The following is a 72,089-nucleotide window of genomic DNA, read 5'->3' on the forward strand; positions in this document are numbered from 1 at the left end:
AGAAATCCTCACCATTCATTGTAAGGCAAGTGAGAATTAACAGTTGTTTGAATAAAAATAGGACAAGCAGTTAATGTAAATCAACTGAAATCTATTACAGTACCAAAAGAAGAAATATTAATAACAGACATATTTTACTTTACTTTTATAAGATATGCCAAAAATCTTATCATACTTGTATGTGGAAATTTTCTGGGGAAAAAGCAAACAGTGTCTACTAAAGTGGTGATTGTGATTTTCATTCTGTAATGGCATGAACAGGGATTCTTTCCTATGCTGAATTTCCAAACAGTACAGGAACAGAAGTATAAAGAAATACAGTATATGAAATAATCACACAACAGAAAGAAAGTATTCAATTGTAGGGGTGAATTAGGAGAAGTGGAGGGATCTGGGAGGAGTTTTTTTTCTACAAATAAAGAAAAACACAAAGAATTGCATTGCATTTTCTTACATGTTAAATGAAAACAAAGAAAATTAACTTTCAAAATATCTCTTTTTATTTACTTGTGCAACTTGTTCAGTATTCACAGGTAAATTAAAATGCTTTCATATTGACTTGATGCTTCATAGAACCAGACTTCCCATGGATTTACTTGATGAAATGAGAGCCAGTAACACAGCATATAGGAGAGAGGGAAGAAGCAACAGGAGGGAGGGATGATGATAGGAACGGAGGGAGGGAGGGAGAGACTTATGGTTTCCATCAAAACTAGAATACCTTGTGTTTCTTCCACTTATAGTCTACAATTTTCCAGTTCTTTGAAGTCCCTAGCACAGATGATCATCTCTACATAAAATCACAGACAGCATAGTTTCAGACCCTCGAACTTGAAAGAGCAAACAATGTCTGTTGAACATGACTGGGCCTCACACTTCTCCAATGGAATTTAAAAGAAATTCAGGTATCTTGTATGCCTACATGCCCATCCATGTAGGCATGTCAGCTGGGCTTGTCATTGTGCAGGTCTTGCTTAAGCAACCATAGTGTTGAGATTTTATTTGTGAAGTTTCCCTGTCCTATCTAGCAGGTACTATCTCATGGAAGACATCCGAGTCTTCGGGCTCTCATTAATCTTTTTGTCCACGATGTTCCTGAGCCTTAGGTGTAGAAGTTGCATTGTAAATGTGTCAGCTGGGTGGGGCCCTCCACAATCACTTATTCTTGATGTTGATCAATCTTGAAACTTCTAATGAACTACAATTATCAGCAGAAGAAGCTTCTTTGATAATGGGTGACAGATAAATTTATCTCTGGGCACAAATATACATGTTCACAAAAGTTATAAATCACATCGGTTTAGGAAAATGGCAGTCCTAAATACATGTTCATGTGGACAACACTAAATGGACTCCATAGATCTTAACCCACACACATTAAGGAAGTCATAAATTTGAGAAGGATTGGAGGGCACAGGATGAGTCAGAGAGGTGAAATTGATATAAATCCAGGTGTGTGATCAAGATATGAGTCTTACTGACTCAGACTTTCTTTGAGTACATCTCTGAATTTACTTTTTAAACTTTATAGTAGATGCTGACAGATAGCTTAACCCTGGTTAAGCATCAATGCGCTAGACACAGAGTCTCACATTGTAAAAGAAATGAAACACAACAGAAGATATTAACATGGTCTTGCTATATTTCTAACTCAACTATATCTAAGCATTAATTCCTAGCAACTTTAATATGTGGGTAGAAGAACCATATTAATATGGTTCATAGTTTCTTTGCATCAGCAAAATGATGTCTTGGGAATTGACCTTTTCTCAAATCACATTTCTTCTTTGTTGTTGTTGTTGTTGTCTTTTAATTATATATCTCATTCATAGCTATTTGACTTTCAAATGTTGCATGGAAAACAAATTAAAAATAATTATAAATTTGCATATTCACATTAGGTTTTGATTTCTTTAATCAATATATTTCAAAATCTATTTCCAAAAGTGCCAATTATAAGATTTGCTGGCTAAGAAACAACGCTCTTTTTATTTACACATTCACCTGCAATGAGATCATCAAAGCATAATTGATATAAAATGAACTCTATAGTTTAGGCTAAAGTATTAGTTTATTAATTTTGATATTTTATACACTTAGAAAGCCATTTCTGCAATCAAGATGTCATCTTCACCACTTCACATATTTTTTCTTGTCCCTCTGCAATCCACTCACATCCATTTTTGCCCTTAGGTATCTAAGTTGCCTTTCAACATTAAATTATTTTGTCTGTGGAGATATAGTTTTATCTAATGTATTTATTGTTCTTAAATACCATATATAAGATAGTTTTTATAATGAAATTCTGCTAGCAAATCATTTTTTATATTGCTTTTCATCAAAAGTGGTTATTTCATTTATATTTACAAACATTATTATTTTTTGCTAAATACAAAACTTTGGTGAACACCTTTGATCCCAGCACTTGGGAAGCAGAGGAAGGCAGATCTCAGAGTTCCAGGCCAGACTGATCTACAGAGTGAGTTCTAGGATAGCCAGAGCTACACAGAAAAAAAAAAAAACTATCTACAAACAGAAACAAAAAAAAAATGGATTATGTATTTCTTACTTTCTGAGCATTAAAAATGTTGTCTTTTTCTTGAGACTTTTAATAGTAAGTTGTCTATACAACCTACTTTTGTTCCTATGTAAGGTATCTTCTTCATTTGTGACTTTGAAATGTTGAATATGAAGTATCTGATCTTGGATACGTTTTTGTATTTTATTTGCTTTTTAACCCTCTTTGTTGGTCCTTGAACTTTTCACATGTATATTTTTATAAAGTTTTTATTTAACTTTCAGAAGTTCTCAGCCATTATCTACCCTATTCCTTCTCCTTTCTTTTATGAATTAAGTAGATGCTAAACCATTAGATATTGTATGCCAACATAGTAGTTTCTACTTTAATGTTTGTTTTGCCATTCCCCACCCCCCACTTTTTTGTGCTTCAGCTAGGTAAATCATTCTGTTCACAACTCTATAGATTCCAGATTCTTCCCAGCATTTTTGTAAGTCTGTAACACATCTGTCAGAATGACCTTCATCACCATTTTGATAGTCTTTATTTCTTGGATATTTTTTGTATATTCTTATTGTTTTGGTTCCATAATTTAATTTAATTTAATTTAATTCTTCATTCATTGTTGTACTTTATGAGTTTCTTCTGCTTGACAATTGAACACAACAATAACGGCTCTTTTTAAATGCTTATCTGGAATTTCACTATCATCGTCAACTTGGTTCTGTTGACTACTTTGTCTCTTGACCATGTACTATTTTCTGTTTGAATTTTTAGAAGTCCTTACATTTTAGCAAATTACTTGGCACAGTTTGTAAGGCATTAGAACTGAAATAATTGTATTTATGCCTGCTATACACATGCTTCTTTTGTTAGACTTTCAGAGTGGAGAGCTGAGTTAATTTGGGAAAATGTCAGGCTATTTTAAAAATTTATTGTCATTCCTTTGATGTTATCATGTCATTAATGTGAGGATTAATGTGTATGGGAGTATTACTTTAGATGCATTCAACATAGCTTTGTTATCTTTTTTCATTCATCATAATATTTTTAATTTAGCATCAGGTTTTATGTGTTACCTATAATTAATATAAACTAACTTTTCTACTTTCTAGATAATTGGAAAATTACAGATAACATCCTGTAGTTAATTTATAATCTAATACTTTCATTGTTGGACAATGTGCTTTGCATGATTTCCAGCATTTGAAATTTATGAAGACTTACTTTATGGCCAAGATTCTATCATATATTTAATTGATAATGTATTACCTTCTCATTGTCTTTGTTTCTGTCTTATATCAGCTATTAAAATAAATAATTACCCTAAGTATAATTAGTTATATGCTCAGATCTATATATACTAGATATAGTTGAAGGTTTTTTATTAGTGTATACACATTTGATTTGATATATCTTTCTAGTGAATTGATTAGCATAGAACATATTTTCATAATCTTGATCTTTATGAAATATCACATTTATGTGATGAGAGATGTCATTCTGTAAATATGTTTCTCATATTGGTTAATGAATAAAGCACTGTTGGTCATAGGAAAGCAAGATAGGCAGGATGAGGAGAGGAGGGGTTTCAGGAAAAGGTAGGGTGGAGATCGAGATGTAGACCAAGAGAGTAGAACTTTGGACCCTCCCTCTGGTAAGATGAGACCACGTGAAAATACTTAGATTGATAGAAATGGGTTAATATTTAAGGACAGAGCAAGCCAATAAGAAACACTAGTAAGGGCCAACAGCTTTATATCTAATATAGCATCTCTATGTGTTATTTGGGGCTGGCTCAGCCGTGGGACCAAGCTGGCAGGAAAACATGCTCGTAACGTTTATACACACATATAACTATAAAAACTAAGGAATATTGAAGGATGCTAGGATAGCTGATGATTAAAGCAAAACACCTAAATCTGATCTTGCTGCAGACAATAAACTATGGGGGAAGATAGATGAAACCCAAGCAATTTCTCCAGTGTAGTTAGTCACATTGTACCAACATTCATTTCTTACTCTTTTTAAAGACATCATGGTGGATGTAGTTTGCAACATTAGGGAGTCTTAGTGAATGAAACACAGGAACTCTGTATTATTTTTTATAACCTTTACAAAGGCCTAAATTAATTTTAGATTTTATGAATAATTATCAAAACAAAACTGTGTAACACCTACACAGCAAACTGCACAGCCTCCTCCTTCAGTTTTTCCTTCTTGCTGCAGATGGCATGGCGTTTCTTCTTCACCTACAGAGACTGGGTTGCTCCCTCATTTAGAGGGTTATCTGCACATAACCTGTTCCTGCAGCTTCAGTGAAATCGGTTACCACCTCTTATCACCTCAGCTCTGAGCAAGAGCATGCAGACACCCCTAAACAGAACAAATTCCTGATGCAGAGACTCTCACACACCATGTTCTAAAGCTTCACTGTCCCAGTTTTAAGTGCAGCTATGAAGTACTCTCTGTGGTGATTTATTAGTATTATCTACACTTTTATATCTAAAGTGCTTACCACTATGTTCTCTGGCATGGCATAGGTCCTTAAGACATAGGTGTTTAGTAGGCGATACCATTTCTTATGTACTGAGACTGAGTCTGGATTGGTGAATCAGGGGGCTTATATGGTGGTTTGGGTGATACAAAAAATGCTGTTTGGATCTCAAATTTTTCTCCTCTCCTAGCAGAAGAATGTACTTCTGTTTGTAACAATTGTGTTGGCAGACAAACCCACTCTAGGTGCAAACACTGGGTGGGGAAATGCAATTCCGGAGGCTGTTCCTCTGGGTCCCTTGCTATTCAGCCCAGGAAAATTTCAGGTCACTCAGTCACACAACGTGAAGTGACCTTCAGCAGTACCCTTCCCTGGATTGGCAGGGTTGAGAAAATGCAGAGATTTCTGAAATATTCCCCCCTTTTTTTTTATTTCTTTCTTATACCTGCCTCCCATTGTAATTGAGAGGAGTGAACACTCATTTTGTGACTTGCTGTTTACCAGGCAAATGATTTTTTTTAAGGCAATTCCCTATGGGACTTGCTTTACATTTTGGGTACATTCCAGTTCAGTGATAGCAGATGGCACATCATAGTTAAAATTTTTAAAAGAAAGACAATGAAAGGAGTTCTGGAGAGATAACGAGGCTGCAGTTACATAGATGAGAAAGCGTTTAAAAATTACTATTTGCATCTAAAACACATACTCAGAGAATTGAGAGATGAGGGAATGCAAAGAGAAGGGATGTTAACTCTGTTGGTTTAGTTATGATGTTTTCCTTGCTATGAGATGCAATAACGGAGAATGGGTTCCCTCTGTTTTCTGTATTTCTTGCAACCTGTAATATTCCCTTTCCTTTATTGAGGTATGTGGAGCAGGAGGTTACATTTATTAAATGTAACCCTATTCCTCTTGTAGTCAGTACAGGTGTACAGGATGGATCTGATGCTCATTAGTTATCTCATTTAATATTCAATACTAAATATTATTTGCCCTAGACAAAAAGCAAAAGTAACTCCTCTATTTTAAAAGTAGGATTTACTCTTAAATTTCATGTGACAAGTGTTCTTCTGATTTCATTGATGACACATCACTTAAATGACAACCTAAGCTTGTTTCTTGTATGTGTCATATGGATCCACTCATAATAAGACTTGATCATTGATTGCATCATAAAGAGTAGATAGTCAGAAATTTTCTTCAAACATTTCCTTTTACAACAAAAAACAAAGCATACATACAGCATTCTATGATATGATTACGGAAAGTGTTGAGAATTGAAAAGCATTTACTGTCATGAAGCTACTTCTGAAAAGAAATACTTCTGCCTAGAAGGTACTTAATACTCATGAGGTAAAGGAAAGTTACTAACCTCAAGAAGCACACAGAACATCTGAGGCACAGAAGCTCTTGAAAGTCCTATGATTGAAAGATCCCTAACCAATCTTTTCTAAGTGGTAAGAATTGTTGGGAGCATCTGGCCAACTGAGCTCCCTTCAAGTCATGCAAAAACCTCAGAGATTCAACTTTGGTGAATTGTAACATAAGCTGGGGGTGATCTTTTTAGGAGTATGACTGTCATTGAGCTTTTCATGCTCCTATAAGTATCACTCCCTAATACTCCTGGAAATAGACCTTATAAACACCTTGGTTTACCAAGCTAAACTTGAGTGGAATTATTTCTTTGCTCTGTGTTTGATGTCATATCTGGGGTGCATATATATGTGTTCATACCTCCCTAGAAAAAGTGACACAACATCTTGTGGCCAAAGAGAAGAGAGCTGTTTTTAATGGTTGTGAGATATATATATATATATATATGTGTGTGTGTGTGTGTGTGTGTGTGTGTGTGTGTGACAAAAACCAAACCAAACAAAAATCCAATTATGAACATTGTTTTGTTTTGTTTTTTTCATTCATTTGTCATATTGCAAAATTTTAACATATCTTTAATGATATTTCCTAAATGAAATGGCTTGGATGTATACTATTCTGTATCTGGGTGTCCTATAACAATAGGACTTGCTCTGAGAATTAAAATAAGTGTGATGCTTGGATGGGATTACCTAACAAATCCCCACACTTCCTCTTTCCTTTCCTTTCACACAGCAGGCTCAAGAGCTGAGTATACAGAAAACGCATAGTTTAGACCTCCTGTTAAGGATACTAATTGGGAAGAGTTATGGCTACCAGCAACCTATCATCCCTTCATGTACTTACTGTGGATCTCCTTCTGAGTGGGAGGAAAGGCCTTCCCCACTTTGGGTGAAATTTTATAGGTGCTGATAAATGTCCATTTCCCTCCAAATGCTCCAGCACTTACTACATGATTTTTCTTGAAGTTCTAAGTCTCTACCTGGATCCATTTTGGTTGCTCACTGGCGGTTCCAAGTGACCACTCTCTTTCAAATGTAAATAGCAGAAGGGCTTCTCAGTTGTTGGTTGGTGGCTGTGTCACCATAGAAACCTTCGAAGAGGTGATTGATCACAGGGATGGTACAGTTTAGTAGAGTCTGTAGGCTTACATAAAGGATATGGAGGTATAGAATAGAATGGAGTTCTGAGCTGTGGAATACTAGTGAGGAAGAGTGGCCTAGCAAAGTGGAAGCCACTGAGAATTTCTACAAAAACTGAAACATGGAATCTGTGGAGATGGAGGGAGCAGGCATGCCATTGCAAGGAGAATGTGAAGCAGGAAAGATGTAGGCATAGTAGGTCCTACCAGCTGCTTATGTTAAAGATCATAGGAGTCGTAAATACACCATTTAATAAAGTCAATGTCAAGATAATTTGTAAATAGATACTTATTGGAAATGTAGAACATTGATCATTGTTGACACATTAAATAGCTGGCACTACCTAGTTCTTTCGTTTTACTCAATGTTCGTTCTATAGAGGCTAAATTGATACTTTTAATTTGTTTGATTAAAGGGAAACATGTATGAAAATGGTCAATAAACAATCTGCCATATGAGGACATTTTCATCACAGACCTCTCGATGGCACCTTCTGTTTGTGTCCATCAGCGTGGTCTCACAAGATGTTATAATTCTGCATAATAGTATCTCCTCTTAAAATGCATCCTTATTCTACATAGAAGAAGACACGCACTTCTCCAGAACTCATTGGAACAATTTTTGAAGTGACTCAGACGTATCACCACATCAACAGGAAAATAAATAAACATGGCATTTAGGAAAACAAAAACACTGCTTGGCTCATACCTAAATTGGGAAAGCATAGACGATGGATATTAATCAGTAAAGCATAATTATTTCAAGTATATCAATTAAGGCTAATAAGTCGAGAAACACTATGGTATATTTATAGCTTCATTATGATCAAAATACTTCAGTAGTTCAGACTTGAAAGTGCATAGTATATAAAAATGAGTGTGTTTATTCTCTCATTTTTCAGTTCTATAAAAATATTAAAAGGATAGAAAGTTCTTTTAATATTTGTGGAAGTAACATTCAGTTGAAAATTTTAAAACTACAGATAATTTAAGAATTATATAATTATATCTAATGGTTGCTGGAAACATGTTCCAGAGTTTACACTTTGGGAGGACAGAGGATCTCTGACTCTCAGGATCTACTAATTCCTATTTGTAAATACCCTCATCATGGTAAAGTTCAAGTTACAATATCATGACAGCTGGCTCCCCCAATCCTGAAAAACCCAGAAGTTGTCTCTAATGATTGTGGTAAGATGGCTTCAGCATCAACATGCTACAAAGGGTCATATGCGAAAGGAAGTCATATGTTATTGAAGAAATTTTGTGAAAATAAACACAGCTTAATCCCTTTTCTGCTTACTCACAACTTAGCAAGCATTCTCTAGATGAAAAGACGAGACTTGGGGCCAGGTGCCATGGCCCCTTACTCTTGTTCAACCTGTGTTTTCTATGTTTTTAAACCTAAGCCCATCTGTGTTGAAGAGGATTAGAAAGAACCAGAAAAGCTGTAGAAAGTTGTGGTTTGTCCTTTCTAACATGTAAATATTAAATCACTAAGCATAGATTAGTTATAATTTGCCTTTAAGTTTTGAAAGGTAGAAACATATGAAACACACACACACACACACACACACACACACACACACACACACACACACACACACCTACCTCTGAGCTATAGGAGAGAAGTTAGGCTTGTTTGAGATGATTTTCTGAGGATCAAATTATAACATGGTTAATTAAGTCTTTCCTTATCTCCCTGCATTATTTCAAATGAGAAGGCCTTGAAGAGGGAGCCTCATAGAAACCGAGGCCCATTCTTACAGTCTGAGATAACACAGGCACAGATGATTGTTCTATGTGTTTGAAGTCTGCAGGCAGAATTTAAGGCTGCAGCTGTTGCTCAATAGGAGTGGCAAAGAGAATTTGGCTTTGGAGTGAGCTGAACAAATATCAGTCATAAGAAAAACAGCCATATTTTAGTTTGGCTGAGAGCTGTACTGAGGAAGCCAGTTTGTGAGTCATTTACAAAGATGGCTCATCTGAGAGAGCGTTCTTCTAAAGGGCAACCATCTCAATCCTAAGGGTGCGCTTGGACAGATAATCAGAAAGATCTCTTGCCTATACTGAGAAGTATTTCAGAAATCTCTGAGGCTCCCACAAAGAACTATACAGGAAGTCAGCTTTAACTACCTGCTAAAGCCAGAGAATAGCAACACCAGACTATAGTATGTTAACTAAAGTGTGATACTATATGTCTCTGATGGGGGTTATTCTTCCATATATTTGTTTCTCTTATTGGTTAATGAATAAAACACTGTTCAGTCAATGAGGCAGGAAAATAGGTGGGTCTAGCAGACAAGGAGAATCCTGGGAAAGGTAGGCAGAGTGGGCCTACTACACAGAGTTGCTATGTAGGCCACCAAAGGGCCCTTCTCCAGTAAGATAAGACCACATGAAAATACTTAGATTAATAGAAATGGGTTAATAATTAACACAGAGTTAGCCAATAAGGAGCCCTAATCACTGGCCATCAGTTTTATAACTAATACAGTGTTCGTGTGCTTATTTTGGACTAAAGCAGTAGGATCTGGTGGGAAGAAAACTACTCAACATATCTCCATATTTTTTCCACTCTTGCACTTAAACTTTCAGTCAGGAGCTCATGGAAACCCTCTAGGATAGAAGAAATAAGTATTTTGAGATATTGTAGCACCCATTTTTTTTCCCAAGGAAGACAGTCTAGTTTGAAACAGTATAGAAATAGAAATAGGATGGGGCAACCTACATCAGTTTAGACATGGAGTCTTAAAGTGGACAGCCACTATGACCGGAAACAGAGACTTTTCTCGTGATTGATGGGTCTAGGTTACTTTCTTTTTAATATCTAAGAAAGAGTAAATTACATGTCCAGTGGTAATGGAAACAACTGAGCCCAAATAATATGCACAGAGCAAGAGCATTCAGAATAAAGTTGCAGTTTGCTTCATGTGTCAAAACTCACCTTTTCAATAAAAAGTCAGTGATTTCAAACACTGTGTGGAGCTCAAGAACTCACTGGGATATAGCTCTTAACGCTGTAACTGTAATTTCCCCCAAAGCTGTATAATCAAAGTGGCTGATGACAAAGGGCCTTCACACCACAAGGTGCGTGCATGCAGTGCAAAGGGAATTATAGGATGGAAGGAAACAAAGGCTCCAGTCCAGGCTTTGCCTTTTAAAAAGTGGAAGAAAGATACTTAACCTCGCCTAACCTTGGGTGGTTCTGCAAGCTAGAAATCATGTTTTGGTTTCTGTTTTTTTTTTTTTTTTCCTCTTCCGCCTGCTACACTAAGTTGTTTGGAGACAAACAAAAGAACGGGTTTGGAAAAACAGAATTTTTATGATGTGTTGGTCAACAGTTTACCTCATGAGGGAGGGTTCAGAATAGGGTGCATGGTAAGGAATGCAAGGCTTACTGTTTGCTTCTTAAATACTTTCCATTATTTTTTGGATCAGAGGAATAAAATCTTTTCTCTACAGGACATGATTCTCATTGTTGATTTCATCCAAGAGGAAAAAGTTTAAAAAATTAAAAATGGAGTCTGCTTTCTTTAATGTATTTTCCTTGAGACTTGGAAATCCAAAACCCATATACACCTCTTTATGATATTTGAAATGAACATTGACATGGTTGAAATATACACATATATCAGAGAAAAACTGGATTAAAATAAGAATCTCCTCTACTGAACATTCACACTTGAACCGTTTTCCCATTTTCTTGTTTCCTTTCTCACAAGTAGAAGCCCTTTTGCAGAAGGCCCATTATTACAGGACGCCCTCTGCTGTGTCTAACTCTGTTAAAAGTATGTCTCTCTTGTTGGTGGATGATTATTTGGAGATAAACACTGGGAGCCTTTGGTTCACACTGTCATCTGGCATCTGTGGTTGTTTGGGGTCTGCTTGTCAGTCTAGCTGGCATTCTTCCTTATACTATCATTTCTCACTGCCTGATTTTAAGACGTCTTCTGGTTTTACTGTTATTTATTTTAGGATGATGTGTGAAGGCTTTAAGTGTTTAATTTTAGCTTTTTAGAAGTGTCTTTTTAATTCTAGTGCTTAAAGCATCAACTGAGTTTTAGAATTCACAAATATGTATCATTTTCTGAAGTTCCACAGAAGTCCAGCTGGTTATTGTCTTGCAGTTGGTGTCCTTTTCAGTTTTTTTAAATAAATCTTGCATCGTTGGTTTATAATTTATTTCGAAAATTACAGCATCTCCAGTAACTGGAATGTCTACCTGCTATCATGTTGTTTTGTTTGGGGTTAGGTTGGCTTTATTTTTTTGTTTTTGTTTTATTGCTTGCTTGCTTGTTTGTTTCTGAAAGCATGTCTCAATCTGTATAGCACCTTGCTAGTCTTGAAAGATGTTTCTTCAGTTCTCCTATGCTCATCTACTGAGTGCTAGTATTATGGACATAATACACCACGCCTAGCATGTCCTTTTAAAAAAAACCTGAATCTGATTTACAATGTTGTCTCTCCATGCTTTATACCTTTAATAGAATTGTCACGGTTTGATCTTAATCTGTAGGTTCTTTTGAGTCTAATTTTAAGATGATTTCCCTCAGGATAGTTTGCTTCTGTCAGGATCCAGAGTCTCTCACACATGAAGACTTAGATTCCATACAGGGCTCCCACAGCAAGCATGTGCTTTTCAGCCACTTTGAGGCTCAGGTTCCTGATGTTAAATGACTATGGCCATTATCCTCAGCACAAACTTGATCTTGGGAATTCTGGTTGCTCACAATGCTTTACAAATCCTATAACTCTCTGAGGGATGAATTGTGGACACACACACACACACACACACACACACACACATATATATTTATATATTTAACAATATATATTACAATATATAACAATATATATATAACAATATATATAACTATATATATATATATAGTTATATATATATATTGTTAGTTATGTCCTATGCTGAATTTAACTTCCATCTGTGTCCTTTCTGCATCTGCATCTAAATTTTCTGGTGAAAGAGGGCAGAGGGTAGAACATCTGGTTGACCAAAGTTACCAAAGTCTTTAATATTTTTACATGTTTCATCTTCTCTGCTTCCTCTACTTTTCCCTAAGGTATATCTTAAGTCCATCTTGGCCATCACTAATTTAATTTTCTTTGGTGCCTCATCTGTACTGATTTGTTTTCAAGCTTAGTTTCCTTGTGCTTTTTTGCTTCTAACTCTATGGCAAGCTTGCTGTATCATTTCCACAAGCTACTCATCATGTGTCACAGAGGCCCCTTCTCATTTCAGATTGCATTCTAACCAATTCACTGCTCATTTCCCATTTCTTAGACACTGTGATTTCTTAAAAGTTTTCAAGAACATAAAAAGTGAATGTGTGGCAATTTTATGTCTGCTACTGTAATACTTCTCCCAAATATACTTTAATTCTGAATACTAGATTTTTTTTATGGTGTAGATATATTATTCATTTTATTAGTCATCATTGAAATAAGAGCTACATAAATGATAATATTTATTTAAAAAGATAAAGCATTAGCTGTTTCTTGTTCATCATTACCAGTGTACTTTACTTATTGTTCAGTATCTTCTTTGGAGGTATCAAACTGACAAACTGGTAGATTCATCCCTAGTCAAACTGATACAATGAAAACTCATGAGACTCAATGTCTAGGACCTGGTACACTGGCTTTGGTTTGCTTGCTTGCTTGCTTGACTAATTTTGATTTAATTTTATAATACTTTTAATTTTGTCATTTGACAATTTTATACACGTATATAATATAGTCTGATTACTTTTATCTCCCTCCCATCCATGTCAACTATGCCCCCTTCACACCTATTAACCCCTTTGTCAGATTCATGACTTTGGGGTTTTGTTTTGTGACCCAGTTAATTTAGACAGAGACATTCGGTGACAACTTTATTAGAATTACCTGTTGGTGTCTGATGGGTACCCTACTGTACACACATCAGTGGGTACATAACTGATGGCGATGGCTTACCCTTCTCCATGAATTGGCAAATAGTTCAGCAGTGTAGGTTGGAAATTGAAATGGCCCTTCATCCATGCAGGGTTATCAATGGGCCATTCATGTGAAGATCCATTCATCTGGAGCTGCTATGAGACTTTGACTAGAATGCCTATGACTTTCTCAGAAGATGTTACTTCACATCCCTTGTCCTTGCTTCCTGGACTTTTCTTTCTTTCATCTTCTTCTTCCACAGTGTTCCCGGAGCACTAATGACATGGCACCTGTCACTTATTCTCAGCACCTCATGTAGCCATCAATCTGCATCTCCCCAAATACCAGATAAATAAGATTCTCTGATCAAAGTCATTTTAGTTGGGGTTTCATTTTATGTGGTAAAGAAAGGATTTTCTCAGGAATGATTCAAAAGTACCCATAGTTTCTCTTTGAGAAATAGCAACCTCATTTGCTCAGCTTCTCCATTCCTGCTAGTCTCTTTCCCTGATGCCCTGCTCTAGGCTGCTGCAGGGAAACAGTTAGCTCACAGCTTGGCATACCTGTACTGCTGGTTAGAATGGGTGGGAAGAGAGAGAAGGGAGGGAGAAGACGGGCACTAAATGAGCCCATGACACATGCTTAACCTTAGGCCAAAGTCATGCCTACATAAAACCCAGGAAGCTACTAAGGGAGAAAAAGGGCTACTGTTTGGATCTCTGGTGTGAGAGAGGGCTGGGGAATTGGGCCAACACCTCTTCCTGAAGCCTTTCTTTTGAGGAATATGACTTCTAAATCAACTGCACAGTAATTTTTATAAAATTTTATAATTATAAGAAAGTCACATTTTTACAGGTTAAAGTCACATAGAAAATTCAAATATTTTATCAGTAAAATGTCAGTTTCTGATGGTCTACATTTCTATTTTATTCCAATATTCATGTGGAGAGTCATCCTTTAGCATCCTTGGGAAATCAGCTGCAGGACTCCCCATGAACACTAAAATCTAATAATTTACTGAAATAAAATAAGCAATATTTATGTAAAATTCACACACACCATCCTGTACCTTAAATCTTTGCTATACCCACTCTTTTAACTAACAAAATGTAAATACTGCATACACACTTAACACACTGTATTGTTAAGAAACAATGGCGAGAGGAAGTTTACTTATGGTCAGACCGAATGCAACTTCTAATGAGTATTTTCACCTCAGGCTTATTAATGTGTGCTTATAGAACTCATGGGAATTCGAGTATAACTGTATTTCCTGGGGGCTCAGAGGTACCAAGTCATAGATGCTAGTCATACACCATTCTCACTCAGAATTCAGTCTGGATGTTATGAGGCTCAGTCATAGGTACTCAAATGTTACTAGTTGTCAGAGAGAGAAGTCAGTGCCTTGCTTCCATTATTCCTTCACCACAACTTTTCAGTAGCCTTGGCTGGATGTGCATTAGAGCTTTCTCCTATGATGTTGACCAGGACTCCATTCTCTGGCTGTATCAAACTGAAGAGTGTCATTTTGTCCCAGACACTCTGACTGTAGTGAGACCAAGGTTGGTCTCCTTACCATTTAGAAAGAGATAAACCACTTCTCTTTATTGCTCCAGGCAGATACAAAGAAGTCTGCAGAGGTCAATGGAGCAGAGACGCTGGTGCTGCATTTTAAGCAAACAAGGCTTGCTGCCTTGGTGATAAGACAAAATTACAGAATCCAAACTATGTGCCTGCTTGGCCTGATGTGCTCATCATCCCCAAACACAAATTGTTCACAAAATATACAAGATTGTTACTAAATACATGATGGGACTTAAATTCAGAAAACTTCTGGAAACTCCAGATACACTGTCAAGAACATCTTTCTCTGGTTCCTGTCTGATGAGTCCCAATTTCCCATCAGTATGACCTCCCCACCCCAAAGGACTGTACCCTCAAATTCTCAGCAAAATAAACCCTTCTTCAAAGCAGTTACTGCCTTTTTGTCAGGATCACCTCTAAAACGAAACTCATTTCCAGGGTAAATTATATAAGTTGCTGCAATTCGTCTTGCTGATTAGACAGACTGAACCTGTGCAGTCACTGAAGTCATCCTACAGACCACTCCAATTGAATTTCAATTCGATTTGTTTTAGCTCAATAGACACAGTTTGAGATGTCTGGGAGATGCACAGGCAATTATCTCAGAAGCTTGAAATTATGAGTCTTCTTTGGCAGGGGTTATTTCTCAAGAGATGACATCTATTTGGAGATATTTTCCAATACTCTACTAGACTCACGATGATGCATAGCCTTTTAAAACAATTGGGACGCTTTTTATTGTTGCCAACTTGTAGAAGGAAGTTTTTTTGACAGAAAGATCAATGATCTAGCAAGCAAATAATTGTTCTACCTAATCTACCAACTTGAAACATATTTTAAAAATTTGTAAAGTCCAGTTTCTTCATCAGTAAATTGAGAGGAATAAATACCCTGCCATATTTCTTTCTGCTTATACAATTGTTTCCTTGTATCCATGACCTTTAATTTGATTGTTCCAAGAGATTAAGAAAGGACTAGTTAGATAGCTCAGCAGGAGAAGACACTTTGCAAGCCCATGACCTGATTTCAACCCCCAGCTCTTACAATGAATGGAGAGGAGACACTTCAAAAGTTGTCTTCTAACATCTACAGGAGTATTACATATCTCACTCTCTCTCTCACACACACATATTGATATGTAGATAATGATGACAAGTGTTGTAAAGTAATGGATGAGAAATTGGATCTGGCATTCAAGAGGTTGCTCAAGCTGATAATTCTGCCCACCTGTCCATCCTGTATCCCTAAATCTGTGTCAAAAAATTTTAACATAGCCTCTATATTAATTTTATTTCTGTCACGCATCCCATTTTTTGTTATATGTCACAAACAAAGAACTGTTTGGAGTGTGACAAAATGTCAAAGTATAAATACTCATTGTTGCGAAGGAAATAAAAACAAGACAAATGTATGGAAAACTACACCTTCATTAAGACAGAGCAGAGATCAGTTTATGCAGTGGTGAATGGCCAGTGAATTAGACATCCACTTCAAGATCAGAATGCTTCCAACATCATTGTTAATCTGTTTGCCAAGGGAAGAACAGATGCATGATTTTGAAGGCAACACTAAAAAAACACATTTCTCAAGTTTCATTCATATTATTTCCTTGTCCCCAAATTTTCTTCTCAATCAACCTGATGTGATTGTTATCACACTAATTTGAGTTTAGTTAGAGGAATTCCCACCCAGTTTTGACAGCATGTAAAGCCATAAAGAATGATCCCCAATTTATGCTGTAAAAGAAACATTTCCTGGGTTTTTGTGCTGGAGTTTTATGTCAACTTGTCATAAGCTAAACTCACCTGAGAGAACAAAACCTCAATAAGAAAATGCCCCCCCCCTTAGATCATGTTGTAGGCAACCCTATAGAGAATTTTCTTAATTAGTGATTGATGGAGGAGGTCCCAGACTATTGTGGATAGTTCCATCACCTGGGCAAGTGGTCCTGGGTTCTATATCAAAGCAGGCTGAGCAAACCATAGGGAAGAAACCCCTCTAAAGCCTCTGATTTAGCCCTATTCTCCACATTTCTGCTTTGAGTTCCTGCCCTGGCTTCCTTTGATGATGAACAGTGATATGGAAGCATAAGCCAAATAAACCCTTTCCTCCCCAGCTTGCCTTTTGGTTATGATAGAGGCAAATTTTCAAATAAAAACCAAATAACTGGCCTGACTTCATCTTGCCCTCTTTGGGATCTCCACTCACCCAAGCAGATCAAACCATCCAGAGTCTGCTGACATTGCTGTGTTAGCCCCGCTCCACCCGCCAGGAGAGGGAGGGAGTGTCTCAGACCCACCTGCGCCCATGGTGAGACCCATCGGAATATTGGACCTACTTGTAATGACCAGAAGAGAACCCACCAGGAGAGGAAGATATCCCAGTAGAGGAATCTAAAATGGCTGAAAGACACTTAAGAGAGTGCTCAACATCCTTAGCCATCAGGGAAATGCAAATCAAAACAACTACTCTGAGATACCATCTTACTCCCATCAGAATGGCTAAAATCAGAAACACCAAGGACAGTTTATGCTAGAGAGGATATGGAGAAAAGAGAACACTCATCCGTTACTGGTGGGAGTGCAAACTCATACAGCCACTTTGGAAATCAGTATGTCAGTTTCTCAGGAAAATGGGAATCAGTCTACCTCAAGGTCCAGCAATTCCACTCTTAGGCATATACCCAAAGGATGAAAACTCATACACCAAGGACATCTGTTCACCCATGTTTACAGCAACATTATTTGTAATAACTAGAACCTAGAAGCAACCTAAGTGCCCCTCAACTGAAGAATGGATGGAGAAAATGTGGTACATTTACACAATGGAGTACTACTTAGTGGAAAAAAAATGGCAGAATCTTGAAATTCTCAGGCAAATGGATGGAGCTAGAAGAAACCATCCTGAGTGAGGTAACCCAGTCACAAAAAGACAAACATGGCATGTACTCACTTACATATGGATTTTAGGAATAGAGCAAAGAATTACCAGTCTACAATCCACACCACCAGAGAAGCTATTAAACAAGGAGGACCCTAAGAGAGACATACATGGTCCCCCAGAGAAGAGGAAAGGGACAAGATCTCCTGAGCAAATTTGGAGCATGGGGGGGGTTAAGAGGAAGAGAAGGGGAGAGGAGGATATGAGGGAGCAGGAAGATTAAGTCAGGAGAGAAATACTGGAGAGACAGAACAGAGATAGCATAATAGAGGGAGCCATTATAGGTCTAAAGAGAAATCTCACACTAGGGAAATGTCCAGAATCTACAAGGATGACCTCAACTAACGACCTAAGCAATAGTGAAGAGGCTGCCTTAAATGCCCTTCCCTGATAATGAGATTGATGACTACCTTATATGCCATCCTAGAGCCTTCATCCAGGAGCTGAAGGAAGTGGAAGCAGACACCCACAGCTAAACACTGAGCTAAACTCCTGGTATCCAGTTGCAGAGAGGGAGGAGTGATGAGCAAAGGGGTCAAGACCAGGCTGGAGAAACCCACAGAGACAGCTGACCTGAATAAAGGGGAGCTCATGGACCCTAGACTGATAGCTGGGAAACCAGCATAGGACATACTCAGACCCCTAGAACATTAGTTAGGAAGACTGGACAGTCTGTAGGGCCTTTAGTAATGGATCAGTATTTACCCCTAGTATACAAATAGACTTTGGGAGCCCATTCCACATAGAGTGACACTCTCTCAGCCTAGACATATGGGGGAGGGCCTAGGCCCTGCTCCAAATGATATGATAGACTTTGAAGATCACCCATGGAAGGCCTCACCCTCCCTGGGGAGCAGAGAGGTGATAGTATGGGGGTTGGGAGGGGAGAGGGGAGGAGGGGAAGGAGAAGGAACTGGGATTGACATGTAAAACAAGATTGTTTCTAATTTAAATAAAAAATTGCATATTAAAAAAAAACAACTATCTTGGAGGCAGGTAGGGGCACATATGTGTTGTAAGCTTTCCCTATCTCTTGTTCAGATAATTCTTTTAGCATCACGTATCCTTACTTTTGTAGAATAGTGGTTCTCAATCAGTGTTCACTGCTCTTTCTGGTCTAATGACCATATAGATCACCTGTGACCATCTGCATATCATATATTTACATTACAATTCACAACAGTAGAAAAACTACAGTTGTGAAGTAGCAACAAAAATAATTTTATAGTTGGATGCCACCATGACATGAGCAGCTGAAACAAGGGGTTGAAGCATTATGACGGTAGAGAACCACTGATCTAGAATGCTTATACATTATGTGGTCCCCTTTACATAAGAAGGCCTAAACTTGTTGGGAGGAAATTAAATTTGGGGAAAACTACAGGAAAACACATTCCTCCATAGGCTAAGTACTACTTTGTCACCTCTATTTCATTTGCAATTTGGCATGTGTGTTACATGTCTGTGTGCTTCACGTGAGTGTGTAGGTGTATATGTACATGTGTGCATGTGTGTGTTGAGGTCTTCCTTACATGTTTCCACTTTTTCCCATCCTGAAAAAGGATTATTAACTGTGCTAGCCATCTTTCCAGTGTTTGGGAATCCACCTGTACCTGTAACTGCTGGGTTGCAAGCACTATGTGTGCCAGGCTTCTCTAGTGGCTCCTGTAGAGCTAGGTTGCAGGCCCACATATTATACCCTTCGCTAAAATATGTTCTGTTTATAAAGATTGTAAACACTATGCCTATGTCTGAGTGCATTTCTGAGCTTTCAATGGAACTTACAAAAATGCAATAAATGGATTATGGGTCGAGAAACTTATAAAATAAAACTCTGGCATATGAGTAGCAACAGAGTACTTACTGTAAGAACAGACACTATGTGTAAGCAAATCCTATTACCTTCTTTTAGGTGTGGCCTGTGTAACGTGTTCAGGGACAGACCCAATACATTTCCTGGCATTTGCTGGTAATGGTATTTCTTAAGGACAGAAGAAACATTGGTGCCAGTATGTTAACCTCTACTAGAGCTTTCCTTCTCATGATTTTAATTACTTCTCATCTTTTTTCTTCCTGATGCTTCTTTACAAAATGACAATAATATATTGGCCTCATAGGCTTGAGAGATGGCCCAGCAGTTAATAACACTTGTTGCTCTTACAGAAGTGTTGGACTCAGCTTTCAGCACCCACATAGGTAGATCACAACAGCCTGTAACGCCAGCTCCAGGACATCCAATGCGTTTTGGCGCGCGCACACACACACACACACACACACACACACACACACACACACACACACAGTGCACTTCAATATACCCAAGCCTACACAAATAATTATGTTAATAAAAGTTCTTTTACAAAGTAGTTTAAACTAAAAGAAATTATTTGATAATTTGTTACTTAACTTAAACATTACAGTGTTTATAGCTTGATACTTTAGGGATCTATATTTTCAATATATTCAATTATTTCTCATGCTTTAATCCCCTATATATGTTGATGTTTATTTCAAATAAACATCTTAGGTTGTCTTTCATGAGCTGTAAAAAGATTATAACAGAATAACAAATATATATAGACAGCTCCTGCTTTATGATGCCTCAATAAACACTTTTCAATTTTAAGATGGTAGGAAAGCGGTATACATTAGATTTTGCGGTGTTATCTCCCTTTGCACTAGCAATGTGTGGTCAGGTACTTTCTTATGATGCCAGCATTGGCAGAGCCTGATTCGCTGTAACTATACAATCACGATGCTAAATGATTGACACTTCATAGCAAGCAATATATTGCTAAGTTGTGCTGTATTTTTTCACTTACAGTATTTTCATCTTGCAATGTTGGTAAAAAAAATAATAATAACCTGTTGGAAAACAGGGAGCTGCTGGGTGTTATTTTAAATCTAAAGTGCTGACTAGTATTCCTTCCCACCAACAAGGACAAAATCAGATCAGACACACAAATACCAAAAAGATATAGGCTCAAAGTACATAAACTATCATTGTAAAATCGGAGCTGGAGAATGTGGCTTACTGGATGGCCAGCTATTTCCTGTAGTTATTTTTCCTCTCATGACTACATTTTTTTAGACATCTCTGACACCAGCTGCATGAGAGGTGAGCTAGGGGACTGGAAAGACACCTCAGTGGTTAAGAATACTGGGTGCTCTTGCAGAGGACTCAGATCAGGTTTCCCAGCACACACATGGCAGCTAAAACAGTAGTCTTTAACTCCAATTCTAGCATATTCAATGTCCTGTTCTGGCATCCTTGGGCATACAAGCAGAACAAAATACACATAAAATAAATCATTGTTTAAGTTAGATAGAATCTTTGTTAACTTAAAGGCATGGTGCTCTGGGGAAGGTAGTGCTAGCTGAATTGTCAGCACAGGAAGCCGTTTCTACATTCCTCTGTCAGAGAGATGGCTTCCAAGCAAGTACACTGTCTTGAAATCCCCTAAAATACCAGAGCATAGACATAACGGGAAGACCCTTCATGCAGATGTAATTTACATAGTGTTTACCCTGTGAAATTCTATTGCAGTAACTTTTGCATTTATTAAAATAGAGTTGGCGCTGTTGGTGGAGGTGTGGGAGGTGTGGGTGAGCCAGCCCTGAAGTCATGAGCATGGGAGAGCTGTCCCCACTACTCATCTGTCACGTGGCACCATGGACAGCGGAGAGATGCACCCCCAACCCCCAATGGTGCCTATCAATGCCCGAGGAAGGTGGGAGAACCGGCCCTGAGGTCATAAGCGTGGGAAGGGTGTCCCTGCACCTCATCAGCTGCAGGACAGAGAGTGGCCCCAATGCCACGCCTGCGCAATACAGTAATGCTGGCCCTGAAGGTGCAAGTGTGGGAAAATAGACCCCAAGGATGTGAGAGCCAGAGAACTGGCCCCACCACTTGCTCATTGCTGCAGTATGTGAACTAACTAGCCAGAGTAATGCTGGAGAGCTCACCCGGATGGGGAAGACAGAAGAGGGCCGGCGAGCTTCCAACCCTGCACCTACCCTGGCCCAGGAGCAGGGTTATGTGTTGGCCCACCCTAACATTTCTCCCATCTGTGATCTGCTGGAGCATGGGCAAAGCGGGGTGGGGTGGGTCCTGTGGTCCCAGGGCTGCATGATCTCCACGACAGCAATGGGATGTCCAGGATGAGTCCCAGTTTGGGCCCAGTTTCAATGGTACAGCAGAGACCAGGGGCCTGGGATCCGGTCACTGATCCTTTGGGATGCATGTCTGCACCGGGATTATTGTGTGACTCACTGTATCACACTGCAGCTTCCATGATGAGGTTTCCCCCACTTCTCCCCGTCCCTCTGTTTTCCTTTCCCTTTCTTCTCTTAAATGTTACTTTGTTCTATTTTGGGAGGGGATTGAGATGAGCGAGATCAGGAGACACGGTGTGGAGACGTGTCCTGAAAGTCACAAAGGATAAATAAAAGGAAAGTTTAAAAAACGTGCACTTGTTATCTTCATTTTACAGATGAATAATCGGAAGCCTACAAAATGTCATCCATCCATGGTCACAGTGACAGTAAGGGTCTGTGTTGGGCAATTTTTTTTTAGGGTAACAGGTCTTAAAGAATGTGTGTATGCAAGCACGTGCATGTGTGTCTCTGTTTCTGTCTTTCTGCTTCTCTGCCTCTCTCTCTCTCTCTCTCTCTCTCTCTGTGTGTCTCTCTCTCTCTGTGTGTGTTTGTGTGCGTGTGCGCGCACACACACACATGTGTACAAAAGAGAAGTTATCATGTTGGCTTATTTGCAAGTAACAATGATTGTCTTGGTTGTGTAGACATACTAGAGAGGAACGGAACCCAGTAGCTGATTTGTGCAAGAGGCTGCACATCTCAGCACTCTCAAGCTAGTCCTGCAAGCATGACACTTTCCTTTATGTGGCTGGAACTGAGTCCATGGGGGAAGAAGACAATCACTGTTACAGGAATGGAGGTACTCTGGGAAATAAGTGAAGGCAAGTGTACCCACACTGCTTTATGTGGGACTTTTAGCATCTGGGGTTAATTTTTGAAAGTGCCAATTGCATTAAGAGTGGATCTTCACAAAGCAGTTAATTCTTTATGGAAACGCCCTCACAGACAAACCCAGCAGTGTGCTTCCCAGGCCAACTCTAACTACAGCCAAGTTGATAGTCCAATGATTACAGTACCTAAGCTGAGAATCAATCTCACACAGTCCACATTTAGATCCTACCACTTCCTATAGCCTGCAGGGTCTTCTATCTGCAACCCATTGACTCTAACACATAAATTAATGCAGAAGTGTTCCTCATGGAGGGAGACTGATTCGTGAGCCACTTTTCTTAACAGGCAGTGCTGCTTCTTCATGTGTATTCCTGTGACTCATGTAGTAAGGATAGCTGCTGCCCTCCTCCTCCAAACTCAGAATTCTGGAATGCATCTGGGTAGCCCAGTGATTAAATTAATTGAAACACTTACTGTTCTCTGTAGCTCATGTCTCATCACAATTATAATTCCCAAGTCAACTTTTTCCTGCCATTCTATTGGTTATAGCTTTGGAGATCCTAATAAACATAAATGACTATAGGAACTTCTAAGAATATGCTTATAAGCATAAAAGTATCCCAACTTGGCACAATATGGTCATTTTCCATTATTAACTTTTAAGGTAAAATGAAAGTACAAATATTTAATCTTCCTGCTCTTCTAACTTAAGACCCAAAGAAATTTATTCTCTTAAACTTTCTTTGTTTCCAATTCTTTATTCTGTTCAGTTTTAGTCTTTGGAAGTTTCCCAACTTATGGAAGGGATGAGAGCCTTCATAGCAGCAGCCTAGGCTATTTTCAATAAGAAAGTCTGTGTATATCTCTCAACCCCATGTATATATGTTTAAATTTTAATTCACTATCTTGAAATATATCAATAGTTATTAAACATATTTAAACATATACATGTTCATGAACATGTATAAAATTAAAACTATTGATTCTTTGATTCTCTACCTTTATAATTAGACAACAAAAAGACCCTCCTTATTGGGTATTCGAGTATGTAAGCAAAGTGGTACTCCTGGCCTTAGGAATTCACACTCCATTGTAATAGTAAAAATGACCTGCTGTTGCAATATATGTTGACCTTCATTTTACCCAGTAGCATATTTCAGAGGTGTTTGTTAATTACAATGCTGAAGCAAACAATACTTAAGATATAATCTGTTTTGAAAACATAACAAGCTATTCTGGGGGTTCTTTAGAAACTAAGCTTGCAACAGATGTTAGCTTATAATGTTTTAATTTCAAATGGTGTTCAGTTAATTCTTAAAGCAAAATACATCCATTGCCATCCATGTGGAGGAAATACACATCCCCTAGAATAACCTCAGGGATCTCAGTTTTTTGCTTTTGCAAATTTTGCTTTATGAAATTCTTATACTTAATTTTTTTAACCCATGCTTTTTACCTTTATTAGTTTGAGTTCTGAGGCAACAGCAACAGGGTGGGAAGAGAAGAGGGTTCCCATGTGAGCAAATATGAAGCCTACTGTTAACGTTCTATGATCTTAGGAAAAAGTCAACTTCTCCAAGTTGCATTTTTTGTTCTTTTGTTTTAAGACAGGGTTTCTCTGTGGCTTAGGAGGCTGTCCTAGAACTAGCTCTTGTAGATCAGGATGGTCTCAAACCCACAGAGATCCATCTGCCTCTGCCTCCTGAGTGTTGGGACTAAAGGTGTGCACCACCACTGCCTGGAATAAGTTGCATTTTTTTATTCAGTTTTTAAGTGGCAGTAACAATGGCTACCTAATTACTAGCATTCTGGGGAATTTAATTGAAGTAATGAATATAAGTTTTATAATAGGAGACTGTAGCAGTTATATTCACAGTATAACTTCAGTGTCTAGCAATTGTGAGAATTTATCTTAAAATGTAAATGGTACCATTATTCACATATCAATTTTGTGAATTTCAATGACAAATACTAGCTGATTTCTATTTTTGTCAACACAAGAAAGTCTGGATCAAAAATAGATTCTATTCCTTATGTTTGGGCAGGTTTCCACTTCCTATGGCCATTTGTAAATAAAGGAGGGGTGTGGCTATTTGGGAGATAAGACCTTGTGGAAAACAACACAATTATTAGGCCATACAGAAACATCTCAGGAAGTAGAGTCCTACTCTACAAATGCATAATAGAATAATGAAATTTTCTACTAAGGAGGGAATTTATAATTCTAACATATTTAAAAATTACAAAGAGAATCAAAGAAATAGAACAAAATGCAGTCAGTGCATTTGATTATAATCTAAACTTCCCGAGATGGATACTGAGAGAGGATACAATATGTGATGCCCAACATTTTCTCTTGTTTATTGTTTTTTTGTGCTGTGCTAAAATAAACTTAGTAGAGAATCATGAGCAGAAAACATGGTGATGCCAGTGGCAATCATTGAAGGAGGGATGTTGTGGAAATGCTTTATGGGAAAATGTCCATGCATGCATATGCACATTGAACACTCATGTGCGCTCACATGTGTGCTTGTGCATGCACACATGCACGTGTGTGTGCGCGCGTGTGTGCATGCACACGCGCACACACACACACACACTTACACACACACCAATTTGAAATGAGAAGTAATGGGTCCAATTCCAGTTTCCAAGTCTTTGGATTTTATAGAACATGAATACTTTAGTCTTTGTTTGAAACTAAATTTATCTTGGTTTTTGAAACCAGGGGGACTTTTCATGGCCCAGTTGTGCATGACCCCAAACATTTGCGGTCATCAGAGATCTACCTGGACAATGACTCTCAGTCACTTGTATCACACTAGTGATTGTGGGAGTATGAAAAGCATAAGCAAGCTTTATTAGGAAAGGGGGAGAGACCCCAAAGAGTGAGTTTTAAAGAGATTTGAGATTGATTTTTGTTAGCATGTCTGACTCTGTTCCTCATATCTATTATTAACCAAAAAGCAGGCCAATTCGTGTTAGCAATTAGGTATAGAATTAAGTGATTACATCAAAGTCAGCTCACTTTATTTTCATGTAGTTGAAACATCTTTCTTTGCATTTTCAAGGAAGTTAAGAAAACAAATTTTGGGGATGAAATAACTACATGATATGTAAGTATATTTACTAAACATCATTATGCATATACTATACCTGGTACTGACAATTTTAATCTAATAAAGCATCATCCAAATCTGTAGCATTCATGGGGACACAAAATGATGCAACTCGAGAGACAAGTTGCTTCCTCAAGTTGTATAATACAGAGATAACTCCAAGCCAAAACCACAGTCCTCAGTATTCATCCATGAGGAATGCTACTGATAATAGAATAAACAGTATCTACTATATTTAATAGTACAGTGGAAGAATGATAGTTTTGCATGGAATTTATACAGTAATATTTACAATAGCACTTTCTTACAACTAAAAATGGGAACAACTCAATGAAATACTGATGAGTGGCAAGACGACTAATGTACACATTGTACTGAGCTAAGGAAGCCAGTAACAATGAATTAGATATTTATGATCCCACACATATGAAATGTCCAGAAGACATGAAACAATAGAAATAGAAAATACATTGGTTTGCAGTGGGAGCAGGATCTATTCCCTGGAGCACATTCCCTATGGTGGGATGCCTTGCTCGGCCTAGATGCAGCAGAGAGGGGCTTGGTTCTGCCTAAACTTAATGTGCCAGGCTTTGTTGACTCCCCATGGGAGACCTTACCCTTTCTGAGTAGTGAATGGGGGTGCTTGGTTGGGCAGAGAGGGGAGGTAGGGGTCAGCAGGAGGGGAGGAGGGAGGTAGGGGAAAGAACTGAGGTTGGTATGTAAAATGAATAAAAGGTTTTAAAAAAATCAGCATGACCAAAAGAAAGACAGAGAGAGGGAGGGAGAGAAGGAGGAAGGTAGAAAGAATTGAGAGACATAAATGAAAGCTGAAAAATTCAGGGTTTCTTCTTTGAATGCATGAAATACTCTAAAATGGATTGCAGCATTAGGTCAAAAAATCTGTAAACATTAAAAGCCACTGAATCACACACATGAATGGCATCCCAAGAAAGTTGTTAAACACAAAGAACATTACTCTTCTCTCTGAGGCATATCAAGTAAGAGAGACATGCAACAAAATATAGAATGGTCCACTTAGAGAGATCCATTTCATTCTTTAATTCTTTAGTGCTTCAGACACTCAGCGGCCGCCAAGTCTGCCAAGGAATAGAACACACATGTACACACACACACACACACACACACACACACACACACACACACACAGAGAGAGAGAGAGAAAGAGAGAGAGGGGGTAGAGAAAGAGAGAGAGAGGAAGAGAGAGAGAAAAAAGTTTTGCATATATCAGACAATTTGGCTTCTTTACTCTATGGATAGTTAATAGCATAGTAATCAGTCATCCACTGATTTCCTTTGTTTAGAAGAATTAATTTTCCGACAATTAATTTGCAGCAATTGAAGCATACTTGTTATTACTTTAGGGAAGTTTTATATAAGTTGTTAAGGCTTTTCACTTTTGGCTCATAGGAAGAACAGAGGGGGGGAAATCCAACAGAACTAAGAAGTGCTAACTCTCAGAAAAGTGAGGAATCTGCAATATGACCATGGCCTTGAGAATGAACACCTCTGACCAATGGGTATATATAATGATATACATTAGCCAATGGGTGTATATAACGATATATGTTAACAGGTGGGTATATATACTGATACTAATGATACACATTAGCCAGTAGGCACATATAATGATATACATTAACAGATTTTATATATATATGTATATATATAATAAATGCTTTTATAAAAATGGATACTTTTATTAAAATACTAGCGCTGAAATAATTTTAGATTGCATGCAGACAATCTCGAGATTTGTATCATGAAATAAACAGTTATATGATGAACTAAGTATTTCATACACAGTATTTGGGAAGCAACACCAAAATATTTTTGCCACCAGTTTTATTACATTAGCTCCTTCACATGGGAGAAGTGATTCCATATATACTAAGGGCACAGTGACAAGAAACAGAGGTTTAGTAGAGGGTTCAAAGTTAAAACTCTAACCCCATTTCTCTGTCCTTTCATCCCTCACATTTGTGGCAGCCTCCCTCAATTTTTAGGGAATATGTCACATCTTAGTCTGTTCCCATTCACCTTTCCATTCCAACCTACTCATAAATCAATAACCTGTGCTTAGAACTGGTCTCAATCGGAAGGAATTGGGATGAGAACATTATTTTAATTTTGGTTAAAATATACCACATTGGTAACGCACAGTAGGGCGATGAGGTTAAGGTAGACCACAGAGATCAGGAGTTGCTAGGGTCTGAGTGTTTGTGTCCTCTGCAAGTTTCTAGGCTGATATATAACTTAAGTGACTGCCCTGCAATATGTGTCCTTTGACAGATCTGTGACATTTTCAAAGTGTCCCCATAGAAATTACTCCTCTCACTATGGGAAGTAGTAATGAGAACGCATATCTGTGAATACCGGGCCAAGACCCCAGAAAGAGAGGTGGGGGTGGGGGATAATGCCTTGTTCTTGAGCTCCTTGGCCTTCAGGGCCACGAGAATTATGTTGTTTATGTTTCTGCTCATAATCTTTGCTGGTGCGGCCATGCACAGCAGACTGAAAATGGGCTTTGCATACATCAAGTTGGATGGTAGGGCATGGTATTGAACACTCAGAAGAGGTTAATGCTCTGCTCTCTGCTCTGCAACTAGTGCCATGAAACTAGTGAATTGATCCCTTGACCCCTGCACACAGAAAGAACTGAACTAATTCATTTCAAAATCATTTCATTCATTTCATTTTAGAGTTAACATTTTACATTGTTATAGCAAACCTTTTATTTTTTTCTTATGATAGTTGAGAATGGCTAATCTGAAAATCCAAATCCTGAAATAATACTAAGTCTAATTTCTTCATGCCCATGTCACACAAGTAGAAAACTATATATAAAACCTTCTTTCATGCAGAAATTATTAAATGAGTACGCAATATTAACTTTTGACTAAGATCTGTATGAAACATAAATGAATCACCTGTTTAGACTTAACAACGTTCTTCTGAAATATCTCAGTGTGTCTATGCAAATATTCCCAAATCTGAAAAATCTTTGTTTCCACAGTCTTGTGGCCTAAGCATTTTGAATGAGACACAATCTGAATATACCTGGAGCACAGTGGAGACAATGAGTAGGGACATGGGGGTCAGGGCACGTATAAAGACATAGCCCATCACTGACTAGGGTATTTGGGGTACCCTGGGAAAATGTTTCATAGGCTCATTTAATTCTACTCCGTACAAGAAGAAAAGAGAGTGGCTCCATTAGATTATTCTGAAATAACATCATGTATAAAAAGCACATGGACCATACGTATATATTGAGGCACTCAGTACATGAAGGCTATTATATTTGATCTAGTGTAGAAATACATTTTTTTTTGTAGAATTTGCTCAACATCTTTGGAATAATGTCCCTCTTAGATGTGAACTTTGTAGCTGCTACAATGTAATATTGTCATACCATAATATGCTATTTGTCTTTCATAGTCTATGAAGGTCAGAAACAATTTCTCAGCTACAATTTCTGAGCCAATGAAGTGATCCAAGCTGCTATGTCTTGCTGTGGCATTATTGAAAAGAAGCTTACAATGACAGTGTGGGAAGAATATAAGCAGAATTGGGGCAGGGGACAATAATTTATGTAAAAACTACAAGCCTGAATTTTTAAAAAAGAAGAAACGTAAGCAATATGAAAAATACAAGAATAAATACCTTTCTCCAAACCTTTTATAATTTTGTGGGCTTTATATTTTATAAAGGTAAAATATTTGTTATCACAGGGGAATGGTATAATTTATGCAAATAAGACTGTATCATTTCATGAAAATGTTATTTTAAAACAAGAGAGGCTATGGGATGTCCTCGCCCTTCTTTACAATCAAACCTTGGGTGTTTACATGTTTTAGCATGTGCCTCAGGAATAATCATCCATATATTTACAGGTACATTTCCAAAGCCAGGCACATCACTACACTTAATCACATTTGAAAACAAGTGTGTGTTCATTAAACACAGAGGTCTTTCTTCAATCAAATAGACATCTACACATATTTTAATTTATGTTTACACAGATACATAGACACAAATGCTGACACTCACATTTTGAGGAAGTCTCTACAGAAGCCAAAAGTAGTTAGTTTTAGCAAAAAGAAAATGGGGAGCTATTTTTCCTCATAACTATCCATTAGCCCTTCCTAAGCACGGTGCATTTCCTTTCCATGTGCAAAATGTCTATGTGTATAAAATCCCAGCCCACCACTAAAGTAGCCTAGGATTTTAAAGTTGAATATAAACACACACAGTGAAATTAGTTTTTATATCACCTACCTAATGCAATAAGTGAAATTCCATAACTGCTTTAGGATAGTGTCCGTTAATGGCTTCTTGGGCTTCTCATAGTAGTTTTTGAGGAGGCCACAGGGGCACAGCAATGGGAAATGCTTTCTTTTCAAAGGGGACACAAAGAAAACCATGTCACCATGAATGCTGTGCTCCTGCAGATTAAAGAGTTTCTGTGAGCGGGACCAGAAGGGCAGCCTATATGAGCAAAGGTGATGCTTAACCCAGGTCACTGCTTCCATCACAGACAGGTTCCAGTCTGTGAACCATACTCTGTAATTTGGGTTAGTATTCAAAGTCATTTGGAAGCCATGTCAAAACACAGGGGGCCCACCTCCAGGCCATATGCTAGAGACAGAGTAATTTAAGAAAGATTTATCAGAATCTCCCTGGGAGTTGAATTGTAATCCAAGCAAGAAAATGTATTTCCAGAACGTTCTCCAGGGTACTATTCTTCACTCCTCTATCTTTCCAGCTCATTTTCCCAGATTGATAACTAACTTCCCAGCTAGGTAAGCTTGCAATCTCAAGCACAGAAGAGGAATTCAAGCTTGAAAACTCCCAGGAAGCAGAAATGTGTGCTGTAGATTAAACATTTCTATAAAGTAGGTAAAGAAAATGACAGAAACTCATAATAGCTGCCTCATCTTTGTCACAGGAAGATGAGCTTTTGAAATACTTACCTCACTTGTATGAACTTTAAAAAGTAGTGGTTAAATGAGAAAAAGAAGTCACAAGATAAAAAGAGACAGGTATGTGTTCTGAAAATCCATGCCCCAAATTTAGCCCCTGGCATTGATTAGAACCTGTTTTGAAGTTAGTTAAATCATGAAGTGAAAGATTAACTCTGAGATTTATCAGACAGAAGGTAAAGTGAATTAACAAAAGACAACATGGTGTGATCCCTTTAGGGCAAGACAGAGCAATGTTCAAAGGTGTGGTGACAATGGTGAGGGTCTGTGCACCTCAGTCAGCTTCTGAAATCTGTTGTAAATGATTTTAACTCTCAAGATGCAGAGATGGAGCAGGCAGCCCTCAGGGCACTGGGTTGATGATGTGGCTGGCTGCTTCTCTGCCCAGGGTCATTATGTATGATGTGGGCAAGTTGTTTAACCTCTTTGGGGCCCGGTTTCCTCATCTGTAAAATGAGGAAGTTAGAATGGATTATTTCTGCAGCACCTCCTGGCTCTGAGATGTGATTTAGTGCCCGGGCAGCAACATGGTCTTTTAAGTGCTGCTGTGAGCATCCATGCATGACTTCAGATGCTCTCCTGCAGGGTGTCAGCACATCTCTATCACTGAAGGTGAGGACCAGCTGCCTTTAGGCTAGGTAGCAAAGCAGTCCATGGTTTATTTAACCTTCTCTGTGCTTTGCTTAAACCTGACTTCTGGGTCTCTTAGACTCCCTTTCAGGCACTTAGGGAGTCCTTGCATCTCCTCACTGACCTCTCTGACCTCTTTCTTCCCCTTGCATATCAGAATGTCTGCAGTCATCACTCACCACACAATGGAACCCTATTTTAAGGAGTGCATGCCCCCTTTTTGGTAAACTACATTTAGGGCTAATTCTTAACTGAACAAATCTTGCAATCACTGGAAAAATACATACAGGGCTTTGATAAGCACACAGGCAATGTTTATCACACTACTTCTAAGATGTGTATCTACAGGTTAATTATTATATTTTGCAATTAAGTTTTTAGCAATTTTAAGGTATTAGGCTTCAATTAATTTATTAAAAAATAATTTTAGCAATATTAAGCTTTTATTTATTTGAAAATAGATTCTTCACCTATATGATACATACTGACTGAAGTATCCTCTCCCTTCACCCTCCCCTCATCTTCCCTCTCGGCCAGATCTACTCTCCTCTCGGGCCTCCAAGAGAAAACAGGCAAACAGGACAAAATAAGATACAATAAGACAAGATAAAAGTCTTCATACCAAAGCTGAACAATGCAATCCAATAGGAGGAAAAGAGTCCCCAAAACAAGCAAAAGAGTTAGGGACACATCTACTCCCACTGTTAGGTTAATGCTAAGTACTATTGGAAACACCAGCATTTTGTGTTGCCAATTCCATGTTCAAAGACAAATAATGAGCAATAAAGTAGGAAATATAGGCAAAAATTTCTGGCTGTAGGCACATAACCAGGGAGATATTTATCCATTTTGCTTTCATGTAAATTTTGAAAATGCTTTGAAATTAAAATATACTTATGTCAATTTCTCCTTCAGTTTCCTCCCCCTAGGCCCTTACATTTAACCCCCTTGCTCTTTCAAAATCATGACCTCTTATTTTTGAATGTATGTATACACACACACACACACACACACACACACACACACACACACATACACACACACACACACACACACACACACATATATTTCTTAAATATATAAACAAAACCTTCTCAGCCTACATAATGGTATTGGTATCCGTATGACTAACATCACTCTGTATAATACATATGATTTCATGACTGACCATGTGATACTGGATATCCAATTTGGGCCTCTTCCCTAGGAAAGAATATTTCTCCTGCTCTTAAGATTTCATAGTTCTGTGCAGTTCTTTGTCTTGGGGTAGGCCTGTGACATACCTGAAATCATACTATCAGTTCCTCTGAAGCAGACTCCATAATAATTTGATGAGTTTGTCTAGAATCCCCTGAAAAATGGTTACAATATTCTGGAACATTTTTTTTTAAACAAATTTACTACCATTCCAAGAAGGCATTGTGTAAGGGAGCATTGGACTAGAGGAAGGAGAGGAAGGAATAGCTGTGTAGGAGTTGGGACTTCCAAACAGGATGCCTGATCTTAGATCCTTCCCCTGAGTAGGGACCACTTTCCCATACCTCTTTTTTTCTGTACATTTTGTAGCTACTCACAATTATACCATGTACACAGTTCCATTATCATGCATTTCAGCATCTACACAAAGCTAAGAGACTTAGGATTCCCATAGCCATAATTTCTTTGCCATTAGCCTTTATCAGGTGATCATTAAGGCAGGCAAGGGCTACAGAGACTTCAAAAGAAATCAGGAAGGTGAAATGTGATAATAGAAGAGAGTTAGAGACCTCATGTTAGGCTATAGTGGACGGCAAGAGAAAAATATGGCAAGAGAAAAATAAAGACATAGAATTGGAAATCTCCCTCTGAATACATGTTGTGGGAATATACAAAAACAAAGCCAACACTGATAGAAGCAAAAGGCAGTGTGTAAAAAGAGGAAGAGGGTTTGCAACTATGACTTTACTATGGAAGATTTATATTAACTTCAAACTTGACATAAGTAGTTCTCTTCTATACCTAGTGGTTAGTCAACACAGTATTATTTGGTAGTTGACCGTATTAATCGTATCAAGCTTAATGTGATCATAACATGGAATTCTGATCAAATTGCCAGCACCTTATGCTACCATACCTTGTGAAGGGACTCTATCTACCTATTTATAACTCAAAAAGAAATTAGAGAAAGGAGTGAACGGCTGGACTGTCATGTTTATGGGTGCAATTTTAAAGATGGTGGATATTGGCTCAGTATCTTTAATCCCTTTATTCAGATAAAAGATAAACTACTGCATTTCTCTTTTGTTACAACAAGAACAAGTTATTCTTATATGAACTGTGTTCCAACTTAGCAGCCCAAGTTTTGTTCTTAATTGTTCCCTTTATACAGCTCCAGCTTGGAAGGAGACCAAAGAGCCATCCTAAATTTCTATATCCACTGGCTGGGAAAAGCCCAGGTTGAACATATTTAAATAATCACAACCACCATTGCTTTGATCTTTAATGCATTTATGATCAAGACTGAATTCAAAAGCCCCTTATAAGATTATCAAGGGACATTTTAAGAAATTCAGATAAAGTCTTTGATTAATTTTAAGCCTGATTCATTCTTAATATTTAAGCCAGGTGTGGAAGCGTACATGCTCTTCCAAGTGCCCCCAACTTTTCAAAGAATGGTTATTGGTTGAAAGCAAAAGCAGACAGAGCTGAAAAAGAGGTGTGGCTCTGATTTTCTAACAGATGAAAGAGCCAATCAGAGTGCAGAACTTTACAGCCCCAATAGGAGACATCTTTCAATAACTTCTGCTGTTTCTGAACCTGTCCTGTCAATGACAGGTTACAAATATAATGTGAAAGATCACCATAAGAATCAAACCATCAGAAAGGAGTCAAAAGTGCTTTTAAACGATGGGGGATGTCCTTCTGTGTATATGTTTCCCTTATTGGTTGATGAATAAAACACTGCTTGGCCAATAGCCAGTAGAGGCAGAAAGATAAGCAGGGTTAGGAAATGAGGAGAATCCTGGGAAAGGTAGGCAGAAAGCTGCAGAAGGGGATGCCATATAGAGACCAGGAAGATAGGATGTACCAGGCGTTCTCTGGTAAGATAAAGCCATGTAGAAATATATAGATTAGTAGTTATGGGTTAATAATTAAGAAAGAGCTAGCAAGTAAGAAGCCCTAGCCATCAACCAACAGTTTATAAAGCATCTCTGTGTGTTTATTTGGGGGCGAATTGGCTACAGAACGAGACTGGAAAGAGACTTCAGCTACAAGTAAAGAACAAGTAGAAATTAGTTATATCTTCTTGCTTGTTACATACCCAAATACCACGTGCAATATTATTTGCTAATTAATTGTATGTATGCATGTATATATATGTATGTATATATATATGCATATATACACACATACACACATACATATATATATATATATACATATATGTATATATATATATGCTATGACTGGTTTAAATAAAATTTGAAATTAGCTCTTTCCCCCATGTTTATACATTTGTAAATTTTATTATGTAAGTTACATTTTCTGTATATCTATAAGTACGTATGCACACACAAGTGTGGTCACCCTGCTTTCGTTCTTGGCATCTATTCTCATAGTTCCCCATCAGGAAATGGGTTCCATTTCCTATGTTTTGAATCTTCACACATCTGAAGGTCTTGCCTGCCATAAAGTACAGTAGAAATGACACTACACCTTTAGAAACTGCACAGTTCTGTTTACCCCATACTTTTTGATAAAACAGAAAGTCCCCCCCTCTTTCCCTCTTACTTCCTCCCTCCCTCCCCATTCTCTTCTCTGACAATTGAGCTTTAGGAAGTTTCCAGTGTCCACTGACATCGTATTAAACTACTCCCTAATTCCTTCCTTTATGCCCACAGATTAGTACATCTCTGAGCTCTCATCATAGAAATATCTTATTTCAGGGACTGGGAATTATTAATACTGATATCCAAACCTGTTAGCTTGCAATGAATAAAAGGCTATGCAATGACCTACTCTTAACACCACATTTATTGTATTGTTTTTCCTTCTGAAGGTCATGTGACATTCCAGAAGGAATGGAAAATTCCCAAGAGGTAGTAAACAGGATTTGCCATGAATAGCAGGGTTGTGCCACATATGAACTCACAGTGACACCAAACCTCCTGCATGAGATCAATCTATCTAAAATCTCATCATGGGTAGGAGAGGGTCTTATGAAGCCATACTCTTAAGGAGAGGGTCTTATGAAGCCTTACTCTTAGCTGAAGACTGTGAATTCTTAAAGTTCCAGATGGGTTTCCAGGCTTAAGCTGAGATATGGCAAACTAACTCTCAACAGCATATGAAGACTTTGGTTACTGAATTACGGGATGGAATACCATTGATGCCCCATAGTGGTCAGTGGGGAGGGTGTAGAAATGATATAGATTCCAGCAGTCCTCTACATGTTCTGAAAATTTGCTTTGACATGGGAATTCCTGTCCTCAGTAGGTTTCTCAGGACTTGTACTCTGAACACAAATTGTATGATTGTATGACTAAAATCACATTAATATTCTCTGTAGATATTATAGAAGAACAGTAAATACAATATTTAAATTGCTGATGTTAAATTCAAATCTGCTCACCCTATGGAGAACAAAAAGAAACTTATCAGCCTTCAGCATATACAAATGAGAGAACAATGAGATATAGAAAAAAGAAAGATACATCACCTCTGGTCCAAAATAGAACAAAATGGAAATTTATACCCAAACAATAAATAAACAAAATGAGCATAGTCAGGACAAAAACCTCATTGAGTAAAAAGACAGAACAGATAAATAGGAGAAAGAGTAATTTGAATTTGAAGATAAATCAATAAATATCACCCAATAGGAATAGCAGAGAATCAAAATTTGAAAAAATCAAATGGAGGTACCAGTTTATTTAGAAAAATATATTGAAACATATAGCACCTATATTCATGCCTAAGATGAGAAAGAGAAAGAATGCCATTCAAAACTTTGGGAGCAATATTTAAAACTTTCCAAATTTGGCAGAAGACATAAACCTAAATACAGATCAAGAAGTTCAGCACATTGAGAAAAATAGAAATAAATCCCAATTCACTCAAAGTTTTTTAAGCTATATAAGAAAACATATTAAAGGCACCAAGACAAACTGAACTATAGCATTCTGAAAATTAACATAACCCCTTATTTGGCGAAGATTTGTTTTAACTGATTGTTGTTATCTGTTGTATAAAAGGAAAACTAAAATAAGCTGGGAATTCAGAAGAGTAATCTTGTATCTGCATATCCTGAGGTATTTGCCTGTTTGTAGCGAATGGCTGTGTAGACCATGGTCAGTAGACCACTTTTTGGTGAAGAGAATATTATGGCAGGAAGATGTGGAATGCCAGCTGCTCACCGCATGGGCCTGACAAGAAGAGAGACTGGGATTTAACTTAAGCCTTCAGGAGCATTCCCTCAACAACTTAATTGCCTAGTGTGGGCCATGTTGCATGAATGTTCTACCTACTTCTAGTAGTGTCATTGACTACTGACCAGATCTACAAGTGATGCTATAGAGAGACTTCATGTTCCAAACTATTGTGAAGTATCATATTATGTGGTGGTGTCTATAATAATGCTCAACATAGCATATATAACAACTACAACATGATTTGGAAAGGCGAACAGATCTATTTACTAGGAAAGATCTTGATCTGGAAAAAAAAGTCATGAAAACAAATAAAAGTGTTAAGCAAGGTATTGATAGGAACCTCTAAATCTTATACAAAAGAAAATGAAACTGAAATTACTATGCAACACCACTGGCAAACTTAACACAGAAGTGAGATAAAATATTCTGCCAGGACCAGGTTTTATCACTTGCTTTTCTCAAAGCTGTGACAAAATATTGGACTAACGAACCTTAAAGGGACAGTGCTTATTTTGACTCACTGTTTAAGAAGGTGAGCAGTCCATCATAGCAGTGGAGGCACAGAGGTGGGGTAATTGATCGTATTGCATCTATATTCCAGAAGCAGAGAGACAGGCGAATACTGGTCTCAGATCATGTTCTCTGGCCCAGATCCCATAGAGATGATTACAGTTAGGCTGGGCCTTCTCTCCCCAGTTAAACCTTCCTGAAAAGATTCTCATAGACAAAACAAGAGGCACATTTCCAGGTTCATCTTAAATCTAGTCAAGATGACAGTGAAGATTAATGACCTCACAGGTGTTAGCAAGGAACACAGGCAATCAGAGCCTTCATTCATTGGTGGAAGGAGTGGAAAGTGGTTCAGCTTCCCTGGAAGCTAGTCTGGAAATGTCTTATAAACATCCACTCACCATATGATCTAACTCGCTCATAAGTGCTCCCACTTGAGAAATGATAAACTCAAACTTACACTCATATGCAAAAATTTTAACAGCAGTTCAGACTGCCTGGTAAAGAATGAAGAGCTTACACACACACCATACTCTATCAGTGGGAAAGAATGACGGTTGTCATACATATGATACATGCCCAACCTGTCTTAGATAAGTCAATGTATTTTTTTATAAAAGAAAATACTCTAAAAGTTACATTTTATTTATATATCATTTCTATAAGGACAGAACTGTGGTTGTGATGAGTAACTCCTAATATTATGAAAGAGTGCCCAGTGTTTACAGATGGCAAAGGGCACCATTCAGGGGAATAGAACTGCCATGTGTCCTGATATTGGTGACTTAATGGTGCAAATGTATGCATTTGATAAATTCACAGAACTCTGTGTATACAAGGAAACTTCATTGTGTGTTAACAAATAGAGCATATATACACATGCATAATCTAAGGAATGAGTGACATTTTAAAAGAAATAATATTTAAAGCATATGGTCTATTGAACTTTGATAAATGTGTACAAACATGAAATCATCCCTACGATCCAAGTAATAAAAATATCTGCCATCTCCATAGTTTGCTCTTAAGCATGTTTTTCCCCCTTTTCACTTAAATTGTAGCAAGAACATGTAATGTGTGAGCAACTGTGTGTGTGTGTGTGTGTGTGTGTGTGTGTGTGTGTGCACAAATACATGTGGAGTCCTGAGGTCAACATATGGAATGTTCATCAATCTCTCTTCACCTTGTTTTTTGGGAAAGGATCTAGCACTCCACCTAGAACTTGCTATTAGATGAACCAACTGTTCTGTAAATTCCTCAGATGCGCACTGACCTGAGCCCCTAGCATTGGGCTTACAGGCTTGACTCTTAATTGAGTGCTACAGATTGAAACCCTGGACTTCATGTTTGCAAGGTAGCATTTCACTTTACTGACTGATTTATTTTTCAAGCCTTTATTCTCCTAAAAATTTTTAGTATATGATACAGTATTATTGATCATAGACATTGAAGTATGTGGTGAATTTCTAGAACTGACCCATCTTACAAGATTGACACTCAGTAACACAGGAAACATACTAAGTAGCACAGGCTTCCCCGCCCCTCTTCAACTGAGCTCCTGACAATGATATTTTTATTTCTACTTTTTGAGTTTGTGTGTGTGTGTGTGTGTGTGTGTGTGTGTGTGTGTGTGTGTGTGTGTGCTTCGTCTTAGTAAAGTCATAGAGTTCTATACGCTCCTGTTTGTGGACGTATGAAACAAGTCCTCCAGCTTTACTCTTATTGTTGTGTATGGTAGAGTTTGCTTTTAAATGTGAGTAAGGATCTGGAGAGTTGGCTCAGTGACGGAACACTTACTCTCTTGCAGAGGACTCTAGTTCAGTTTCTATCACCCACACAACAGCTTATAACCATCTGTCACCCTAGTTTGCAGGGATCTGGTGTCCTCGTCTGACCCTTTTGGGCACCAGGCCAATACTACATATACATATACATATACATATACATATACATATACATATACATATACATATACATATGCATTTATATACATGCAGGCAAGCATTCATAAACACAAAATAAAAACAAAAAAATCTTTAAAAAAAACTAAAAAAATGAATAATGTTCTATTTGTTTATTAATAGATTTGAGCTGGTTTTCACGCCTTGGTCATTGTGAAGAATACTATTATACCCTTAAAACTCTTATTTTAGCTATCTTACTAAATACCCAGAAATGGAATTGCTGAATCATACTGTAGTGCTTTTCTTCTTTGGAGCCTGTCCTGGATATAGTGCTAATTTTAATTTTGAAGGAATCTCAAGAGTGACTCCCACCAACAGACAGGAATACATCAGAATCAAAAGCATTGGTTCCACAGGGGAAAGCATTTAGCAAAATGAAAACAAAGTCTATGAACCTAGAGAATGAAAGTTGCAAATAATGTGTCTGATAAAGTTTTAACAGTAAAAATATTTAAGTCTGTGGGATCAAATGTAACAAGGGTTCAGAATGTCATCATGTCAATATGTCTCCTATTCTGAAAAGCCAGAGATAGAAGCCAGTTTTTTCCTGAATCTCCAATAATTTCAGTACTTTTCATTTTTGACAGTTCATTAAGAAACATAAACAATAGATGTGAAGTGTAATTTAGTGATATTGGATTACAAATCATTGAGGAATAGACAGTTTTCATCTATAAAGAATGCTTAATTTTTACCCATAAATGTTGGGCTGAAACACTCCTCTGTGATGCCTGTGAATGGGGGCAAAGATGAACGTCATAATGAAGAAACTAATGTGTAGGATGCCAATCTCTCAAACCCTGTAAAAACTCTCAGGCAGAGAAGGAAATGCTGCTGTCACAAAACAAATGATAAATATTCTGATATGTCCACAAAGAGGAGCCAGAAATAAACAGGGAAGAGAAGGAAAACATTTTAGAGAGTTATAAAAATGAGAAACAAATGACAATCCTTAAAGACCTTTCTTCTAATTATTATACATATTCATATTCATTCATTTCATTTATTTCCTAAAATAGAGAAAGGAAATAGTGAAGAAATGTAAGACAATTAAAAATACAAAGATTTTTCAGTCTTGTATAATCATCATTGCATGTTGAGGAAACCTGGAAAGAAGGAGGTCTCTGGCTGTGATTGTTATCAAAGGATAAAGTTTTCATGATTGTCTAACTTATCCTCTTTGATTACTTTGGTAAGACCCTGCCATGACCCCTTAGATTTCCATAAAAGTCACTTTCCAGTGTGACTAACTTTTCTCATTTGGTTGGATGGGACCAAAGTGCAGTTTGGACAACTTCCCCCCCCCCATAAATTATCAAACTGTCTTGAAAGAAAACTATCAAGTTTGCAGATGTGGAAATGATAGGAAATGCTGAAAGAAGACTTTCCTTAGTTCAATCCCAAGTAAACAGCCTCCTGATCAAGCAGGAAGCCACAAAGCTGCCAGGTATCCAATGTTGTGTATTCATGCTGCAATCATAGACACTTTACATATACAATTCAGGACCCCTGGTGTCATCTATTGGTTAACAGGCAGCAAAGGAGAATGAGATATAGTACATGGAATGTTCACTTAGATAGACGCTGAGTCACCTGTGCAGAGACAGAGGGCCCTCTCCCAGAGCTGATGGTGTAGGGATATTCTCAACAATCAGGTTCTAGGAGTTTCTATCATAAAGATGAATGAAACATGGAGATCAGAGAAAGCTTGAACAAAGATTGTATGTTGGGGTTACAACCTAGAGAATGAAGTTGAGTTATCTGAACTTGCTTAGATGCCCTCTTCACACAGTGAGCTCCCCTATCCCTCCAGTGCAGCAAGCCTGCTTAACACCACACTACTGCCTTTCTTGGGTGTGATCCAAGGATTTCATTCCCAAACACAAAATTGACGATCTTGTCATTGTTCTAAATGCTGTATGGTAAGAAAAACATAAACGTGATGAGACCTAAAGCCACAGAGCAAGGTGCCTGATCCTAAATTGTAACTGCCTTCCCTCCTTCATAAATGTGAGAGTTCCATTGATAATTACATTTTTGAGTGTTAACCATTAATTACAATTTTTCCTTGAATGGGACATCAGGCAACAGGCAGTGGTCACTTTTCACCAAGTAGTATCCTGAGACTTACATCTATCAACCGAATTTCTTCTTATTACAGTTCTGTGAGGGAGACATCAGTATCTTACTATGTAGACAAACAAAACAAAACAAAACAAACAAAAACCAATGCACAGAGAGGGTTAATAAAATCCCCTAAGAACATGTAGCACATAAATGGTGGGGCAAGATTCTTAACATATATGTAAATTTTAAATCTTCTTAACCCCAAAAACGTTATAAGCTAATTGAAAATAAGATCCTATTTTATAGAGTAGGTTATAGAACACAGAAATCAGTCAAGAAAAAATTTAAGGGCAATGAAGAAACAGCAGGTAAGCATAGTTAAAGATGCTGAGGTTCAGCCCTGATAGGAGAGAGGAAGAGTGTAGAAGAATGATCTCTACAGGGTATCTTTGTTTCATTTTAGTCTGGTTTTGTATGTGTGTGCATGCATTTGTGTGTGTTTGTATGAATGTACATGTTCATGTAGTTCATGTAGAGACCATTATTTGACAACAGGTATCCTCCTCACTTACTCCCCACACAATCTTTTGAGACCAGGTCTCTCACTGAGTCTAGAGTCCACTGATTTGGCCAGACCTGCTGATCAGCCTGCTCTGGGGATCTTCCTGTCTTTGCCTTCCCCTTAGCTTGCAAAGACAGATTTATGCCATTGCACTTGGTTTTTACATGGATGCTGAGGATCCAAAAGCACATCCTCATCTTCATGCTTATAGAACAAGTACTTTGCCAACTGAACCATCTCTTCAGTTCCCTTTACACGATTTCTTAATAAACCAAATGGTGGATGGATGAGATGGCTCATCAGGTAAAGGTGCATGTAGCTCTTCCCAATAACCTGAGTACCATAATTCTCAGTCCCCATGGTGCAAGAAGTGAACCACCTAAAACTGGTCCTTTGACTTCTACACGTGTACTGTGGAATGTGCACACTCATGCTCTCAGGGTATCACACACAGTAATAACACAATAAAGAGAATGTTGCTCTCAGTTGGTGCTATCATTTGCATTAGCTGGCTGCTCATTTGGAATCTGTGAATTGGTGTTCACTTGAGTGAAATTTCTAACAGTAGAAACATTCCATAAAAAAAAATTAAAAGCTGTTGCTGATCTCCATAAAAATGAAGCATGTCCTTTTCCATATTATATTGAGGGTTCTGTTTCTGCTGGAGCCATCTATGGACCTGGCCATTTCCACCATCCTTCTTTTGTTACTACAGGGCTAATTTTGTTTTGGGAGAGTTTAAACAGAATGTGAGATCCAGGAAAATAATCAATCAGAAGCATTTTGTGTTCACTCCAGATAAGATAGAAAGGAGGTCCTAATTCTTCAGATGATTGTGGGAACAATAGAGTAAATCATTGTGATATTAATGAGTACCTGTTTCCATGTGTGAACCTCCCATTACACAAGGTATGTGTGTGTATGTGGGTGGGGTTAGGAATTTGAATAGAGTTTTCAGGTTTTCTATTACTTCTTCCAAATGCCTGAAAACTTGGCAACTTTTATTTCTCTTTTCAAAAAGGAAAAAGGAAAGCACAATCATTTCAGAGAAGATTCTGGCATAGAAAAGCAGATCCTCCTAACTGCCCCTGCCCCACGCCAGTTACCAAGAACATAGGCAAATCAACACTGACACACCTAGGCTTGCTAAGTTTTTGTGTCACCCAACAGAGTCACCAGAGCAGAGTGATAAATATGAAATATGTTGCTCAGTGTTTGGACCTGGATCTGAAGCAACCTTCTGGAATATTTTAGTCAAAATGATGTATCAGTTATAGTAGTGTAGGCATAGAATCCCAGCACTCAGGCAGAAGTGTGTCAGGTTCAAGTCCAGTCTAGTCTATATAGTGAGACCTTGTCTCTAACAACAACAGAAACAAAAAAGACAATCATTTTATGTGATTGGTTATTAGAGATGCAAACCAAGCCAAGGCTTGCATTATGTTTTTAGATACCATTTTAAATCAACTTTAGATTCATAAGAATAAATAAACATATTTTATATAGCACGTAACTATAAAAATAACACTGATTGCATGCAAAGGCAGAGAATTTCACATTGGTGAAGTCAGATGCTTTAGGACATGTGGGTGAAATCTGGATTCCCATCAAAGCGCATGCTTACCATGGAGTCTCTCACCTCTACCCTCATCCCCAAATATTTCTATCACGCCCTGCATGAGTTCCCAAGGGAAGGGAGACACGTGCCATGAACGACAGAAAGGCAAATGAGGGGGAAAAATGGGGTTGGGTATTACAAGTTTCTAGTTCTCAAATTCAGTACTGAGAACCATGACTAGAACTCAAGTTGGAATGGAATGATAGGAACTACCATGCTTGTGGAACTGGGCCGCCCTCTTGGTGTGACCAGGTGGTTGCCTTTCACTGCCGTCTGCTGTTGTTGGCGTCCAAATGTGCCTCCTTCAATTAGCAGAGCAAACTTTTTGGCTGACTCAGTGTGATGAAAGCAATGTTAATGATTTCTGCGATTCCACCCTGTTCTGCTTTATTGATGTATCTTTCTCCCCTTCATCCTGGCACCGAATATTCTATGTGAAAATGACCTGGAATGATGTATTATTTTGTGCTTTCCTGAAGTAGTGGGATTTAACTAGTTTTTACTGTCTTGGCTCATTGTCTGACAGGAGTAAATCAAGTCCTTGAACACGAAGAGGGCAGACAGCAGGGGAGACTGGAAATAATGACATCTGAGTTCCACACAATTGTGCTGAAGACAAGAATGTCACCTACATGGTATCTTTCATTTCTCCTCTTTCATTTCTTCTGAACATATCTAGAATTTATGGAGGGACATTAGGACAAAGACATTTTACAAATAGAACTAGTAACAAGAAGAATCTAACTTCAATTATCTATCTCACATGTAAGAAAATGAAATGGTCCTAAACCTTTTATATCTTCACATATCATGTTCATAATACATGATTCTCTATTTTTAAATGTAGGGTGTTTTATATTTATTTATACAATTAGCATTAATTTTAAAACCAAGAATAAAAATCAACTGGATTTAATGGAGGCAGTTTTTAATTTTAAAATAGTTTTTGTTTTGTTTTGGGAATTTTAAACATATCTAATGTGAGATGTGATCATACCTATACAACTTTTTCCCCTTCATCTTCTTCCATATCTCCCTAACCATCTATTCCCCTCATCTTCAGTGACTGAGGGAGATTTGAGGGGATTTTTTTTTTCATTTCAATTTCTTTTAAAACTAATATCACAATGATATCAAAATTATACAAACACCCAACAACAGAAAATTATAGACCAATATTTCTGAGACACATAAACAAAAAAATTCTCAATTTTTGCAAATGAATTCAGGAGTACATCAAAAAACATTACCCACCAATATTAAGTTGACTTTATCCCAAAGATTTCAGGGTGCTTCAGCATATGAAAAGCAATAAGTGTAATCCATCAAATAAAGACTCATGGAAAGAAACCACAGGATCAACTCATTATATTCAGGCCTCCTAACTGACACCCAGATTCAGGGGGCTGCAACCATATTCAATGAGTAACAAGCCACCTTCAAACATGGTAGATTTACATGGTGATGTATTTGTCATGAATCTAGGTTTGGGTAAAGAGTTCCGTTACTATTTCTTGCACTCACTCTCATGGCTATACTCAGCTAACCTCTTATCTGGGGCTAGATTATGTGTGATTATCTCATTCTTATAGCTGGGGCTCAGAGTCTTTGGCACTGTCCAACAACTGGACCATCTGTTTACATGGTTTCATATTAGTCATGAGATAACATGAATCACAATTATGCAGGAATCAGAGATGGAATCCCTACAGCTCCTTGATGGTGATCTAGAAGAATTCATACAACTTGACTATTCACATTTTATTGGTTAAGGCCAATCCTATATTAAAAGGGTATAGGATTCTACCTTTTCACTGAAGAAGTTACAATTAGTGTGTGATCATTTACCTACCAAGAGCAAATAAAAATTTATATTAAAATTTTATGCTTTAAAATCCTACATGGGGTTTCTTGAACATTAGGGACATTTATCATAATTATATTGGTATTTTAGGCTCAGAGGACTCTCATATGTCAGATTGTAGTACGTTATATTTTGGTAAGTGCATACAGACTGTTGATTTAGAAAACATGACAAGATGAAATAATTAAAGATTGTAACTAATTATATGTGTGTATTTGATAGCTTCAGTTGGGGATCCCTTAAGCAAATTAAGGAAAGTTGTTATGAAGTATTTTCGTAGGGGACAGATACGCTTGAAAAGAGGGTCTTGTAGAATTTTAGAAGAGTGTGTGACATGAACACAAATGGATAAAAAGTGTGAGAGGGCAAGTGGCAGCACACACGGAAGTGGCCAGTGCTCCATGCGGTTTAAGGGAGCATGCAGTCTGCTAAAACCAAGCAGTAAGGAGAAATCAGCTTCTGAAAGCAAGGGAGATAAAGCAAGATCTGACGTGGGAAGCATGAAGACGCCGTAAGAAGAATTAAAGCCTTGCTAAAAGCAGCATACCTTTGCAACGAAAAGCCTCGCATTTGAACACGGAGTCTTCCCTTCTAATCTCACGCAGAAGGTGTATCGTGGCCTGAGTTTAAAGAGGCTTCGTCGAATACTAAGTGTAATAGGGAAAGTAGTCATAGAGCTTAAATTTTTATTGGCATATATTGACCGTGTGGATGGATGTGTTGAGTGTGAAGCTTACATATATGCATATCGCATGTGTTCATCATATTCAGTCACCATTCCTCCCCGCCACGCCCTCCCCGCCACTGTCCTTCCATTCCTGGTATCCTGGTATGGTTTCTACTAAGTATAGATCCTTTGCCTCTAAAATTAAACCCAGATAAGCCCTAACTGTCCTCTATCATTTGTTCCTCTCAAACCTCTAGCTTGAATCTGCCTGTCTATTTCCACACATACCACACACCAAGTGATTCTTCCAGGCTGCCATTTGAACACGATTGCAGTAAATACCATTGTGTTTGGTGACCATGTTTTGTGTTCCCATCCATATTGCAAATTCCTTTAAAAACAGAGACATGTTCTCTTTCTTTCTCGAGTCAACAATAGTACTCATTTAAATCTGTAATTTAAATACATGGAACATATTCAAAGTGCTTTCTTTGCCTACTGGTAATGTGGAGACCTTTTATTTTCTTCATGAAAAAGTTCACAGAAGTAAAACACACACAACTGTGTTTAACATGCAGAATGGGTTAAATGATCCTGGGCTGCCCACTTTATCATTATTGATTCCCCTTACCCATAATTTACAAGCTGACATGTAGGATTAGACAATATTTCCTCTGTGAGTCATGGACAAAATAACTAGATTAATTCACTTAAAGAACAAATATTTATTGAACGCGAATATGTGCTGAATTTGTACTGTAATTGGCAAGGGAAATAGTTTTGGATCCTCAGTCTGTAAAAAGCTTATATAATGTATTGAGGAGAAGCACAAATTCAGCTAGTCAAGAAGCAACAAGAATTCCAAACACACCTAGTAAAGGATAAGATGCTATGAGTCAATATGTAGAGAAGGAACAATGTTATTACACTAGTAGCCAAAGGCTATTGTTTTGAATCAGTTATGTATAAGCTAAAATTAAAAAAATAAAATCCTTCCTAGCAAAGAGTCAAAGAATCATCTGATCCTGATCCTAAGGAGAAGCTTGGAGTACAGGCACATGGATGGAAAAGAGAAGATGAGAACCTGGAATGAAAGACTTCTGGACGGGAGAGAGCGGGGTTAGAAGAAAAGAGGTGAGAAGTCTCCCCTATGAAGGATCCCCAGGCTTCTGTCTGAAGACATTGCAGGGTCACTTTCTTAGATGCAGATCTAGAATATAAATAGTTGAGTGCTGGGTCTGTTGTTGAAGTGGCTCCTAAGTGGACTCTAAGAATGTGATAATAAGAGAAAAGACAGAAACCAGGACAAGTACCTGAGCTTGTCAAAAATTCCATGGTGTTTAAATTCGGATATGATGAAGGGAAATGAGTTAAGGCTAGGGCCTGGGGAATTCTATTCATACAGGTATGTTACAAAGGGAATAATTGACAAAGATGTTTTGAAAACAGAGAGCAGTAAGAGAAAAAAATAGAACATTGTGTGAAAATGTTTAGAGTTTTGTAAACTTAAAATATATCTGCATGGATTTCTGGAGACTCATAGCGATAAAAAAGAAAAGCTCACTATGTCTACAACAGTAATGAAGATAGATGCTTGAGTTTCTGAGAAACATGGGAAGATGAAACAAAAGTGAATCAAAGAGAAATTGGTCCAGCAGGCTGGAGAAATGTATCACAGCAACAGCAGATGGATTCAGTATACTAAGAGACTACATGGGAACTCACTGATCTAACTTCATCCACCCCACTTATGAGCCCCACCTACAGTGGCCCAGGCTGAGTGAAAGAGAGGGTCCTGCTGTCAGAGATGTAAAACTCTGCCCCGGAATCTTAACCATAAAAATAACTGTCTTTTTCTAATGATCCCTTGAGTATGGAATCATAGATTTTAGTCACAAACACTAACACATCCATGAATTGCTGGTCACTTTGGTATCTGTGACATCTTCTTAAGTCCTGCATGGCTATGCCAATAGCTAAATGTATAGAATTGCATGGATAAAGTAGAATTAGCCATCCAAAAAACACTTTTAAGACTAGAGATCCTGAACCATACACACACATGAAAATCATGCATCCCTTTCATTTAGATATCCCCATACACTAAAAGAATAGCAGGCATATAGCATAAGCTTCATAAATACAGAGTTAATTTAAAAAAAAAAGTGGCTCTGTTAAGAGATTGCAAGATATAATGTGTTCAGATAGATGGTAGAGACAGTTCTGGACCAGCTCCCGTTCATCAAACCTTGAGTATAAAATCTTCAAGCCTTCTGTCTAAGGTCCTGAGATTTTTTTCTGTGCCACACAGGAACTTGAGAAACACTTGCTCACTTGCATCTTGAGAATGACACAGGGTAAGCAATGCTAGAGGTAATCCTCAACCAAAGGCAGAAAAGAGCTTATGCATCCATGCCTCCTTCCCCTCATCCTTTCTCTCTCTCTCTCTCTCTCTCTCTCTCTCTCTCTCTCTCTCTCTCTCTCTCTCTCTCTCTCTGTGTGTGTGTGTGTGTGTGTGTGTGTGTGTGTGTGTGTGTTTTCTCAGTGTTGTTAGGGTCAGAACCTAAGAACTAGCAACCTCAACAAGACAGGCTTAGCTAACCATCTTCAAGAAGCCAATTAAAGAGATAAGACACAGCAAAGACCAAAAATAAACATTCAATGTGGCCACATTGGAAGGATGAATACATAAAGATGTCCCATGATAACTGAAGTCCGTCTTTGGGATTTATAAATGATGTTTAGGTCCAAATAGAAAGCAAGAGGTTTGTGCTGCTAGCTAGTTCTGCTCAAGGTGTGCTTCTGTTATCATGGAATCATAATTGTTTGTGGCTGCTTGTTCGTAGTCTGTCCGAACAAGTTTTCAGTACGTGTGAAATCTGTCTGCTTGCCACAGGCCCTTGGTTTTATCCTCCCCACTATTGTAAGATTCCTGGAGGAATTCTAATTCCTTGCATATCATTGTTTCAATAGTCTGATAGCCAAGGGGATAGAAACACATGTCCCTCTTTAGAATATTGTCACTCCTTCAGGGATAGTTAAGGTTACTTGTGAACTTCTTTACGAATATTTCATGTTTCTCATGCAACTATTTCAGAAACCATAACTTGCCCTCATATTGACCAAACTTTTCTTATCCTTGAAGTTGCTTCCTAATGTAGCCCTTAAATTATCCATCTACACTCAAGCCCCAGATGCAATCACAGCCTCTATGTCTAGCAGGTTTTTTTTTTCTTTTTTCCTTTCTGACTTTTAAAACCTACAAATGAGATTGGGAAGTAGTTAGTGACAGAGAGCCTGCTCAGCAATCATGAGGCAATTGTGGCTTTAATCGACAGATTCAAAATAAGCAAATAGGTAAATAATCATACATATAAACAGAACTCAATTCTAAAAGCTTACTTACAAAAGCCATTTGCAATTTTAAAAGAAATGTATATCAGTGTGCGTACGTGTGTGCGTACGTGTGTGTGTGTGTGTGTGTGTGTGTGTGTGTGTGTGTGTTGGGGAGGTGTATGCCATCTGTAACTCAGAGTATTTAAATGAAGGCAGCTCTGGGATCCCCTGATTACTACTGAGGCAGGAGTAACAGGCGGGTCACCACCTCTACCTGCCATTTATGGGTTCTGGGAATCCAACTACTGGTCCACATGTGTGTGTTACCACTCAGCAATCCCCCAAACTCTGTTTTTAGAGATACAAATATTTTACAATTCTAGGAGGTATGTTAGTCATTTGGAAAAAGGGAGAGCAAGAGACAGAAACAAAGATACAGAGAGAGATTTTCATCTAAGGAATTGGAGAAACGGAGGCAAAAAAGGGAGAAGAGGAAGAGATGAACAAGTGTGAGTACTGCAAACGTATTTTTATTCTTTATGCTCTTCTTTATTTAATTTTCCACAATGTATATATGCGGCTTCTACAAAATTATACATATATAATCCACAACTTAAATAAAAATTACATGTAACACATCTGACAACATATTTGTACATGATATATGGTACAACATACATAAAGTCTTTAGGTGATTGTTTTGTGTTTTTAAGAAAAATAACATATATTTCATTGCCCAGGATTAGTAAACTCAGATGCCAGGGAGAGGTTTTAAATTTCCCTGGAATTTCTAAATCCATAAATCTTGAGTGTTCTCCAGTATTCACAACCTGTTTTTGTCATTGCTTCTGAGTTCCTTTTATGCATACCTTTAATGCTGGATCTCACAAATGAACAGTAAAACACAGGCCCCTTCACTCGTGGCCAAACCATTTCAGATGCTGGTGTGTTTTCTGCCTTCCCACCCTCTCTTTCTTCTTCTCGATTCTCTACCAAATTTCCTTAGTACAGAAACTGAAGCCTGTGATTTACTGAAATTAGTTTAACAGTTGTCCTGAGATTTTCTAAACACCCATGGTATAATTTTAGATAGAACCTCCAGCCAATGGGATTAAAGACTTTCCTATGTTCCTGTAATTTTATAAGGTATACATACAAATGCTAGAAACACACACACACAGTTGATGATGATGATGAAGATAGATATAGATTAGATAGAGAGATAGATAGCTAGATCAATCGATCGATAGATAGATAGATAGATACATGGATGGATGGATGGATAGATAGACAGATACATGGATGGATGAATAGATAGATAGAGAGAAAGAGATAGATAGATAGATACATGGATGGATGGATGGATAGATAGATAGATACGTGGATGGATAGATAGATAGATAGATAGATAGATAGATAGATATGAACGGGGAAGTGAAGGGAGGAGGCAAAGAAAGAAGGAGGAAGGAAGGAAAAATGGAGAAAGGAACAGAAGAACACAAACTATGTTCCTTAGAATTCCCAGCATCCTGTGCAACAGCTGAAGGTGACTTTTTTTGTGTGTCCTCTTCCCTGAACCTCCACACTACCCTTCTACCCCCTACTGAAGTCATTTCCCATAAAAGCATTACTCTTTATTTTCAATCAACAAAAGCCACCCCCACAATGGAGTTGGAGGTAACAGACAGATCACACACACACACACACACACACAGAGAGAGAGAGAGAGAGAGAGAGAGAGAGAGAGAGAGAGAGAGAGAGAAGAGAGCATCCTGAAAAAGTCTTTGAGAAATAAAGACCCAAACGTTATTCCTGTCCCTCTCCCCCAACTCTTGTCCATGATGAACAGAGCTTTTTTCTCCTGTTTCCAATGTGTGTCAGGAAAAGGGTTGAGTGCCCCTGGAGCCCACAAGCCTACAGGACTCCAGCTTTATTACCTGTAATGGCTGAGAGCCTGGCCAGACCATGGTAATGCATCGATACTTCAGAGAACCAAGGAGACATTATAAGATTTCATTTACTTAATGGTTACTGATTAATTGGCTTCCATACCATCACGAAGGTTGCACAGTTTTCTCTAAAATGCATTGCATTGTTTCGAAAATGCCACAAATGAGTCTTAAAGACAGCCTTTATTTTCTTTTGAATGAAGTGGCTCTGACTGACCCTTCCCCTCCAATCAGCTAACATCTTTCCTGGAATTCTCACATGGAAAATTTAGACTCAAAGGCATCCATCTTACTATTCTAAGGACTTGGAAAAGAAAATTGCCACCCTTCTGATCCCTTCCCCAGCTCCCCTGAGTAGCAGTTTTCCTCAGACAAGGAAAGCTTACAAAGGGATCCCAGGAAAAGGTTTAGTTCTTTCCTCTGCTATTATTCTTTTCTTTAGAACGGAGTAAAAATTGCTCCTTTTGTTCCTTACAGAAGTTTGAGTTCATTCCGAGTTGTACATTTGTACATTTAAAAAATCCTAAGGAGAAGTTAAGTAAAGAAAGAACTTGCACTATGTAGCATCTTCCCTATGCATTAGAACCTATGCTGTTTAAAAGAAGTGCCAGAGAGCTATCCCACAAAAGAAGGCCTTGCATTAATGTCATGCCGCCCATTATTTAAACAATTAAATGCTCTAGAAGCACAGGAGTATTATGATTATAGACAAATGCAGTACAAAGAGACTGCAATGCACATGGACACATGAGATGGGAGAGGCTCTGGGTGATGGGTGTGGTTTGGACTGCGGTCCTGGAGATTGTTCATGATCAAAGAGCAGAAGAGAGGGGGCAGGGAATGGCTGAGAGAAAACAGGCTGGCTGCAACAGCAGGAAGGCCATTTCCATTTAAGGAGAAGTGGCTGGTAGGCTAGCTGAGTCTGGGGCATGGGGAGGGAAGCTAACAGAAGCCAGGGCTAAGAAAGTGGCAAATACTTAAGTTGCTGCTGAAAGGGTTTGTGTCTCATCCTTTGGGTGCCAGAAAGTCATTACAGTTTTGAGGAAAAACTAAGATTGCAATCCCTGTAAAGGAGGGAAGAAATAGGATAGGTAATAGACGCCAAGGAGTGTTGGAAGGCTATTTTCTGTCCTGGGGAATGAAGAGGACAGTGGCCAGCATTACAAAGAACACAGAGGTACAGAGGCAGCAGCAGCCACAGATCCACAAATCACCAGTGAGTAAGGAGATGGAGCACACACCAGACCTTGGCTGTTTCTTCAGGCGCTAAGTGAATGCTTGTCGGGAGGAAAGAACTCAAAGGAAAAATGAAAAGGCGTTTCAAAACGAAAATCAGAAGAGGCAAATCATAGGGTGTCCTCTTTTTCCTGTTATGAATGGCTGAGGAATAAATTTATTTTGAATTTAATTAATTAGTTAAAATCGCCTCCTTTAAATGAATGCTAATAGCTTAACTTTTTTTCTTCAGTTCTCTGTAACTGGCCCACTATTCAAACTGGACACTTCCGCCATATAAGGTGATTATCTGCTAGGACCTTCAGTATTTTTATATTGTATCATGGACTCTCTTGTCTCCTGAAATTTTTCTGACACCCACTATGCTATTGCTTATATTTTATTTTTGATTTAATATGCTTACATTTAATATATTGTATACATTCAACCTTTCTCTTTCGCAGCTACATGCTACACAATATAAATATTTCACTGCTGCTCAAAAATCTAGTCATTTTTCTTACTCAGTTTAAATAATTTGACTAGTTAAATTACATTATTTATTTAAATGATAATTTCAAATATCTTCTGCTCTAGCCTTTACTTAACTTTTGATAATTATTGAGCTTCTTATTGAATAGAGGAAATGAAAACAATGCATGCATTTTTATGTGCATTTGATTCATGAATGTAAATGGCTCTAAGATTCGTCCATTCCCCCTTCTCCAGGCTGAGCTCCTTCCTTAGTATCGTGTCTTACCATTTGCTGCTTTGTCTAAGACTTCCTTTTCTCCATAAGCATAACATGTACTCATCAATTTTAGACTACTACAGTCAAAACAAATTATTTTGATGTCCTATTATCCACTGGGATTTCAAATGCTAGTTTCCCACTTTTTGAAGTTTTAGCAGAGATCTGTGTTCAAGAGGGCTGACTGCATGTCCTCCATCCTCGAATACTATTGGGATGCGAAGACATACTGAAAACGTAGCATTGCTAATTTCATTGTTTAACTGTAGAAACCAGAAGGGTGTGATTAAACAGTTACAACTCCAAGGGATTTCCTGACAACTAGAGGTGACTGTTTATGAAACTCAACCAAGTTTAGTAACCTTCAATTCTACACAGATGAAAGAGAGGCCACCAATAAAAATAAATGAATTTGTTCAACAGGACTGCCAACATGTTCTGTTTCCAAAGGCAGCTGCTGTAGGAGTTGGATGAGATATGTCAGGTGTTCAGCAAGGTTAATCATTCCAGGACTGTGGGACACTTCGTTCCTACGAGAGAGATCTAAGTAAACAACCTTTCTAATAAAATGGCAATTCTACCCTAGAAGACTCCCTGCAGAGACACCGAATCAGAAAACATTTACCTAATATGTGCAAGAAAGCACTGTACTCAAACCATAAGGAGAATCCAGATCCCACTCTCAAACTCTAGGGTTCAGCAAAGATCCTGTATTATTAGGGTCAGCAGTTACTACAGAAAACCAAATAAACAAATAAACCCCTGCTTTACCTATGGTTTGGGAACACAAACACTGCCATCTACCACGTTGCTGAACCTAGGTAATTGGCTGAAATTAGAAAGAAACTAAAATGTCTAACAATGGAAAGAAAATAAAGGCAAGAAGAAGCTACAGCTATAACACATTTAATAAACTTCCAGAGAAACTAGAACAGTGCACAGAGAAAAATTTATCTTCCAATATCACATCTTCAATAACTTCAGAGACACAAAACAAACCTATTGCTAGGCTACCATAAAATAAACTAAATTGCCAGCGTTCTTGAGGACTCAGTTTGCCGGAAGATCTCAAGCATGTGTTCAGAAAGCGGAGTAAAGGATGGCGACATTGAACTTGACCTTGAAGACGACAGATGCCTCAACATGAAAGTCAAAGAGTTGACAATGATGTGAGCTGCAAAACTGATGAGAACACAATTAGGAAACTGAAAACATTGGTCAAACAATTCTCCAATTCTAGAATGAGAGAAGTCAATGAGAGAGGGCTGGAGATGTTTCTGTGGGTAAGAGCGATGTCTTTGTAAGCATGAGGACCAGAGTTCAGATCCCAGAGTCCCCAGAGCTGTTGGGGCAGTGCCCATAGAATCACTGCGGGATTTGTGAATGGCTGCCTAGCTCCGGACCATGTCCCAAGGGAATATGGCAGAAGTGACAGAGGAGGACACACTCATTGTCCTCCTCTGGATACCACACTTGCGTGAACCTGTGCACACACATACCCTCTCAAACACAAAAGAACGGAGTGGTGAAAATTATTACAAGTAGAAGGAAAATACTCTGTCTAGAAGAAACATTTGGTGTAATACCAGAAATTCTAAGTTTCTAGAGGTTCTGAATATTGTCCAGATAGAATAGCTTCTTCTAGTTCTCACAAGATTGTTGTACCAAGCTTTGTATCCCATAGCCAAGGGGCCTGCAAAATGTTCTCTTGGGGCCAAGCAGCCTATTTCTCAGACAGCTCTTATAAACATCTGGCACCAGCATTCCAGACTACCTGGCACCAAGTCGACCTGTCCCTTGACAACAGTCTTCGCCCACTCACACCTCCGTGGAGTGGGTACTTATGAGGACATTCCTTTCTCTGGAGTTCAGACTCAGCCTGTGACCCAGGAGGCCCTGCACGTCTGGCTTCTGTGGGTCACAGAAGAATGGAGAATCAGGGTCTCTGCTTTTTTCTTATTAAGCCTGGATGTGTGAGCTGTGCATCTCCTCTGGGTATGCCTGGTGTTGAAACTGCCCAAGAAAATACCGTGCCACAACACAGGAGACAGAGTAGGACTTGCCATGCACATGAACTCTTGAGTCCTCAGAGGAGAAAACATGGTGAATGATTTACAAAATTATGCATTATTGAAACAGTCTGGAGAAAATAATTTAAATTCAATGATAAAAGTTTTCTACATTTTCAGTTCTTGGTGGAATATATTAGACAGCCAGTAAATGTCTAATTGAATGCATTTTACAGGACATTTGAATTACAGATTAGAAATTCGTCTGATAGACCAATTAAAATTTTTATGTAGAGAGAAAGCTTCTTTTCTTTTTTTCTTTTTGGAAAAAAACATATGAAGTGAAAGAAGCAGGCCAATACTTGCCTATAATCCCAGAACTAGGTAAGTTGAGGCATAAAAATTACAAATCTTAGGCCAATTTGAACTACATAGCAAAAATTGAATATACTACAAATATCCAATGTACTTTGATTATATCTACACCCAACTTCCTCCAGCTCATCAGTGACCACTACAATTCATCTTCTCAGCTCTGTACACACACACACACAAACACACACCCTGGATTTTAGACACATATATCCCCTTGCTATTTCTGTCTATTGAGAAGTCCTACAAATAGTAAAAGTCTGGGGCACAACTAGTAACCATATATTGAATTCTGACTACTAATCTCAAATGGAAGATACCTAGATATTTAATATTAGTTCTGGGGAAAAGCTATTACACAGCAAGCTTGGGAAATGCATAGAGGCTGTGGTGACACAAATAAAGTTCTCATGGGGGTAGTCCATATCCAAACGAGGAATAATGCACAATTTTCTATTACTAGGATATGTAAGAAGTATGGTTTTTTCTGCCCACTGCCAATCTTGTCCCGCCACTGTGCCAGCCCCAATTAACACACAGAGACTCTGTATTTGATATAATTCTGTTGGCCAGGTTCTAGTTTCTTATCGGCTAGCTCTGTCTTAAGTATTAACCCATTTCTATGTATTTCCACGTGGTCTTCTTACTGGGGAAAGGGGCCAGCGTCTCGTCTCCCCAGTCTCTCCATCCTGACTCCTCCTTACTCCTTCCTCTTTCCTCCTTGTCTCCTAGTCCCGCCTATCTTGCTTTCCTATTGGCCAACAGTGCTTTATTCATTAACCAGTATGAGAAACATATACAGAATGACATCTCCCATCATCTCCTCTTTTCTGTCTAAATAAAAAGAAGGGTTTTAACCTTAACATAGCAAAATATATAACACAACAGTTATCAATTAAGTATCACAGTTAACAATATTAAGTCCATTAACATTTAGCATGCTTTAAGAAAATATTTCATCATCTGTCCTATCTTTGTGAGTTTAAAGTCTATGTAACTTATCTTTAAGCCTAACTAAGGAAAATTATAACCATAACTATCTGTCTTCAACTCCATCAAAGACCACAGAAGGATAATATATAAACTCTAGAAATGACAGAGACATCTTGCCTTTTTAGTCACCTGAAATTCTTCTGTAATCTTCCTTCTTCAGCCCATAGGCCATAGTGTATCTGGCAGACTCTTCAGCAAAGCAATAAACTTTAAACTGTCTTCTTGTATTGGCAGGCTCAGTAGGTAGAGCATGAGACTCTTAATCTCAGGGTCGTGGGTTCGTGCCCCACGTTTGGCGCCATTTGTAAGAAGTATGGTTTTTCCGCCCGCCGTCAGTCTTGTCCTGCCACTGCGCCAGCCTCAATTAACACACAGAGACTCTGTATTTGATATAATTCTGTTGGCCAGGTACTAGTTTCTTATTGGCTAGCTCTGTCTTAAGTATTAACCCATTTCTATGTATTTCCACGTGGTCTTCTTACTGGGGTAAGGGACCAGAGTCTCGTCTCCCCAGTCTCTCCATCTTGGCTCCTCCTTACCACTTCCTCTTTCCTCCTTGTCTCCTAGTCCCACCTATCTTGCTTTCCTATTGGTCAACAGTGCTTTATTCATTAACCAGTATGAGAAACATATACAGAATGACATCTCCTATCAAGGATATAAGAAGAAAATAAGTACCCATGATGATACAAGTTAATGGGGAGGATTCCTTAGATCAGAATTCAAACCACTAGAAAAATAAATGTGATGAGGGGATATAGTTTCCACAAGACAATTTTTTTCCAGACATGATTCGATGCTAAAAAGAGTAGGCTTGAGTTAGACCATTTAAGCTGGTTCGTAGTATACTATTAACTATATTTCTCAACAGGATATTTACTCATCACAAAGAAAAGCAGAACTGTTACACCAACCAAACCACGTGATTGGCAGTGGAGCATACAAACAGACATATGGATCAATGATTAAAGCACTTACTATGCAGGTATAAGGACCAGAGTTCAGGTCCCCAGCAGCCAGAGGATACACTATACTCCCTGATAAGTTGGCTAGTTGGACAAGCTAAAGAGGTGAACTCTATTCAAGTGTGACATTCACACACATATGTAGCTTCCTGAGTCCTGACAAGTATAAACACACATACACACACGCATATGTAACACATAGACACACACACACACACACAACACATCTGCAGAAAATGAACCAAATTAATACTGCAAAGTAATGATTCAGTAACTGAGAATAATGCCATTAATTTGACTGTATTAGACTATTATCTCAAACCCAAGGTACAAAATAAAAAGTGTAAGGAAAAATGGGTTGTCATAAAGATAAAAATTAAGCTGGATTTATCCCTTACAACATACACAGAAATAAATTCAAATGGATCCAAAATAAAAATAAAACCATAGTGGAAGGAAAGGAGTGACTTCTATAAGCTGAGACCAAATTTAGGATGATTTCTTTATCGTATTCCAAAAAAAAAAAAAAAATCAATTGGGGTAAACCTCAATTGATTTAATTTTATTCAGGTTGTGAAGTTATTTGGAGAAATGTGCGATACCAAATCTGGGCACAAAATGTGCAGGACAATTATGGAATATCCCACTGTATTTGAAAGTGCTGGAAAAGTTGGGGTGATTGTGATCCAAAATTGTTTAGAACTCAAAACTCTCAAAGAATTAAATAAAATAACCATGCCACTTTTAAGGTGTTTTTCCTTGATTAGTTTTCCATTTTTTCCCCCTTTGGAAGTTTTTCTGCTTAAGATTTTTGGGGGAGGTATGGAAAAGAGCAGGGAAGAAGGGGAACTAGGAAGAGAACATAAGGGACCAGGAAGGTCGAGCTGGATGAAAAACAGAGGAGAGCAAGCAAAGAGATACCTTAACAGAGGGAGCCATCATGGGTTTAACAAGGCATCTGGCACTAGGGAAATCTCCAGGGATCCACGTGGATGACCCCATCTAAGAATCTAAGCAATAGTGGAGAAGCTACCTTAAGTAAAAGCCCTTCCCCTATAATGAGATTGATGACCTTAAATGCTGTCACAGAGTCTTTACGCACAAGCTGATGGAAGCAGAAGCAGAGATGCACAGCTAAGCACTGAGCCTAAATCCTGGAATCTAGCTGTAGAGAGGAAGGAGTGATGAGCAAAGGGGTCAAGACCTTGCTGGGGAAACCCACAGAAATGGCTAACCTGAGCAAGTGGGAGTTCACGGACTCCAGTCTGACAGTTCAGGAACCAGCACAGAACTGAATCAGGCCCCATGAATGTGGGTGTCTGTTGGGGGCCCTAGGTAGTCTATGGGGCCTCTGGGAACCAGTATTTATGCCTAGTGCATGAATGGGCTTTGGGATCCCATTCCCTAAGGAGGGATGCTCTCTCAGCCTATACACAGGGGGAAGGCCTAGGTCCTACCCCAAATGATAGGACAGACTTTGACGCTCCGGCAGGGAGGCCTCATCTTAGGTGAGGAGTGGAGGGGGGTGTGATGGGGGAGTTGGTGGAGGGGATGAGAGGACAGAAGGGAGAGGGAACTGGGATTTGTATGTTAAATAAGAATGTTTTTAATTTAAATAAAAATTATTTTAAAAAGATTTTATATCAATTAAAGTGAAAATTGTAAATCAATGTTTACTTAAAATATGTATTTCACTCAAGTATTCAAGTGTATTGGTGCAGAAGTCTATAAAGTATTCTCTAACAAATTTTGTGTCTTCTATTTCACTAAGAAAATTCGTGTTTATGTACTGGCATAACAAGGCAGGGAGCATCATCACAAAAACACACAGGTAAGAGGCAGAGAGGGGAGGCTGGAGGAGGCTACATTCACCCTTCCCTAAGGAACCCTCTCTCAAATAAGAAATCTATTCCTGTGACTGTGCCAATCCTCCCATGAAGGCTGCTCCTCAATGACCCAGGCACCCTCCCAGGAGGCTCTACTTCCCAACATTACTGCCTAGGCTTCCCACATGCAGACTTTGGTATACATAATCAAACCTTACCACAATCATCAGAAGCATTATGACACCAGTTAGTTCTGGGATCTATCGCATAAACAGGTATGTGGTAACTGAGAAGCCCAAAACAATTAGAGACTAGGAAGACATTGCTCTTGATTGATCTTACAAGGTGTGAAGCATTCAGGCTTTAACAATAATTTTCTCCTCAGACTGGTTCAGATTTTCTTCTCCTTAGTGTTCAGCAGGATCAAAGCTAACTGCTAAATACTGAGCTCTGAATACTGTCTCATCAATAATTTTCTCTGCCTGAGACTAGGGTGGGAAACCCCAGCAAAGAAGACAATGTCTTTGCCTCAGTCCAGGCTTTATCTGCCCTTCTGATTAAGACTACTTAAGAATCTGGTAATGAACTTGAAGGAGACATACAGCTACACACAAGTTTATTTCTCAAAATAGGTCACAAGGTGAACTCATTTCCCTATGATTAACATCCTTTTACTCAAAACTCAATCAATAAGAACTTCATGAAAAAAAAAAAAGAAAGAAAAGAAAGAGTATGTAAGTTGGAGTTACATTGATATGCATGTTGTATGTTTCATTGAATTTTAAAAACAAGTTTGGAATTAGTTGAAAACTGGCAGAAAGGCAAATCATTCTGCATAGTTAAAAAAGAAAGAAAAAAAAACAGAATGTGATTTGTTAAGTTAGTGAAACAAAAAAATAAATAATAAAGAAAAATATCTTTAGAGCAGAGGCAGAGAAGACACTAACATTATAGTCGTGCCATTCAAAATTGCAGTTCTGAGAACTAAGTGGGGGTATAAATCACAGCATGGTGATACTTGCAAAATCAAGTAGAAAATTAAGGATTAATGTTCTATTCAAAGAGAAAACAAAGCAAGTTAATGAAAAAAATTGCAAGAATTCCCTCATTAGATGGTGGTGTTGGTTTTCACACACTGGTAATGACAGAATATTAAATGCAATCACACTCAGAAGTTCATGCTTCCAAATTTTTGTTTACAGCTATGGCTTCTGCTCAAGTGCTGACTATGACTCAGTTATTGGACCACGTGTAGTAACTATATCAAACACAGGTCCCATTTACTCTTTGATCTATTACTAAAATCCCAACCTTCTCAGGGAAGATGCATCATTTAGTTTTCAGGTGTTTCTGTGGCATATGTTAGCTGGGAAAAGGAGGCATTAATAATCATCGTTATATAAAATCAATACTGCATGGCCACAAAGGATAGTTCTGTGTGCTGAGATGATGACCTTTACTCACATACAATGTTTGATGATCAAAAGTAGATATTCACATCATGATTCAGTGATGAAACAAATTATACCTATCTTAACTGTGATATATATATATATATATATATATATATATATATATATATATATATCCTTCCAGGGGGAAAGAAACCTACAGTTCTCATTTCCCAAATGAGCCCCGGTTACTTCACAGTTGACCTGTGATCTGCCTAATATAAATAATGAAATGCAAGGCAAACTTTTTTCCGAATTAATAATTCCAATATTGAAAGTCAGAACTTATCTATGGCTTCCCCATGGCTTGCTTAGTGAGTACAGATTTGTGTCACACTCAAACATGAATGCTTGTGGTAATACAAATTATTATTTTACTGACCATTAAAAGAAAAAATGATGATAAATTGTTAGCCATATTTTAAAATCATTTCCAAGTCACATGACAGAGAAAAATATTCCTTACAAGTGCTGAATACTTTAAGATGGATTAGAAACCCACATGGCATCATACTTACAGATGGACCTGTTGGCCCAGTAAATTTTAATGGGAACACTCACCTCTCATTATCCTCTAAGAAGCTAAGGGAATCATTGTGTTCAGTCTGAACCCTGAGCTGCCTCACAGAGAGACTCCACCCTTTGGCTACCCCTCTAGTGGTCTACAGGAAGAACGTACAGGCTTCCACGAGGTGGGAATGGAAAGTAGTAAGTGTAGTTAGATACTGAGTACTAACTCAGCCCCTCCATCATCAAACTGTGATAGTCCTTTTCCTGCTTGTCCTCAGGAAATGGCTGTAACTATTGAAATGTATAACTGCACTTGAATTCTGAATATAATAATATTTTACTGAAAAATATTTTGTACATGTGAAATTGATAGACAACATATTTGCACAACGCACTATTAAGGTTTTTTTTTTTTTTTTACTATAAACTATAATTGCCTTCCTTTTTTCTTCTTTCTTTCTTTTTTTTAACATATGTACACTGGAAAAAATAATGGTGGCTAGTTATATATTTACTATTCAGGGGAGAAACTATGGTAGTTTCAGCTTTTTCATAAATAAATGACCGATATATGTATCATTTGTCTATCTGGCTATAATCTATACATCTCAGAGAGAGAGTGTATATTATGTAAATGTTAGTTGGGGCCTACATATATGAGCATGTACATACAGGTGGAACTCAGAAGGTGAGGCCAGGTGTCTTCCCAAATCACTTCACATGTTATTTTTCCAGATGGGGTCTCAGTCAACCTTGATCTCACCAGTTCAGCAATACTTGTAGCCAGAACCCCTTTTCCTACCTCCCAGTGCTGGAAGCCCAGGCACATGTTGTCACATCTGGCTTATTTACTTTGATTCTGAGGCTAGAACTCATACCTTCTTACTTACACCATCCTCTTTAATAACTGAGCCATCTCCATGGCCTAGATGGTCATTTATTTCTTTTCCTAGAAATGGTTTTATGACAAGTGAAATCTATAAAAACTACTCAAAATACCAAATGATGATGGAATAATACAAATATAAGACAGGACAGAATGTGCTAGAAATGTCTTCATATTTCGTTCATTGATTTATGTTAGATGCCTTTGGGGCACAAGATTTTGCTGTGAAATGAACGATTAGATAAAAGCTAGCCATAAGCTGGAACTCACATTCTCAGTTTCTCTGACCTTAGAGATCATATTAGCTCTCTAATATTTCTTTGTGCTTTGCTTTAGATTTGGTGTTTCTTGAAAAATACAACAAATTCTTCCCTGAAGATATGAAAATCCACTTAACAGTATAAGAATATGATAATTCTCATATATGAGACTAATCTCTGTACTATAAATATTATCTGAAAACTTTGTGTCACAGGACATTGAAATAGCTGGAGTAACCTGCTTAGATTATGAGTTTGGGTTATCATACATTATCACAAGTGTGTTTCAAGGGTTCTTCAATCTGCTAGAGTCCCTTACCTTTATGGCTGACAGTAACTCCATGGGAAGTTTCAAGAAGTTGTAGGAAAGTATTTAACATCTGCAGTGGGCCCTTATAGCTGCTGCTGCTGCTGTAACATGCTCACCTACCTGATCCTGTGGCTAACAGTGTTGCCTGTGGCTCTGACATCAAAGGCATTGGACATCGGTATAATCTGAGAAAGTTCCATCAAACGTTGGTTCAGGTTTTGCCTCTTAGGGATAAAACCAGACAGTCTAGATGTCCAGTGTAAATCAGGCACGGAAACCTGCTAATGTTCCTGGTGGTATAAAGGTTATCAACACACATATTTCTCTGATCCATGGCCAGAAAGTCACAGGTTCAGCCATAAGGAAAAATGATGTTAATAGGAAAATGGATGCAACTGGGAGTAATCACATTTAAGCAAATTGGTCTCAGAAAGTCAAATATGTTTTCCCTCATTTGTGGGTTCTAGATGCTATATAGTATATGAAACTATGCATACCCACACATATGGCTCATAAGTCTAAGGAAACAAAAGGAACTAACAGAAGAGAGGGGAGAGGTGAAAATGGAGAGGGCACCAAGGAATGGAAGGAAGATGTTCAATCTACGTTATGCATCTGAATGAAAATGATCTTACATAATGGTATAATCACGACAGATGTCATTATGTAAATATGTTCCTCTTATTGGTTAATGAATAAAGTTCTGTTGGCCTATAGGAAAGCAAAAGTGGGTGTGACTAAAAGACAAGGATTCTGGGAGATGTAGTAGAGTGGAGTCAAGATATAGGACTTGGAGAAGAGGTCCGAACCCTCTCTCTGATAAGACAAGATATAAATGAGTCAGTAGCTAAGGCAGAGCTAGCCAATAAGAAGCTCTAGCCATTGACCAACAGCTTTATAACTAATAGAGTCTCTGTATGTTATTTTAGGGCTGATGTGGCTGTGGGGCCAGGCTGGCAGAACAGATAACTCTTTCAGTTGTTTATTCCCCTGTCTTCCTCCATGATTTCTCACAAGGGCAGACCCATTCCCTGTACTCAAGATCCTTCCTCTAAGGACTTAGTAGCTTGGATGCATCAAAATTGTCACAACAGGATCCTTGGATGATAAAACTTGGGATTTCTTCTAAATATACCCCCCCCCAAGCCTCTACTTCTATATTTCTGGAGTCCCATACTTGCTATCAGTTCATGGAACACAACTGCATTTCATAATTGAACATCAGTGAAGGCTGAAGTTGGGGTTCTTATTATATTATTTTCAACTTCTTATTATATTATTTCAACTTCAATGCAATGCTTGTCATCTCTCCATTCTAAGACTTTAAGTCTCAAATTCTAACATTTGAAAGTGAATTGAAAGTGAATGCAGATTTCTGGTTACAGCTCTCCTACCCATCCAGAATCTGCCAGACAGTAACTGCTGACTGCCCAGCAGTCGATGGGTTGAACAAAAATGTAAGATCCCATTAGAGGGAGTTCTGTAAAAACAACAAGCACTGCTTCCCCCCCCCCAAAATAAGCCCCAAACCAGTCATCCTTCCATTGGAGACACTTTATTTTAAGGAATTAATTGCCATTCTATCAAAAATCCAAGTAGTAACTTTTGTCGATGGTGGGGATTTTCTGTTGTTCTTTGTTTTGTTTCAGTCATTATATAGTTTAGGTAATGTGTTCTCTCAACATAAAGAATATAGAAAGAGAGCCCTGAGATGGTGTTGGGGAGGTTACAGAGCCATATGATGACTTTGGAAAAGTACAACTTTGGGTAAACAGAATCTTTAAAGAAATGAGTATATTCTTTACGTGGACCTAGTCCATGGCAACCCGACTTCGGAAATGAGGGGTTTTTTTGTGTGTGAACAAAGAGGTCTGCCTTCCTACAGTTGACATCCCTTACCACTGAGGTACATCACATGTGTGGCTCCTAGCCCAGGTATGTCAATCATCTCTAGCTGTCACCATCTGGCCTGGGGACTGGGTTAAGAAATAAATACCCTGAATTGGGACATAGGGATGCAGAAGGAAGAGACAACAGTGTTTTGAGTATAAAGATAAACACCTAACACATGCAGGGAAGAGCAAGGCTCAGCAGGAAGTGAAGCGATGTTATGAAGTACAGCTGGGCGAGGTCCCGGATGGGGATTCATAGAAGGAGCCAAATCATTGCTATGGTTTGATTCTCAAACACTTGGTCTCAGGGTACTGAGATATGGAGATATGGAGAAATATGGAGAAAAGTTACTTGGATCCTTAGCACATATGGACTGTGAACTTCTTAAAATAAAATGGAGCAACAGTCATATATCTGTGTCCACACTCTACTGGACACTCTGACCTTTACTTTCTGTAGGTGTTATGCACTCTGAAATTATTCAGTCATTAAATATTAGCCATTAATTTAACATCAGTATAAACTAGGGTATATTCTCATTAGCTTGGTAGAATGTGATATTACATCATCCACATGGTTTCCCTGTAGGATGTAGAGAGATTCAGTAAAAGGGCCTGAGATTGGCCAAGAGCCACATAGAATCCTGGAATTTTTAGTGGCCAATTTGGAAGCATCATCTGGTTTTCCCCATGAAGAAAGTGAGAAGAAAAGAGTAGGGGAGTGGAAACTATACAAAGATAGAAAGGGTATTCCTTCCCCAAGGCAAGAGTTCTAAAAATACAGAACAGATTCAGAAGCTCAACTCAGCTAGTTTTAGCCAATCAGGTGTGTTCCTACACAACATATTATTTATAAATAAAGGAATTTATGTAGACATATAAATATGTCTACAGATTGGAGTTCACGAGAAGGGGCTTAGATAACTGTGAGAAAGGAGAACTACTTCAGAAGGGAACAAGGAGTGGTTGGGGCAGAGGAGAGAGCTGAGGCATTTTCACAGTATGGCAGCTTATAAACTGTGAGGTCTGAATATGGAGAACTAGCCATCCAATGCAAGCCTTGGACCTCATGTATTCTCGCTGCATAGCAATCAGTCAACCATAGCAGATAACTTAGATTTTGTTTTCCTTTCATTCTGCTTGAAACCTGCAGCAGGCAAAGGGTAGCAATGAGCACAATGTTGCTATATAAATTTGCAGTGTAGGACAAAAGATTATTAAGAAAATGCTAGAACTCCTTTGAACCAGAGGCTCTATGTCTATTTGAATTATCTTTTGTGTTAGTCAACTTTGAATTAACTTCAAACAAAAATAGCAGTAATGAATACTAGTAACAGCGATATGAATCCCAACCTCTGGAATGGCATCAGATGTTTGATAATTAACACTCGGTAGTCCCAACCTTCTGGAATCAAGTGAGCTTCTTTTGGCCCTCAGACTTCTGGTTCTAGGGCCAGGATTGTACAGATAACCAGTTTCCTTTTTTTAAGAAACCTTAACTTCTCTCAAAAGTAGGACACCTGATTCAGTAGCATGATGGGTGACTAAATCAGATCTCCTTCCTTCGGGCTATAAATCTGAGACAGATAAAAATGTATCTGTGCTGAGATGGAAAGATGAAGCACAATTGCTCATGGAAGACAAATAGGTGAGTGCCAGAGTTTGGATTTCATATGGAAAGAGAGGGGCTTTCTTTCCCAGAGTGCTTTCTGTATCTTAGAGCATGCAGTATCCACCCTCCCATACCGATAAATAACCACTATGATGGAAAAGGTTATGTGGCTGAAACAGGAAAGATCTAATAAGTCAGACTTTGGTTATACAAGAATAATAAAAAGATATGATGAATAATTCTTTGTGAAACTCCAGAAACAGTCCTGGAGTATCTGTCAGAAGGACAGATGAGGGCAACCAGTCAGTTCCCCGTGCCTGTCTCCTTGACTGCAGAAGAAACGTCTCCCCACATTGTGCTTGTGGAGCTTGTGGGCACAGACATGAGTATGTCCTTTTCCTTTGATGTCCCCATTTGTTGCTGCATGACTCCACTTTGGCTTTGACACAGATGGCCATGTAGCAGCCTACGCATTAACACAGGTCCCTGTGAAAGGCCAGTGTATTTTGTCACAGCAGTTCCTTACTCTGTATGGATGGCTGTAGTGCATACTCACATTAGGGGATGTACTTATAACTCTCACTTATTTGCCTCCAATATCATACTGATGATCAGCTTGGAATATCCAACTCAGTGTTGACGTTAGCCATGTCAATACATTATTGCTAGTCTCACTTAGCACTTTGTTGGCTAGCTAGCTGGGAGCTTGCTTTCTTTTCTCGTTTCCATTTCTCCATTACTGAGCAGAAAACGATGAACATGGGCATCATCCGGTGAAGAGTTGAGGAATAGAGAATGGAGTGGGGGAGGGATCTTTTCACCTGCTTCCAACTAGAGCTGTACAAATCTAGTGTTAAGCAGGGGCTAAGCAGTGAGGTTTGATCAAAAGACTAGGAGAGTAGGTCAAATCTCTGGATTTGTTTTCAGGGACATTTCAGAATTCTATGCCTTCTCTGAAGAGATGCCAACATATTAGTTTTTGTTTGTTTGTTTGTTTGGGTTGTTTTGTTTTTGTTTGTTTGTTTGTTTGTTTTCTTTTTATCAACTTCAACTCTGCTTTAAAGACATGAGCTTTGCATGACTGAGATCACATGATCTCGGCTGGACTTCTTTTTCTCCAGGCCCAGGGTGTAGTTGCTTACCTGGGACTGCCTGTCAGGAAAAGTCTTTACTGTCCTCTGCATTAAAGCTCCAAATTATTGAGTTACAACTGTTCTAAAGTGTTGCTGATATCACTTCCTAGAAAGAGGAGGAAGTCTCTCTCTTTCTCTCTCTCTGTCTCTCTCTCTCTCTCTCCTCCCTCCCTCCTTCCCTCTTTCCTTCTTTCTTTTTTTCTTCCTTCCTTTCCCTTGATTTACAATTTGATTAGCACTAGAAACTATGCAAAATCAATATATTTTTAATTTTGAAAAGCTTGATAATAGTAAAATTTCTAGTGCTATGGTTTTTTTTAATTTAATCTTTTATTGTTTTCTATCTAAGTTTTGTTTCTCTACTGCTCTCTGGAAATTTTAATAATCTCTTGTTCTCTGGTTTTTAAAAGTTTTATGGTAGCGCGTATAGGCGTAGGTGGTTTATGTTCTGAGCTTGCATGCTTGACAGGCACGGTTAATCAGACAACTGCGGTTTCCCTTGAAGCTTTCCGCCCCCCTGTTTCCAATACTGTCAACAGAAATCTTTATTATTTAGTGTATAACCTTTAGGGCTGCTCCTCATACTTTATTTTACTGTTCCTATTATTCATCATCTTATTTTTGCTAGGGTAGTGATTTCTGATGGAGTTTAAGTAATGTTTATGCGGGGGAATGTGGTGGACAAGAACGGGAAAACAAACACAGCAACATAAGAGTAAGAATGAACGTGCTAGAGAGACTAAGCTATACCCAGCCAGCTGACCTATAGATGAGGTTGGAGAAATTACAGGGACCCTCTGTGAGTGACAGTGGTGATATATATTTAAGCCTCATTTGATGTTTACTTTTGGATTAAAAATGTTCCACACAAAGTAGATGCATGTGTTCAAGGAGTGCAATATAAATTCCAATTGGTGCATATGGTTTGCAAGGATCAGACTAGAGTAACTGGCAAACCCATCATCTTGGAAATTTATTGGGGTTGCTAGCATTAAAAAATGTCCTGTATTACACGGTTTTCAATGTTATTCTCCTGTGCTATCTAGACTATGAGAAGCAATTTCCTCCTGTCTACTTCTACCCCAGGAGCCATTAGCAAAGTTGTCTCCATCTTCTCTTTCAAATACCTATGCCAGAGTTTCAGGAACCATTAACATATTCTCTGCTTCTGTGAGATCTGAGATTTTTATACTATCCCTGTGAAAACATGTGCATTTTTAAACCTTGCATTTTTAAACTTAATACAATGTTTTCTAGTTCTACTTATATTGGTGAATTTCTTTCTTCTATATTGTAGTTCACCACTGTATTTACTGCATATTCTCCACCCACTCATCTGTATGAATGACTATGTTGATCTTGTCTAGTGTGAACAATGCCTTATTAAACATGCAAGTGAAGATGTCTGTCTAACATACTGATCTCCCTTCCCTTGAATTCATGCCCAGTAAAGGGATTGATGAATTTCATGTAGCTTGCCATCTAGTTTTTTTTAAAATCTCTAAACTATTTTCTTTAATGACTATGCTAATTTGTACTTTTATCAACAATGTTAGGAATTTAGGGAGTACCATTTTTCATTTTTTTTTTCCCACATCAATGACATTTGGATCTTCTCATATTCTGAGATACAGGCACTAGAGATGGGTTTGGATGTTGGTTGATATTTACATGCTCCAAGTGATTAGTGATAGCATTTCTTCATATATTTTTGGTGATATTTATATATTATTTTGAGAACTCTCTAAGACACTCAGGAGACCTAAGAGCTGTTTTGTGTTACTTTCAGAACATCCTGGCTTGTGATTTAGTCTGTTTTATGGAAAGAATTTATTTTTCTAATATCTCTGATTATTATATTCATAGGAGTTCTTTAATGGCCTTGAAATAATTTAGTTCTTCTTTTCTCTATTGTCTTCATAAATTTTCCTCCTACTTCATTTTTTTTTTCTGGTTTTCATTTGAGTTCTCTTTATTTTCAGAGTACATCTATGGTTTAAGGGCACCCATTTGGCAAGTCTAAACAGTCAATAAGTGACAGAAAGCCATTTGGAACTGTTTTTGCAAAATTTGATTTCACTAAAGAATGATCTATATGAGCCATTTAATTGGGCGGCCCCCAAAGGCAGACTTATTATTTCTAGGTTCTGCTATCAATTCATTTCCCCCAAATGAAACATTCAGTCTCTTAACTCGGGTGAACGAGTCCAGATACCAGAAGTTTCATCTGTGTAGGAGAAACATGAAATGTTTTTGACTTTAACATTTTACTTTTAGCCTCACAAACTTATGGCAAAAATAATTCTTTCTCTTCTTAATTTTTAGTCTTTAGTGGTTCAAGAATGTAGTTATTCTTCCTGCTGTACTTTTCACAAAATTTTCACACAATACTTTAAAAATACAATACACACTCTTTTTTACACAATACTTAACCAATTCTACCATATCAAGCCCTGTCCTAAACATTCCCTTTAGAGCTACTCAGAAATTCTACCTACTGAGCTTTTCTGTAATTTTTTTTTTTTTTTTTTTTTTTTTTGCCTTTCTGTCTCTGAGTCTTCCTTTCTCCCTCCCTTCCTCCAATAATTATATAAATATTTTGTCCATTGTTGGGATACCTGCAGTCTGCAAGCTCCTTACAGAGGAAAAGGGACATTCTGACCACATGTAGACATTTCCCTTTCCAATGTGACTGGGTTTTCCAGGTCTCCCTCAGAACATATGATGTTGGTGTCAGGTAGCTAGAAGACAGGCCAAGAAAATTATCCTGCAGGGTCTACTGTCAGAGAAGTAAACGTCTCTACCCAAGTATTCCCCAGGTTCCTGCTCCCTTAAATCATTGCCTCCCACACTAAAGTACAATCTGCTGATGCGCACTGCTTCATTTGGGGGAAGAAATTACCCATTGGATTGATTTTCACTTTTCCATTCTACGTTTAACAATTGTTCATGTGGCTTCTCTTTGGATGTGGATCAGAAGGGTACTTCTCATAAGTCATTTCCAAGACAACTCTGTACTCAAGGCTGAAAACTCTCACATTTTTCCACTTTCCTTCTCAATGTATTCATCCTTCCCCCCCCCCAGAGGCTGTCAAAAGATATCACACACTTATTTCATCAATAAATGACATAAAAAACACTGTAATAATGAATGTTCAACAACACAAAGATGCTTGATTCAATACAAATGTCATCATCATCGAATTTTCTGAAGAAAAAGAGAACAGGCAAATCATTATAAAATTGGTAAATTAAAACCCAAAATTAAAGACAAGTATGAAATTGCAATTAAATTATTCTGTCCATTTTTGACAATTGTGCATAAAAATTTAAGTGTCCTCTTACTTCTTACTTTGGATCAATTTACAAGCCTGGCTGTATTTTTTCTAGGTGTCACAGAGTTTAATCAAATTTCCTGATTTCTGGATCCTATAGTCATTACTTGATATGACAGTGGAGAAGTTTTTCAAATTTTTATCCCTCAAACACCTAACCTATAATGTATAAATAATTATAATAGCCATCTGACACCATAATGTAAGTGATATATGTAATATACACAAAGTTATGAAGATTTTGCCTGGGATATATTGCAACCACACACCTTGGTTTCAAGATAGAAAATAAGACTGGAATTGCATTGTTGCTATGAAGGCTGATGGACTGGAACCCTGTGAACTACAATACCAACCTTCCAGGAAAGATGTGAACACTCATACATAGTGACACAACAGTTGTTGTAACTAACCACTCTTTGCTTAAGTATGAGGCCTTCTCCATAAAGGGGAATCTTTATATAGTAATATAAACACAGACAAATCCATACTTCAGTGCTCTCAGGCCCTAGGGAGAACTGACTGCTGTTGTTTAAGAAAAGGGCATGGCATCAAGATGACTTCTAAACATAGTGGTTTATACTTATAGACAAATGCCACTTTGAGCATTACTCATGTAGGTTTCTCTTTTTAAGGTATAAATGGATGGCTGATTAAGATACTGAGAGTAAGTGATGGTTAGGTAGTTAACCCTAAACCAGCCATTTATACCACTTCCTCCAAAGCTCAAGAATAGTACCAGAGAGGTTCTAGAATGTAAGATCCAGAAGACAGAGTAGAAGACCATGGAATTCTGTCTTCTAGGTATGACAATACTACAATCTTTATCTCATAGTAGTTGTGGCTGACGACAGTGGCCTTAAGAAGACTGGGACTATCAGCAGCTAAG

Source organism: Phodopus roborovskii, unplaced genomic scaffold (assembly GCF_943737965.1).
Source record: "Phodopus roborovskii unplaced genomic scaffold, PHOROB, whole genome shotgun sequence".
Taxonomy (NCBI): Eukaryota; Metazoa; Chordata; class Mammalia; order Rodentia; family Cricetidae; genus Phodopus; species Phodopus roborovskii.